Below are 62600 nucleotides of genomic sequence, written 5' to 3' on the forward strand. Positions count from 1 at the left end.
CGGGGTCGGGTCGCGGGGGCAGCAGCTTCAGCAGGGAAGCCCAGACTTCCCGCTCCCCAGCCACATCTTCCAGCTCTGCCGGAGGGATGCCCAGGCGTTCCCAGGCCAGCCGGGAGACGTAGTCTCTCCAGCGTGTCCTGGGTCGTCCTCTGGGCCTCCTGCCGGTGGGACATGCCCGGAACACCTCACCAGGGAGGCGTTCAGGAGGCATCCTAAACAGATGCCCGAGCCACCTCATCTGGCTCCTCTCTACGTGGAGGAGCAGCGGCTCGACACCGAGTCCCTCCCGGATGGCCGAGCTTCTCACCCTATCTCTAAGGTAGAGCCCAGACACCCTGCGGAGGAAACTCATTTCGGCCGCTTGTATCCGAGATCTTGTTCTTTCGGTCGCGACCCACAGCTCGTGACCATAAGTGAGGGTAGGAACGTAGATCGACCGGTAAATCGAGAGCTTCGCCTTTTGGCTCAGCTCCCTCTTCACCACGACAGACCGATACAGCGTCCGCATCACAGCGGAGGCTGCACCGATCCGCCTGTCGATCTCCCGCTCCATCCTCCCCTCACTCGTGAACAAGACCCCAAGATACTTAAACTCCTCCACTTGGTGCAGGATCTCCTCCCCGACCTGGAGAGGGCACTCCACCCTTTTCCGGCTGAGAACCATGGTCTCAGATTTGGAGGTGCTGCTCCTCATCCCAACCGCTTCACACTCGGCTGCGAACCGCTCCAGTGAGAGTTGGAGATCACGGCCTGAGGAAGCCAACAGTACCACATCATCTGCGAAAAGCAGAGATGAAATACTGAGGTCACCAAACCGGATCCCCTCATCGCCTCGACTGCGCCTAGAAATTCTGTCCATAAAAGTTAGGAACAGAATCGGTGACAAAGGGCAGCCTTGGCGGAGTCCAACCCTCACTGGAAACGACTCCGACTGACTGCCGGCAATGCGGACCAAACTCTGACATCGGTGGTACAGGGATCCAACTGCCCGTATCAAGGGGCTTGGTACCCCGTACTCCCGAAGCACGCTCCACAGAACTCCCTGTGGGACACGGTCGAACGCCTTCTCCAAGTCCACAAAACACATGTAGACTGGTTGGGCGAACTCCCATGAACCCTCCAAGACCCTGTAGAGAGTGTAGAGATGGTCCACTGTTCCACGGCCAGGACGAAAACCGCACTGCTCCTCTTGGATCTGAGATTCAACCTCCCGACGGACCCTCCTCTCCAGTACCCCTGAGTAGACCTTACCAGGGAGGCTGAGGAGTGTGATTCCTCTATAGTTGGAACACACCCTCCGGTCCCCCTTCTTACAAAGGGGGAACACTACCCCGGTCTGCCAATCCAGAGGCACTGTCCCCGATGTCCACGCAATGTCGTAAAGGCGTGTCAACCATGACAGCCCCACAACATTCAGAGCCCGAAGGAACTCCGGGCGGATCTCGTCCACCCCCGGGGCCTTGCCACCGAGGAGCTTGTTAACCACCTCGGTTACTTCAACCCCCGAGATAGGTGAGTCCACCACGGAATCCCTAGGCTCTGCTTCCTCAAAGGAAGGCGTGCCGGTAGAATTGAGGAGGTCTTCGAAGTATTCTCCCCACCGACTCACAACGTCCCGAGTCGAGGTCAGCAGCACCCCATCCCCACTATAAATAGTGTTGGTGGTGCACTGCTTCCCCCTCCTGAGACGACGGATGGTGGACCAGAATTTCTTCGAAGCCGTCTGGAAGTCGTTTTCCATGTCCTCACCGAACTCCTCCCACGCCCGAGTTTTTGCTTCGGCAACCACCGAAGCCGTATTCCGCTTGGCCAGTCGGTACCTGTCAGCTGCCTCCGGAGTCCCACAGGCCAGAAAGGCCCGATAGGACTCCTTCTTCAGCCTGACAGCATCCCTTACCGCCGGTGTCCACCAGCGGGTTCGGGGGTTGCCGCCACGACAGGCACCGACCACCTTACGTCCACAGCTCCGATCGGCTGCCTCAACAATGGAGGCACGAAACATGGTCCACTCAGACTCAATGTTCCCCGCCGCCCCCGGTACGTGGGCGAAGTTCTGCCGGAGGTGGGAGTTGAAACTCTTTCTAACAGGGGATTCTGCCAAGCGTTCCCAGCGGACCCTCACAATGCGTTTGGGTCTGCCGGGTCGGACCGGCATCTTCCCCCACCATCGGAGCCAACTCACCACCAGGTGGTGATCAGTTGACAGCTCCGCCCCTCTCTTCACCCGAGTGTCCAAAACATGCGGCCGCAAATCCGATGACACGACTACAAAGTCGATTATCGAACTGCGGCCCAGGGTGTCCTGGTGCCAAGTGCACATATGAACACCCTTATGTTTGAACATGGTGTTCGTTATCGACAATCCATGACGAGCACAGAAGTCTAGTAACAGAACACCGCTCGGGTTCAGATTGGGGGGGGGGGCATTCCTCCCAATCACGCCCTTCCAGGTCTCACTGTCATTACCCACGTGAGCATTGAAGTCCCCCAGCAGAACGAGGGAGTCTCCAGGGGGAACGCTCTCTAGCACACCCTCCAAAGACTCCAAAAGGGTGGGTACTCTGAACTGCCGTTTGGTGCATAAGCACAAACAAAAGTCAGCACCCGTCCCCCCACCTTAAGGCGGAGGGAGGCTACCCTCTCGTCCACCGGGGTGAACCCCAGTGTACAGGCGCCAAGCCGGGGGGCAATGAGTATGCCCACACCTGCTCGGCGTCTCTCACCTTGGGCAACTCCAGAGTGGAAGAGTTTCCAACCCCTCTCAAGACGACTGGTACCAGAGCCTAAGCTGTGTGTGGAGGTGAGCCCGACTATATCTAGTCGGAATTTCTCTGCCTCGCACACCAGCTCAGGCTCCTTCCCCGCCAGAGAGGTGACATTCCATGTCCCAAGAGCTAGTTTCTGTAGCCGGGGATCAGAGCGCCAAGGTCCCTGCCTCTTGCCGCCGCCCGACTCACACTGCACCCGACCCCTTTGGCCCCTCCCATATCTATATTAGGCCATTTAAAAATACATGACTTTTTTTTTTATTTCAATGTATATTTAAGCTTGCTTATGTAATACTACAATATTTATTAAATTATTTTAATATGCAAAATTATATCAATATTAATTTAAACCTTTTTATTTCACACTTGAATATTTCTTAACATATTTGTTCTTTTGAATTTGGATGCAATTTAAATCATTCCGGTTCCGGCGCCGCGCGAGTGGCTGCCTGTTTACAGCAGCGTGGCTCACTATTGAGCCTTTTTCGTGTGTTTTTTCAAAGAGAGATTTCGCCGCTCCTTCCTGCCAACTGCTGTCAGACTTTTTAACAAGAACATTGGGTCAGGCCTACAAACGGGAGGGCATTAGTGCAATTGTGCAGTCCTAGGATGCAATATTAACTACTACTGTACTTTCAGCCAAGGGTGTACTTAAATATTGACCAATGATGTATTTTGTTTACCATTACAGTATTCTTATTACAATACTTCTATCACTGTAGTATTTCTACCACTGCAGGATGTTTACTATTACAGTACTTTTATCATTGCAGTACTTTTATCATTGCAGTATTTTTCTATCATTGCGGTACTTTTACTATTACAGTACTTTTACCATTGCAGTACTTTTACCATTGCAGTACTTTCATCATTGCAGTATTTTTCTATCGTTGCAGTACTTTTACTATTACAGTACTTTTACCATTGCAGTATTTTCTATCATGCAGTACTTTTCTATCATTTCAGTACTCTTACCATTACAGTACTTTTATCATTGCAATATTTTTATGATTGCAGTATTTTCAATCATTCAGTAGTTTTTATCATTACAGCGTTTCCCCCTCCGTATAATGGACAAACATTAGGAGTGTTTCCTTACACTTAGATACGTTTATACTGTGTATATTTGCATGCTTTTTCTGAATGTCTGCTGCTAATGTTATACATTAACGGCTACATTACGCCGCCGACTCTGTGTGATCTATATCTTTGCTGCTGTAACACCTCAAATTTCCCCATTGTGGGACTAATAAAGGACATCTTATCTTATCTTATCTTATTCCATCCATCCAGCCATTTTCTGCCGCTCATCCGGGGTCGGGTTATTGAATTAATTTAATACATAAGTATTTTTTATATTTCAATATTTATTTCAAGATTAACTCTTCTCAATGTGTTCAATATTTATAAAATGTTTCTATATTTCTTATTAATTGCATTACGTCTGTATGTGGTTTCCAATTTTAAATTTTAATATTTCCCGATTTCATTATATAAGCAATCCAAAGTATAAAAAATATAATATAGCATGAAAAAAGTATTTTGTATATTTGACAAAATTATGGTTTTTCCGAAGTGAGATTCTGCTTCGCAACAAACCCCAAACGCTTGATAGAGCTGTTGTTCTTTTTATAGTTCAACTTCTAGTTCAGTTTTTCACCTTTTCACACAGCGTAATGAAGGCCAGTTGAGCAAGTGGAACACGTGATTTTATTGATGATTGTAGAAGGCACCGATTTCATAAGCACCGTTTCTTCTCACACCTTTTCCATTAAGTACGATTAAAAAGACAACTGAAAAGCATAATGTTAAAAAATGTTATTCCAGGCAAAGGCAATAAATTTTATTTACATGTTTGATGTAAACACCAAAACAAATCATCATCACTCAGACACAATGCTTCTTCTGGCACTGATCACATTGGCCTTGTGTCAATAAAAGAGCTTTGCAAAATTCAATTTCATATTTTATTGAAAATCACATTTACATCTTACCACAAAGAGTCGGTTCTTTCATTTTTTTTTCTTTTTTTAATCTTCAAGGATCGCTGCAATTCTCGCCAGCACAATCGTGTCTCTCAGCACTACGTTTAGTGAAGAATGTTTTAGCACAAACACTGCAACTGAATGGCTTGTCTCCACTGTGTGTTCTTGTGTGGCTTCGTAAATGCGACTTTTGAGAGAAACTCTTGGCACAAACTGAGCAGGAAAAAGGTTTTTCTCCAGTGTGTGTTCTTGTGTGAACTGTTAAAATTGACTTGACATGAAAGCTTTTGCCACAAACTGAGCAGGAAAAACGTTTTTCACCACTGTGTGTTCTTGTGTGTTCTGTTAAATATGTCTTTTTCGAGAAGCATTTTCCACAAACTGAGCAGGAAAAAGGTTTTTCACCACTGTGTGTTCTTGTGTGTTCTGTTAAATATGTCTTTTTCGAGAAGCTTTTGCCACAAAATGAGCAGGAAAAAGGTTTTTCTCCAGTGTGTGTTCTTGTGTGTATTGTTAAATGCGACATACGCAGGAAGCTTTTGCCACAAAACGAGCAAGAAAAAGGTTTTTCACCACTGTGTGTTCTTGTGTGGCGTGTTAAATTAGACTTGTCAGAGAAACTCTTGCCACAAACTGAGCATGAAAAAGGTTTTTCTCCACTGTGCTTTCTTGTGTGATATGTTAAACTTGCCTTTTGAAAGAAGCATTTTCCACAAACAGAGCAAGAAAAAGGTTTTTCACCACTGTGTGTTCTTGTGTGGCTTGTTAAATTAGACTTGTCAGAGTAACTCTTGCCACAAACTGAGCATGAAAAAGGTTTTTCTCCACTGTGTGTTCTTGTGTGGATTGTTAAATGAAACTTTCGAGAGAAGCTTTTGCCACAAACCGAGCAAGAAAATGTTTTTTCTCCACTGTGTGTTTTTCTGTGCCCTTTTAAAGACAGCTTTGAAGTTAATGAGTCAGTGTGACATGCCCTTTCACCTTTAGCTTGCCCATTATCATCATCATCGTCATGAGCGTCTGATAATGTGTCCTCATTATGTGCTGGCCCCCAGTGGTCTTCATCACCTTCTGTTTTCACGTGATGACTTGAGCTGCTGCTTGGAGGCTCCGCCCCTCTCTTGTCCTCACTCTGATCCTTGTTTTCATCGTCAGTCTTTATATGGACAACGTTCACTGGTGACTTGTTGATCTCCTCCTCCTCCTCCTCCTTTTTGATGTGAGTCCAGTCTGGCTCCTCTTTCACAGAAAGGAGATCGTTTTCACTGACGTCTGCAGGACACAAAAAGACAAATTTGGTTTGGCCAAGTCAAACCTCAGGCGGCGACTTTGTCTTATTTTGTTTCTACCGTGCTACCTTGACTTGTGCCTGCCGAACACGAATCAATGCGTGCGACCCCGATTTGGACCGGACCATGGGGGCATTTCACAAAATTACGTCCTACGATGTAAACCTCCCTTTCCGAGCAGCACAACTGTGATAAAAGAGCATTTAAAAAGGAAGCACGTTGCGGCTGATGCCCGATTTCATTCCTGACAGTCACAGACGTTTCTTGAAGTGAGCTGAAGTTAGCACACACAGGCTATTGTGTGCGTCTGATGGAACACCTGTTGTGGGACCCTAACATATTGATGGGGCCACTGGGGGCCATCGCAACATAATGTCATTGATAAAATAGGAATCCTTCAAGCGAAATATGTTTTCAAGTATTTCATTTTGCATTTATAGATAGTTTCATCGTGGGTACTTTTTGCTTTCATGATAATCTGGATCCCAAAACAAATTAAAGGGGCCCTGGAATCAGAGTCGCTATTTATTGTATGATTTACGTTTGTTTAGTTTTTTTTACCCAAAATGACATTTATCCTGCGAGTAAGTTCCGACATTACCCTATTTATTTTTTATAAAATTTCTGTTTTGAAATAAATTTTAAAACAAAATTACGTTTGAAGAGTAAAAGTTCTTACACATAAGCATTAAGCAACAACACTTTCACTCTGACTTTCAGACATATTTGAATAATGACTGTATATTTTAAAGTTATCCAATATGTATTCAAATTCGACGAAGATACACCAAAATATTATGAGTTCACTGAATTATTTTGTAACCGCAATGATGTATAACAGCCATAGGGTGTCAGTAATGAGTAACAAAGTAACACAACACCTCCCATTGTTCCGTCATCATTGTCTTTTGCATACATTATCAAGAACTATGAGTTGCAGTCGAGATGCAAACCACCTGGGCCACAAGAACTTTATTACCAGGAACTAAATGTTCCTGGACTTGTTGGTGGAAAAGGGGTTTGTGACGTACTCCCTTTTTAAACCCATTGTAAGCCAAAGATGCAGATGCATTCCTTGCAGCATGCGCTTGTTCACCGTTGAGATCCGTGCAACCTTGGATGGATGAATTAAATGTAATTTAAATGTTTGGATGCGGTGAATCTACGCACATGTGCACAAAACTGTGCAGATCCACCGGAGGTTCATTGACTCTCACCCGACGAAGCCAGTACAAACTTAATAAATGAATAAGACCATTACGTTCTTGATTTTTAAAAAAAAAACTTAATATTTTGTGTTTTATCCACTAAAATTGATCAACCGCCATTGATGTATTCGCCGCAGTGTGCACATTTTTTAGAGTCAGGCAGAATTCCTTCCGGGAGAAATTGCTTGAACAAGATATAAATACCAGAAAATGTAAAATGTTAAATAATCAGTTCAAATTTTATACTGGGAAAAACGTGGAGTTCACCCCCCACTATTGGTTATTCTTTGGCATATATTTTCTGCACTGATTTCATTTGGCAAAAACAAATGTTCAGCAGACCTGCAAGTAAAAGGCAATATTTAAAAATAAAGCGGAAATAACCTTGGACGCATTTCCCCAAACAACTTAATGTTGTGATGCATATTTTTAACGATAGAAAGTCGTTCTTTGCAAGCAAATGAGAGTACGACGTGTACAAACCTGCTTTGAGTGGCACAACACGAGGCTGCTTGCAACCTTCGCCCAGCAGTAGAAGATGTTGCTCGTGCTCTTCTTTTATTCCACAAAGTTCCTCTTTGTACTTGGGTGTCGTTCTTTCACACATTTTCAAATGATAATTCCAAAAAATCCGCACTTGATCTCTGCTTGGCGATGACTCATGTGCCTCTTTTCGCTAGCGGCTAGCTAGCTAACAAGCTAAGCTAACTACGCCAAAAAGCATCAACGCGCGAAGATGAGGTTTTCGGGACATAAAGACTTAATGAATTATGTCGTGGTCCTTTAGAGTAGCACTGGACATCCTTTGATAAAATTACAGTCAGTTCCACACGAAATCAGAAGAATTTAGCGGTGGCTGTTTTTGTTCCGGTGTGGAGGAGTCGGTGGATCTGGTCGAGGTCCTTCGGAAGCTGCGCGCTTGCTAATGACGTCATGCTTTAAGCACGTATTTTTCAAATATCTTTCTTTGCGGTTTCGGAGCCAAGATGGCTGCGACGTAAGAGAACGTATGTTGTTCAGATAGTCAGGGGATTTTGTGATTAACACCAAGTTATGTAAGTACAAGTTGATTTTTTTAAGCTTTCACGCATCCAATCTTGTATTTTGAAGTGAGACACGTTTTCTTTGGATGGGAAAGGGAGTTAAAGGGAAAAAAAGGAAGAAAAGCAATAACTTGTCGACAGCGGAGTCCTCAGTCATGCCCAGCGACGACACAACTGCCGCGGTAACAATGGAAGAAGTTGATGGAAATATGGAACTTTCAAGCTTTAAAATGCCCCAGAACGGTACTCCAAAAAAAACCGGCACCGAAAAGAGCAAAGCGAAGATGAAGGTGGTATACTAGCGGCAATTAAAGCTCTATCTGCTAAACACGATGAGACCTTTCAGAAAATTTCAACCATTGAGAAAACAACGGAGGCCACTTCACAAGAGGTTGCAAAACTAACTGCGACAGTCCAAAAAGAAAAAGGAGTACAAATGGAGAAGGAAATTAAGAAACTCCAGGCTGAAAATAAACTCCTGAAAGCAAGTATTGCAGAGAGCCATCGCTACAGCCGTCGCTGGTCATTGAAGATTCACGGAATGAAGGAAGAAGACAACGAGAATATCAGGTCCAAAGTTATCACCATCCTGGAGGGAACTGCACCATCCACCTGAGGTTGCTTGAAGGAGGGGATTGACATCGTTCACCGCATTGGACAGAGACGTCCAGACGGCTCAACTCGCTCAACTATAGTCCTGTTTGCTTTGCGACGACACCGGGATGCTGTTTGGAAGGAGGCCAGAGATTCCAAGTTTCTTCTTGACAACAAGCTGAGGATCACCGAAGCTTTGTCCCCAGAGGATAAAGCTGCAAGAGAAAAGCTTTGGCCTTTGGTTCAGAAAGCAAGAGAAAGAGGGGGAAAAGCTGTTTTCCGTGGTCCTTTCGTCTTCATAAATGGGAAGAAGATGGACTTTCCACAGGTAACTTAAAATAAATTGGTCTTTTTGACTAAAGTGGGCTAATCCGGAACAAAACTGTAGAATGTTTGAGACTGTGCAGACTTTCATGGGACCCCTTTTGGAGACAATTATTATTTAATGTGAACTTGATTTTAAATAATTTGTTATTTTAATTATTTGGTTGTTTTATAGTTTATAATTTATTTAATTTCTACACTAGTATATTTCGAATACAAGGTTGTTTTGAATTTTATAGAAAAGATTCGTTTTGATTACAAAAGGTTCCTTATATTTATGTGCGTGTGTGTGCGTGTATGTGTGTTTGTGTTTGTTTGTTGTTTTTTTTTTATATATCTTCTGTCTTACTTATTTATATATATTAATATACACATTTTATTTAATTATTATTCATTTATTTATTTTCTTTTTATATATTTATTTATTATTACGAAACTATTTTTTTTCTTCAAACCATTCCTATACTTTGTTGCACTAATCACTCGTCCTACAACTGTCTGACATCTTCAATCACTAAATAGTCTACACATACTTTACATCCTTTATTCTTCAAATTTAACTTACGATTGTGCTGTGAGAGCAACATGTTCTTTTACTAAATGCTTAGATAATTTAAATGGTTGTTAATCGCCACCTCTTAAGATCTTTATTTTCTAAAAGCGCATTTCTTGTCTGGTATTTCAAAATTTCAAGTGTTCTACTCTGTTTTCATGGATCATTTGTTTAAGTCTCTTAATGTTGTGTCCTTAAATGTTAAAGGTCTGAGGGATATTACTAAGCGTAAGGCAATTTTTTTGTTTTGTAAAAAATCAGAAGCTGACTTAATTTTGCTTCAGGAAACACATTCTGGCGAGTCAGACGTTAATTTTTGGAAAACACAATGGGGGAATCTATCTTATTTTAGCCACGGCACTAATCATTCTGCAGGGGTCTTGATTTTCTTGCATAAATTCAAGGGAGAAGTTCTTGAGACAATATCTGCAAGTGATGGTAGATGGATTCTGTTGATAGTTAAACAAGACAATGCAAAATTTATCATTTGCAACATATACGGATTTAACTCTCACAGTCTTAATAAAATATTATTTGAATTAATAAATTTAAAATTAAAGGACCTCAACAAAAAATACCAAGGAGCTGTCACCATTATTTGTGGAGATTTTAACGAGTGCCCAGACGACACAAAGGATCGATATCCTCCTAGATTATCCCAGAGATCAACAAATAACCTTCTGTCATTACTTTGCTCTAATCTCTCCCTGACTGATGCTTGGCGATTTTTTTTAACCCCAATGTGGTGGAATTCACTTGGTGTAATAGAAATGCAACACTGAAATCTAGAATAGATTTATTTTTAATATCATCTATTCTTCAATTTGTAAAAGAAGTTCATCATCAATATGCCCCATTAACAGATCACATGCAAATAATTTTAAAATTGGGTAAAACCCAAGAAAACTGTTAGGTTGAAGATATATTTTATCCCATATTTTACTCTATTAGTATTGCAAAAGAATTGTTCCACAGCGTGACCTATGTTTGACCATATGGATGAGAAGACTTCACAGAGAAGCGGATGCCTGAGGACTGGATCAACGTCTGCAACATCAAAAGAGGTGTGCCGAGACACACCTCTGAAACAAAAGGACTGAGACTTTAGTACCAGAGCACTAAAAGGCATATCTGCCTTTTCAATCAGTGGATGACTGCCATTGATGTCTGTCTTTCCTCTTGTGTCTGAGATGTTTACATATTCCTGCTGGTGCTCCCCCCTTCACCCCTTCGTGCAAATACGTTATATTGTTAGGGACTTCCCTAATAAAATAGAGGGCTCGGCGGAGTGTGCTCCAGAACGAAGTTGGAGATGTAACTGAGCACACCTCCGTTCGTTCTCCTCGCGAGTAAAAGATCAACTCTTGTCTTCCTTCCATTCATTTAGCCTTTGTTCAGTGAATGCTGAGGTGATTGAACCTGACAGTAATTATTAAATGCATCTGAGGGGATATTTGAAGAGTTTGAGTTTTGTTCAATGGACCATACATATACGAGCCAGCCAAACACAGCGAGAAAACCAGCGCTGACTCCAGTCGCCATCAAGTTGCCAACTCCTGACATTCCAGAACCTTTGAGAGAAACTGAGACTGCTTGCGTTTCTCTTTCTTGTTCTTTTTCGAGTTCAACTTCTAGATCTGTTTTTAACCTTTTCACACAGCGTAATGAAGGCCAGTTGAGCAAGTGGAACAAGTGATTTTATTGATGATTGTGGAAGGATTTCATAAGCACGGTTTCTTCTCACACCTTTTCCATTAGGTACGATTAAAAAGACGACTGAAAAGCATAATGTTAACAAATGTTGCTCTAGGCAAATGCAATTAATTTCATGTTTGATGTTAACACAAAAAAAAAAACATCACTCAGACACAATGGTTCTTCTGGCACTGATCACATTGGCTTAATGTCAATAAAAAAGCTTTGCAAAATTCAATACATCATATTTTATTCAAAATCACATTTACATCTTACCACAAAGAGTCAGTTCCTTCAGTCTTTTTTGTCTTTTTTTTAAGCTTGAACGATCGCTGCAATTCTCACCAGCACAATTGTGTCTCTCAGCACTATGTTTAGTGGAGAATGTTTTAGCACAAACGCTGCAACTGAATGGCTTGTCTCCACTGTGTGTTCTTGTGTGGCTTCGTAAATGCGACTTTTGAGAGAAACTCTTGGCACAAACTGAGCAGGAAAAAGGTTTTTCTCCAGTGTGTGTTCTTGTGTGGCTTTTTAAATTTCCCTTTTGAGAGAAGCATTTTCCACAAGCAGAGCAGGAAAAGGGTTTTTCTCCATTGTGCTTTCTTGTGTGGTTTGTTAAATGCGGCTTTTGAGAGAAACTCTTGCCACAAACTAAGCAGGAAAAACGTTTTTCACCACTGTGTGTTTTTCTATGTTTTGTTAAAGCAGAGTTGTCAGAGAAGCATTTTCCACAAACGGAGCATGAAAAAGGTTTTTCCCCACTGTGCGTTCTTGTGTGGCTTCGTAAATGCGACTTTCGAGAGAACCTTTTGGCACAAACTGAGCAGGAAAAAGGTTTTTCTCCACTGTGTGTTTTTGTGTGCCTTTTTAAATTTGACTTTTCAACGAAACTCATGCCACAAACTGAGCAGGAAAAAGGTTTTTCTCCAGTGTGTGTTCTTGTGTGGATTCCTAAATATGACTTTTCAGAGAAGCTTTTACCGCAAACCGAGCAGGAAAAAGGTTTTTCTCCACCGTGTGTACTTGTGTGCCTTTTTAATTTTGACTTTTCAACGAAACTCATGCCACAAACTGAGCAGGAAAAAGGTTTTTCTCCAGTGTGTGTTCTTGTGTGGATTCGTAAATATGACTTTTCAGAGAAGCTTTTACCGCAAACCGAGCAGGAAAAAGGTTTTTCTCCACCGTGTGTACTTGTGTGGATTCGTAAATGCGACTTTTGAGAGAAACTCTTGCCACAAACTAAGCAGGAAAAACGTTTTTCACCACTGTGTGTTTTTCTATGTTTTGTTAAAGCCGAGTTGTCAGAGAAGCATTTTCCACAAACGGAGCATGAAAAAGGTTTTTCTCCAGTGTGCGTTCTTGTGTGATTTATTAAATCAGACTTTCGAGAGAAACATTTACCGCAAACCAAGCAGGAAAAAGGTTTTTCTCCACTGTGTGTCCTTGTGTGCCTTGTTAATCGTGACTTTAGAGAAAAGCTTTTACTGCAAACTGAGCAAGAAAAAGGTTTTTCACCACTGTGTGTTCTTGTGTGACTTGTTAAATGCGACTTTTGGGAGAAGCTTTTACCACAAACTGAGCAAGAAAAGGGGGTTTCTCCACTATGTGTTCTTGTGTGCGGTTTTAAAGACAGCTTTGAAGTTAATGAGTCAGTGTGACATGCCCTTTCACCTTTGGCTTGCCCATCATCATCATCATCATCAGGAGAGCGTGATAATGTGTCCTCATTATGTGCTTGTGATGGCGCCCAGTGGTCTTCGTCACCTTCTGTTGTCACGTGATAACTTGAGCTGCTGCTTGGAGGCTCCGCCCCTCTGTTGTCCTCACTCTCATCCTTGTTTGCATCTTCACTCTTTATAGGGACAACGTTCAGTGGTGACTTGTTGACCTCCTCCTCCTCCTCCTTTTTGATGTGAGTCAAGTCTGGCTCCTCTTTTACAGAACGGAGATCGTTTTCACTGACGTCTGCAGGACACAAAAAGACAAATTTGGTTTGGTCAAGTCAAACCTCATGTGGCGACTTTGTCTTATATTGTTTCTACATGACTTGTGCCTGCCGCACACGGAGCAATGCGTGCGACCCGGTGTTAAAGAAATTAAATTTGTCATGTCATCATGTTTCAAAACTATGCTTACGGGTTAATAGAAGGTCACAAAAACATGGACCTCTTAAACAGGAAAACGTGAGTTCAGTGGTAACAGAGTTGTGTCTATGCTGGCAGTTTAGCAGGAAGCCACAAAATCAAATGCACGTCTTGAACCGTGTTCGACGGGAAACCGTTTAGCAGAAGTGTGACCCAAAGATGTTTTGGAAGCTGAAACCGTTAGAACAAAAGGAAGCGTGTGGACGGGTGTGATAAAGTCAAAATATGTCCATTCTGTTTGAGTTTGCATATTCAAATCTGCTTCAATAAAAAGCCACACGAGAGAAGAAATCTTTGGCTTTCACTCTGGGAACTAAATGTTCCTGGGCTTGTTGGTAGAAAAGGGGGTTGTGATGTTCTCACTTTTTAAGCCCATAGTAAGCCAAAGATGCAGATGCATTCCTTGCAGCATGCGCTTGATCACTGATGAGATCCGTGCAACCATGGGTGGATGCATTAAATGTATTTTAAATGTTTGGATGAGGTGAAACTATGCACACGAGCACAAAACAGTGCAGGGCCACCCGAGGTTCATTGACTCTCACCCGACCAAGCCAGTACAAAGTTCATAAATAAGACCAATACGTACTTGATTTTTTTTTAAAAACTTAATATTTTGTGTTTTATCCACTAAAATTGATCAACCGCCATTGATGTTTTCGCCGCAGTGTGCACATTTTTTAGAGTCAGGCAGAATTCCTCCAGGAAGGAATTGCTTGAACAAGATATAAATACCAGAAAATGTAAAATGTTAAATAATCAGTTTAAATTTTATTTAAAAAAAACATGGAATTCACCCCCCCCCGCCCTTATTGGTTATTCTTTGGCATTTATTTTCTGAACTGATTTCATTTGGCAAAAACAAATGTTCAGCAGACCTGCAAGTAAAAGGCAATATTTAAAAATAAAAGCGGCAATAACCTTGGACGCATTTCCCCAAACAACTTAATGTTGTGATGCATATGTTTAACGACAGAAAGTCGTTCTTTAGAAAGCAAATGAGAGTAAGACGGGTACAAACCTGCTTTGATTGGCACAACACGAGGCTGGTTGCAACCTTCGCCCAGCAGTGGAAGATGTTGCTCGGACTCTTCTTTTATTCCACAAAGTTCCTCTTTGTACTTGGGTGTCGTTCTTGCACACATTTTTCAAACGCCAATCTCAACAAATCCGCACTCGATCTCTGCTTGGCGATGAGTCATGTGCCTCTTTTCGTTAGCGGCTAGCTAGCTAACAAGCTAAGCTAACTACGCCGAAAAGCATCAACGCGCGAAGATGAGGTTATCGGGACACAAAGACTTAATGAATTATGTCGTAGTCCTTTAGAGTAGCACTGGACATTCTGTCAGAAAATTACAGTCAGTTCCACACTAAATCAGAAGAATTTAGCGGTGGGATTTTTTGTTCCGGTGTGGACGGGTCGGTGGATGTGGTCGAGGTCCTTCGGAAGCTGCGCGCTTGCTAATGACGTCATGCTTTAAGCATGTATTTTTCAAATATCTTTCTTTGCCTCTGTGTTTGTTTTTACCCCTGTTCTATTTTAATATATATTTTATATAATATTTGAAATCGGTTGATAAAAAAATTAACAAAAAAACTAAATTAACGCCACATTGGCGAGTCAGCTTCTACGTCACTTCCGCCGATGCCTCGAGAAGCCGCTGCTGCAACAGCACTGGGACGTTTACGTTTCTCCTACCGAACTTGCAACAATGCTGTGGTTCAGTCGGGCTGCAAGATTGTATGAATATAATGTCTGCATATTCTAGCAGTGCTTCTCAATTATTTCACGCCCGCCCCTACCAAGAAGAAAAAGATTCGCGCCCCTTCACCACCAATTTTTTTTCTGTCTTTGTAGATTGATATTAGATTGTCAATAAAATATCCATTAACTAACCTAAATTGATAAGAAATATAATTTTGAGAACTATTATAGTGAGGATCTCGAAACTCAGTACTCTGTTGTGCAAATATTGATGAGATGACAAATATTTGTCACGTCATGTCATTATCCACACCGCTTATCCTGAACAGGGTCGCGGGAGAGTGCTGGAGCCAATTCCAGCTGACAACGGGCGAAAGGCGCACAACACCCTGAACTGGTCGCCAGCCAGTCACAGGGCAGACATAGACACCGTCACTGAGTGGGAACTGAACCCACGCTGCCTGCACACAACTCAGGCGAGTGTACAGCTCCACCATCAGTGGTGATATTAGGGCTGGGCGATATGACCTAAAATCAATATTGCGATAAATTGGGCAATTTGACCTCAATAACGATAAATGTGCGATAAATTCCCCCTGAGGACCAAAATCAAAATAAATGCAGGAAATGCATATTAACTGCTTTTTTTATTGACCAACTGGTACACATTAGTTTCAATGAAAAATAAAAGTACAAAAATCATTTGAATAAACATTCAAAATAGCTTGCTTTGCATGACTTGAACAATGTCACAAAGAACAGGAGAAAAAGGGTACCTCTCACAAAATCTTTTTCTGCAAATATATTGTGCTGAGATGCTGTAATGCCATTTGCATAGGCCTAAATTTGTGTAAAGGTATCTTGTAAACAATATAAATAATGCCATGTGCAAAGGAGCTAGTCGCCTGTAAACAAAATGCGAACTAAAATGAAAAAAATGTCAATGGAATGCCAGTGCCAAATAAACAAGTGTGCTTCATCAGGAAAATGTGCCGTCTCGAGTGGTGCGCGGTCGCTACTTGTCGTCTACGTCATGCACAGTCAGGCTCAAACAGGGATCCATGTTGCGACTCGACCACAAGTCGGATGTGGATGCAAAATGCTCGACATGTCTACGCTCCCGTCCCGATGTTGTCCATATAAGGAAGTGCTGTTTGCGACAAATATTTCCGTGCCTCTTGTTGGCTACGTTCATGAGGCGTTTAAATCCTGTGCGCTCCACTGTAGCTCGAGGAGCTCTATCTTTAGCTCTGTGCTAGGCTATCGCGTCCACCTCTGAGACATTCTCTCGTATGGTGTCGCCTCCGTTATGGGCTGTTGTCACTTGTCGAACCTTGCTTCTCACTTTGAGCTTTTAGCACAAGCTCCAAGTCAACAGCATGGTTATGTTGTGGGTGGTGAAAAAGAAAAGGTTGGACGCGCTGTTTCAGGTGCTTACGACGCACTTTGTAGTTCATGTTCTTTTGCTCAAACATTGTCTTAATGGAACCCAAAACATTTCCAAACGACAGATGTCGAATTTCTTTTCGGGACAAGCGAGTCAGGAACAATTTCAACGAACATTACGTCGTCTTCAGCCGTGTCAGCTGCTTCTAGATTTGAATCGACAGCTACGACCGCGTCGTCAGTTTTCTTTCTTGTTCAGCTGGGTGGAGTCACATGACTACAGCCGCTCAAGCCGTCTTACAGGGGCATGAACATAGCTGCAGACTAAAAGAACTTCTTTTTTTTAAACACCGAATTAACCGACATGGGCAAAATGATTTTATTAAATTTCGATCACGGTAAATTTTCGGTTTATTGCCCAGCCCTACGAGAATAGCAGCGATCCTTGAAGCTTAAAAAGACAAAAAAAAAAAACCTGAAGGAACTGACTCTTCGTGGTAAGATGTAAATGTGATTTAGAAAATATGATATATTGAATTTTCAAAGCTCTTTTATTGACACAAAGCCAATGTGATCATTGCCAGAAGAAGCAATGTGTCTGAGTGATGATGATTTTTTTTGTGTTTACATCAAACATTTAAATGAAATTAATTGCCTTTGCCTGGAACAACATTTGTTAACGTTATGCTTTTCAGTTGTCTTTTAAATCGTACCTAATGGAAAAGGTGTGAGATGAAACGGTGCTTATGAAATCGTTGCCTTCCACAATCATCAATAAAATCACTTGTTCCACTTGCTCAACTGGCCTTCATTACACCGTGAAAAGGTGAAAAACTGAACTAGAAGTTGAACTCTAAAAAGAAGAGGAAAGAGAAACGCAAATCGTCTAAGTTTCTCTCAAAGGTTTTGGAATGTCAGGAGTTGGCAGCTTGATGGTGACTGGAGTCAGCGTTTTTTTGTCACCCCGAAGGAGATGATCCGCATCACGCAGTTCGTTGCTGCTGCTGTCTTAATTGAACCCTGGAGGTCACCCGCCAGCGTCCCTGAATTTCACCGGCGGATATTCAGCTATCCCACGTCTGACCCCAGATTGTTGTGGAATTTTCAGCAGTAAGGGAAGATCAATGAGATAGTCTGGAAAATAAATTGCCATTTGGGTCAGTCTGCAGAGTGATCTCAGTGGGAGAAGTGTGTGGGAAGATACTGATGCACACAGGAAGATTAAGATTTATTTGACAGGAACTGTGTAATCTTAAAACAAAAAGATACTTTTTCTGCGTTGAGCCTACTTATCAGTCAAGGTCGTGTTGTTTTGGCTTCACAAAGAATCCTCGAGTACAAGAAGCAAAAGACACTTTCTTCAAAAGCAGGTGGCCACAATAAATAACAAAAACATTACTTGCAAAATAATTGTCCAAAAGTAAAATTCAATACATCTCTCAAGTTCATATTTGGGAACTAAAATGTTTGTTCATGTGCATACGGTTCAAATCTTACGTTTTTTCTCTGTTTCGAAGAAGATAACAATGATTTGCATCGCAAATGGCGACATCTGTCGGTGAGTTGGTGACAGTGCGCCACACAGCCAGCAGCCAATCATATCACAGTGGGGGGTGTCCTGTTCTTCCGCTTTTGTGACGAACAGGAAATCCTTTCAGTGGGACGATGCCATCTTTCTTTCATCTCGTCGAACAAAGAGAAGCACACGAGTTATCGCCAAGCAGAGATCAAGTGCGGATTTGTTGAGATTGACGTTTGAAAATGTGTGAAAGAACGACACCCAAGTACAAAGTGGAACTTTGTGGAATAAAAGAAGAGAACGAGCAACATCTTCAACTGCTGGACGAAGTTTGCAACCAGCCTCGTGTTGTGCTACACAAAGCAGGTTTGTACACGTTTTACTCTCATTTGCTTTGTAAAGAACGACTTTCTATCGTTAAAAATATACATCACAACATTAGGTTGTTTGGGGAAATCGTTCAAGGTTATTGCCGTTTTATTTTTAAATCTTGCCTTTTACTTGCCGGTTTGCTGAACATTTGTTTATGCCAAATGAAATCAGTGCCGAAAATATATGCCAAAGAATAACCATTAGTGGGGGGTAAACTCCGTGTTTTTTTTCCCGGTTTAAAATTTGAACTGATTATTTAAAATTTTACATATTCCGGTTTTTATATGTTGCTAAAGAAATTAAGTTTGTCATGTCAGGTTTCAAAACTATGCTGACAGATGTAGTGTATGTTTATATCCACTGTTGGAGTTGAGCCACCGAGAAAATGAGAAACATTTAGTAAATGAATCTTCAAAGCCAAACTTACTCCAATGCGTGTTCGTTTTTTGTACTCAAGAAGAAAATGGCCAAATAAAGACTCAACAACAGCTGATTAGGGTTGCGATATTTTAGTTTCTTCGATTTCTGGAGTTCAGGAAATAGTACAAATACAGATATCTGGGCGGCTTTTTCTTAATCTGACGAGAAACTGTACTCAGACGAGCACAATCGAAAAATGTCGCGATGATCTCAGCCCAGCCTCACATTTGATAGGAGGTTTTCTATGTCAAGGGTCATGTAGGTTGAATCGGTCGTCCTTGCTCCTTCCCCCGTTCCACGTCCAAGGCTGACCTTCTCAGGCGAAGGCAGTCTCTCCGTCTCTCCTCCTCACATTCCCCTGTAATCTCGTCAGTGTGCAGATTGTGTGGTGTATGTTTTCACAGATCAAATTGTTATGTTTTTGGTGTGACGTCCTTCAACTTGATATGTTTGTATCTTCTATGGCCTATGTGGAGAATGTGTTTTGTCGTATTTGTCCATGAAGTGCGATCTGGTTTGTCATCAGTTTGACCTGAGCAGACTGAATCTGTTTGTTCTGAATGAGAGTGTGGGTCATAAAATTCTATGTGTGCAAGTTTGAGGTCTTACATTTAAACTAAGTCATATAAATTTAGCATATGAATGCATCAGTAAACACCATGACTACAATCCCAGTCAATCTTATCGATGCACTGTACTTCTACATACATTTGATAAATGCTTTTTGTTTAATCAATGTTGAACATATTCAGTAAATATGAACCTGCTAAATTAAATAATTGACCTTCTGTCCCGTAAGTGTTTAAAATAATGCCAGCAATCGTAATACAAACCTTCAATATTCATGTCCGGTGTGGCCATTCCCTATAAGACGGGAAGGCCGGAGAGAGGGGACACCTTTCCCTTTTTGCATTTTGGGGAGACTTCTTTTGACATCAGCATGTGACGAGAATAAAATCTCTTTCTAACCAAAATGGCTGTGTCAGAGAATTTTTTTCCATCACCAATTCTGCCATGCTCCGCGACCTGTCCGGAGGGAAGCTGAGCCAGACCCACACATCAACAACAAAATATACCACATTTTTGGCGTCACAAAGAGGATTCTTGCTCCATTGAGGGTCTCAGGGTGCTGGGGCGCAGGCGTTCAACAGCCGGCCGGCTGAACTTTAGGTGAGATGCTTTTACTCACAATGGGTGTTGTGCGCCTGTGTCCAAGCGGTCGGGGCTTTTGGGGTCGTTAAAGAAAGCTTGTGCGTGTGGGTCTGCTGGCTGATTGGTCATGGAAAATGTCCCTGTGTTAGTTTCAATTATTGTTTAAACAAGAGGCCTCTATAATGATTAAGACATTCAAAGATGCCAAAGTAACTGCACTATAAAAGAACATTAGAAAAAGTATAAAAAAAATAAATAAATTTAAAAAATGATGATAGGAACTAAGTAAATGGGGACTAGTGCGGGAGAAATGTGCAGAAGATAAAGAAAAAGGTCTAGTGGTTAAAGAGATGAGAAATAAGAAGTGTAAAACTATCGCTATAGACAACATAGTCGTGAATAAGCTCAGTTTGAGCACAGACCCTGGCCAGGGTGTAAATTTTATCAGGAAAATTATGAGCTGGAAATAGAAATAATGAAGAGCAGCGCGCGTCCACGTATCGTATTGGGCACTTTGTGGCATGGAACACAGTAAGGATCGAGGCGTACCGTTGTGTGGAGGGCCCGATGGTTTTGCTGGTACGTCGCAAGAGTAAGGAATTAAGTCTGGGCCGGTTCAACTCCGCTGTTCAGATACGTACCCTGTGATTACTCGTGTTCTGGTCAAGGCCTCACAAAATCAAAAACCTGGCTACCATCTACTGTGGGACCAGGAAGTCAGGCAGCCCCCACGCAGGAGAAAAGGGGTGATAGTTATCAACCAGTGCCAGTCCCTCCTTTGTAGAAAGAAATGCCCCTTCTAAAACCCAAATGTTATTGCATTAATATTCCGTTTTATCAGTTCAACTAACGCGTGTGCGTCCTCGTGTGCATTTAAAGATGCAGCATAAAAAATAAGTTTAAAAATTTGGATCATAACTAAAGCAAAATTAGAATGAGAAAGATAATTGGCTACATAATCCTTGGGGTGAAATTAATCTTCATTGCAAGAAGCGGTCATATGAATAGAGAAATCTAAGATCATAAAAGGATGAATGCATGTTATGTGGAATGTGATTTGTCAACACGGAAAAGCCCTGAGTGATGAAAACGTTAACATATGGTTAAGGAACAGGTCTCTTTGACGGCCAAAGTCTGACTATGGTAAACAATTGATAATTAGACCTCAATGAAGTGATTGTGCAGTTGAAAAAGTTCATATCTTGACTGTGAAAAGCTAAAGTGAGAAACTAGAATTAACTATTTGGCAAACACGAGAACGTATTCAGTCTCGAAGAAGACTGAACGCAGTAAAATTGCAATAAGAAGAACAATAAACCAGCCTAGAGTGTTACAATGTCCTGGAAACAAAAGTTTGGGATTGTCCCAGAGGGTGAAATTCCTCTCTGAACTCCTCCTTTTTGCCCCCGGCAGGAACTCATGAAACAGGGAAACTGATAAGAGATACAATTTTGTTGAAACAGAACATGCAAGGTTAAAGGTCATGCAAAAAAAAAAAAAACATCTGATGTTCCATACTTCAGTTTGGCGACGGATGTACTACGGTAATTCAATTAATGGAACGACATTTTGAGATGGAAATGACAGGAATATGATGAATTATCATGTTATGAGGGGACTTTTCATATACAGTTAATTAATATAAATTAAATTAGAAATTTTTAGTCTGCGGATATTCCACTTCAAATTATACTGACTCATTGGTTGAGGAAAACGGGGTTATATTAGTTCAGTGGTTCTCAATTATTTCCTGTCACGCCCCCCCTACCAAGAAGAAAATAAATTCGCGCCCCCCCCCCACTACAGTTTTTTTACATTTCGTACTCATGTACATGTTCTTTGTATATTAATGTTGGATTGTCAATAAAATATCCCTTAACAAAGATAAATTGATTAAAAAAAATATCATTTTGAGAACGACTATTGTGAGGCTCTCGAAACTCAGCCCTCTGTGGTGCGAATATTGATGCGATGATAAATATTTACTATACGTTTTTGTTTAGTTTTTTTTTTTACTTTATTAACATGAACAAACCAAACAGTTTTTAATACGTACATAATATAGAAAAGACAAAAAGAGCCAGGGGGATTTCAAACAAAAATTCTATATAAATAACATAAAGCACCAGTTTGAATATGTTGACTATACATTTTTTTTTTATTTTTATAATCCGTTTGACGTCAAACCACTTCGTTGTGATGACGTCAGCCATTTCCGTGTTCCAGCCTGAGAGCATCTGCTAAATTGCTAACGTAGCCATCGTCTTATTTTTTTGGATACGTCATGGTTGCAATACAACATTTCTGTTCATAGCTGCTGGCTCTCCGCCCGAACGCGGTTTGAGTCAGACTTCTTTTCAAAGTCGAGCGTCCATCGAAACAATTAATTTTAGCGATTAGCGCGCTTAGCGCCTCCTTGCTCGCTCAGCTGCAGCGCAAGATAGCTTGGCGCGGGGCATTTAAGGAGCGGCGAAAGAAATCACTTCCGGGTCAACGAGCGATGGGGCGACGCTTTTTTTTTTTTTTAAACCAGTACTGCGTGAACTCGGGGCACAAACAAAATTGACGAGCTCAAACTTGTTGCCTGAGATCGAATTTTTTGGTCCCAAAACCATGCAAATCATGTTCCCCAGGGTCCCACGCGCCCCCCTCAGCATCGCACCGCGCCTCCCCAGGGGGGCGCACCCCACTATTTGAGAATCACTGTATTAGTTGGTTAAAAAAGAGGAGCTAAATTATAGTTGACGTGTTCATGGGGATTGAATATGAATCATAAACAGAAGACAAAACCAATTGGCATTTGTAAAATATATGTAAAATATTAAGTTTGTGAGCTCTTATGGGAGACGGGGCGAGACGCGAATGGATTGAAGCTTCCGCCAGTGACCCGTCCAATAGTGTCACCACCACACAGCTGTGCTGGTGGCCGTCCTCGAGGACGTGCGCCTCCCAGTTACTGACATCAAGCGAAACAGTCCGTCAATGAGAAACTGCTAATCAGTATGAGTAGAATCCCCGTTTTTGCATCGATGAAAGAAAATATTGGATTGGATGGAGAAAAAGAATTGTTACACTTGCAGGTTCAGGGGGCCAAGAGTGCTAATTCTCCGGGAAAGGAAAAAATAATATGGGGGAAAAAAAATAAAATAAAACAGGGGAAGCAGCTAATGCAGCAGCCGACGCATGCAGCTCCCATTGCGTCTGCTCTTTCCGTTTCCGCTGCTCCTGGGCCAGGTTCTGGTGACGCAGCGCCACAGCAGGCTTGTTGTCCGCACCGGCTGGTCAACAAGGTCACGTAACCAGGGTTCGCGGTTAACTTTAAAAACTGCTTGCCCATCGGGCAAGTGCCACTAAAATTTGCCTTGCCCGAGTGGCCAAATTACTTGCCTGACTTGGGCAAGTGACAATTTCTTTTCTCTAAGAATAAAATGTTTATGGTTGTAAAATGTGCGCCACAAATGTAAATAAACATATAATCTGATAAACATAAATTAATCTTGTTTTCATCATCAACCATGAAACCCTACTCACAACAGCATGTATCATCCTGTGCAGTTAATGAAAATGTTAATTGTAGTTTTAATAATTAACAAATCTGCATGTTAAATTGGGAAAATGATATTACAGCAATCCAGATGATCAATTTTAAATCCAGCCTATTAATTGAGTAATCACATGAGTAAATTATGAGTGTGGGAAATTTGTGTATTCCTTTAAGACCAGTGCCTGTGGCGCTGCCTCCATAAGTTTCATAGCATAAACAGAACACAGTCACTGACACTATGTCAGGTCACATAATGGAGCTAATGAATTAAAAGCCAATAATCAAATATTAATCCCTTCCTTACTCACAACTGAATTGTCTACTTACAAATATTCGAGCTATTTTAGTCATGTCAGAGGAATCCGAAATGTTCGGATTTGAACGAACTCGTCGCCACTTGTAAACATGCGCAGAAGGTAAGAAAACTTCCGGATGTCAATTTTCGGCCGAAATATCGTCGTTTTTTGTTGTGTTTTTCAAACTTCAAATGAGGATGCGACTACAGCGAGTTCCAATACTGCGGGATTTATTGACGTCCACTTTAACTCGACATTCACTGAACTAACTGATCCCCGTAGCGCCCGCCCATTGCCCCCGATAAGGCCAATGGACCAGACCACAACATAAGGGGGTGTCTGGGTTAAACCATCACCATACAGTGCACACAAACAGATCACACCACAGTTTTCGTCGAAATTAAAGATATTTTGCTGCTTTAAAAAATGCTTGCCCGGTCGGGCAAGTTGCCCATAATTTTACCTTGCCCGTGGCCAAATTTCACTTGCCCCGGGCAATCGGGAAGCGGTTAACCGCGAACCCTGGTAACAGAAGTAGGGGTGGTTATAGAGATGGGTTGTGAGTGGGACGTGCTTTTGCTGTGGGGTGTGGGGTCACTGGGTGATGAGCGGTCCAAACCGAGCCACTTCCTGAGATGTACCATCCTGTGGTCCAGCGCCATGCCTGTCACAAAGAGCTCCACTAGCACAGGGGCGCCACCGCTACCCCCTCCTCCGACAACGCTTCTATGGCTTCCAAACGCACAGTTGACGCCTCAACCCGATTGGGACCACATTCCACGATAGGGGTGCCCGCGGAGCCTCAGCATTCAAGGACCGGCAGGTCTTGGCATTCCGGTGACGATTGATGGACAACAGTTTTTGATGGTGGAACAAGATATTCCACGCTTTGCAAGTTTGATGAGCAACAATGAGCAACAATACTCTCATGCTTGTGGGACTCTTGAGATTGGCCAAGTCACTGCCATGGACTGAACCCGCACCTGTGAAACAAACGCTGGAATTCGAGTGGGACTGAATTTGACTGTGCACATCCGGCGGGGGAAGCATATGTTGTCCTCCGTTCCAGTCGACTGGGCAGCTCTGAGACCAGGGTCTCCATCCTCCCGCTGCTGGTACGTCTTGTTCCTGCTCTGGTCTGCGTGGTGAAGCCGCCTCCACCCCTTCAAACCACCAATTGGTCCTTTGCATTGAACACTGAGTTATGATTATTTGGTTTGTCAGGATGCATTCACCCAATTTCGAGGGTCAGAAGTGCATCTTGCATTAGGATTATGTATTTGTGATGTCTACCGGTGCTGCCTCGCATGTGTGCCTTGCCCCAGAGCAGAGGAAACGGTCAGAATTGTCCATGTTCGCTGAGCCACAAATCACATTAACAATCGGTTCGCATCATCATACTAAAGATTTCGGCCCATTGGTGAAGACGGTTGGCGGAGTTAATTTCAGATGTAGAATACTCCATGTCACTAGCAGGGTGTGGTGTTTCAGCACCCATTCCGAATTCCTCTGTTATGGAACATTTTCCGAATTTCGACACTTTGGTAGACAGTGAATGGGTCACTCTGAAGCGAAAGCTCTGTTTGCGTCTCTGCCAGAGGGGTCGTGGACCCGGGGTCTGACTGATGTTGTGCTCTGCTCCACAGCTTCTCCAATTTGTTTTTGCTATATCTGCGAATGTTTTTATATTATTGTGAAAGAAATTAAGTTTGTCATGTCATCATGTTTCAAAACTATGCTTACAGGTTAATAGAAGGTCACAAAAACGAGGACCTCTTAAACAGGAAAACGTGAGTTCAGTGGTAACAGAGTTGTGTCTATGCTGGCAGTTTAGCAGGAAGCCACAAAAACAGATGCACGAACCGTGTTTAACCGGAAACCGTTTAGCTCGCATTGAACAGAAGTGTGACCCAAACATGTCTTGTAAACTGAAACCGTTCGAACAACAGGAAGCGTGTGGACGGGTGTGATGAAGTCAAAGTGTTCATGTTTTTCCATTCTTTATGAGTTTGCATATACAAATTACTTTGCTGTGCTTCAATAAAACGCCGCACAGGAGTGGGAAAGCTTTTCTCTTTGGCGGACCGTTCCTCCCAAGTGACAAAGACAATCTTGGCTGGGTGATTCATTTGTGCAGGCTTGTTGCGTTTTTTTGCAATAACTTCTCTCACATATCTTGTTCAAGCAATTCCTTATGGAATGATTCAACCTGACTCTAAAAACTGTGCACACTGCGGCAAAAAGATCAATGGCGGTTGATGAATTTTAGTGGATAAAACTCAAAGGGTTAAGTTTTTAAAAAAATCAAGTACGTATTGGTCTTATTTATGAACTTTGTACTGGCTTGCAATGGTCTTAAAAAGGGAAAACGTCACAACCCCCTTTTCTACCAACAAGCCCAGGAACATTTAGTTCTATCTCGAAATGCAAAAAGAAATACTTGTTAACATATTTCACTTGAAGGATTCCTATTTTATCGATGACATTATGTTGCGATGACCCCCAGTGGTCTGCATCAATATGTTGGGGTCCCACAACAGGTCTTCCATCACACCCACACAATAGCGTGTGTGTGCCGACTTCAGTTCGCTTCCAGAAACGTCTGTGACTATGTCAGGAATTAAATCTGGCATCAGCCGCAACGTGCTTCCTTTTTAAATGCTCGTTTATCACTGTTGTGCTGCTAGGAAAGGGAGGTTTACATCGTAGGACGTAATTTTGTGAAATGCCCCCATGGTCCGGTCCAAATCGGGGTCGCACGCATTGCTCCGTGTGCGGCAGGCACAAGTCAAGGTAGCACGGTAGAAACAATATCAGACAAAGTTGCCGCCTGAGCTTTGACTTGACCAAACCAAATTTGTCTTTTTGTGTCCTGCAGACGTCAGACAAAATGATCTCCGTTCTGTGAAAGAGGAGCCAGACTTGACTCACATCAAAAAGGAGGAGGAGGAGGAGGAGATCAACAAGTCACCACTGAACGTTGTCCCTATAAAGACTGAAGATGAAAACATGGGTGAGCGTGAGGACAACAGAGGGGCGGAGCCTACAAGCAGCAACTCAAGTCATCACGTGACAACAGAAGGTGACGAAGACCACTGGGGGCCATCACAAGCACAAAATGAGGACACATTATCATGCTCTCCTGATGATGATGATGATGACGATGATGGGCAAGCCAAAGAGGAAAGGGCATGTCACACTGACTCATTAACTTCAAAGTTGTCTTTAAAACCGCACACAAGAACACACAGTGGAGAAAAAACATTTTCGTGCTCATTTTGTCGCAAAAGCTTCTCTCGAAAGTCAAGTTTAAAAAGGCACGCAAAAACACACAGTGGAGAAAAACCTTTTTCTTGCTCAGTTTGTGGCAAAAGCTTTTCTTTTAAGTCATATTTAATAAAACACACAAGAACGCACAGTGGAAAAAAAACCTTTTCCTGCTCAGTTTGTGGCAAGAGTTTCTCTCAAAACGCAACGTTAACAAGTCACTCAAGAACACACAGTGGAGAAAAACCTTTTTCCTGCTCAGTTTGTGGCAAAGGATTCTCCCAAAATGCATATTTAACAATCCACACAAGAACACATAGTGGAGAAAAACCCTTTTCCTGCTCAGTTTGTGGCAAGAGTTTCTCTCGAAAGTCGCTTTTAACAATCCACACAACAACACACAGTGGAGAAAAACCCTTTTCCTGCTCAGTTTGTGGCAAAGGATTCTCTCAAAATGCATATTTAACAATCCACACAAGAACACACAGTGGAGAAAAACCCTTTTCCTGCTCAGTTTGTGGCAAGAGTTTCTCTCGAAAGTCGCTTTTAACAATCCACACAAGAACACACAGTGGAGAAAAAACAGTGATGGTTTGGAACCCAAGCAACAAGACGAGCTGTGGCAACTGTTGTGGGACTTTAAGGACATTTTTGTGCTGACAGAAGAGGAGGTTGGCCGAACAGACTTGGTGCAGCACGAAATTGACACGGGGTATGCACGACCTATCAAAGCACTCCCCCGCCGCCTTCCCCTTGCACATCAGGCAGATGCGGACAGCGCAATTGATGAGATGCTGAAAGCTGGCATCATTGAGCCATCTGACAGCCCTGGGGCCTCAGGGGTTGTCAAGGTAAAAAAAAAAAAGACAGTGAAGAAAAGGTTCTGTGTGGACTATAGACCCTTAAACAGCGTGACCAAGAAAGACTCCTATCCACTGCCCCGCATTGATGAGACTCTGGATCTGGTGTCTGGATCGTCCTGGTTCTCCTCATTAGACCTGCGCAGTGGATATTGGCAGGTGCCCCTCAGCCCGGAAGCCAGGCCAAAGACTGCTTTCTGTACTGGCAGGTGGTTGTGGCAGTTTCGAGTTCTCTGTTTCGGCCTGTGTAATGCACCTGCTACCTTTGAGCGGCTTATGGACAAGGTGCTGGCTGGCATCCCCCGACAGGAATGTCTGGTCTATTTGGATGACATCCTGGTCCATGGGAACGCTTTCCATGCAGCCTTGGAGGCCCTGCGCCAGGTCTTACAAAGAATTTCCACTGCGGGTCTGAAACTTCACCCTGACAAGTGCTGCTTCATGAGAAGAGAGCTTGAGTTCCTGGGACACAAAGTTGGAGGGGAAGGCATTATCACATTGGAGGAGAAAGTGCGAGCCGTGAGGGACTGGCCTACTCCCAGCAACCCGCGTGAACTGAAGAGCGTCCTTGGGCTGGCATCCTATTACAGGCGATTCGTGCGGGGTTTCTCATGTCTAGCTGCACCGCTTTTCCACCTGCAGCGGAAGGACACTGATTTTGACTGGACTCCCGAGTGCAGACGGGCCTTCAGCTCACTAAAGAAGGTGCTGACGGAGGCACCCATTCTCGTCCCCCCAGACGCCAACCTGCCGTTTGTCCTGGACACTGATGCCAGCAATGTCAGAATTGGGGCGGTTTTGAGTGAAGTGGGGGCAGACGGGGAGAGAGTAGTGGCATACTTCAGCAAAACCTTGAACAAGGCTGAACGGCGTTATTGTGTCACACAAAGGGAACTGCTGGCAATTGTGAGAGCCATTAGCCATTTTCGATATTATCTGTCCGGTTTACCCTTCATTGTACACACTGACCATGCGGCACTCCAGTGGCTATTGTCTTTTAAGGAGCCTGAAGGACAGATTGCACGCTGGCTTGAAGAACTGGCACCATATGTCTTCCAAGTGGAGCACAGGACTGGAAATTGCCATGCCAACGCTGACGCTATGTCTCGACGCCCTTGTGCACTTGCTGGCTGCCGCTTCTGCGAGAAGAGAGAGACCCGAGAGAAGAAACTTTGTGGTGATGAGAAAAGTCCCGCGCATGATCATGTCGACCCCGTATGTAGGGAGGTGCAGGTTGTGGAGGCACCCGAATGGAGGAAGCAGCAGCAACAGGATGTTGACCTCCGACCTGTATTAAAGTGGGTCGAGTCGGGTCAAAACCCTAAGTGGGAGAAGGTCACTGGACACTCGCCTGCCACTAAAGGACTGTATTCAAAGATTGGGACTCTTCAGGTCAAGGATGGGGTGCACCAGAGAGCTTGGAAGGAGCCTGCTACTGGGGAGGATAGATGGTAGGTGGTCGTCGCCAGGGCTCTGAGAGAGGCTGTGTTGAAAGCCTCTCATGGGCCTGCAGAGGCAGGACACTTTGGTGTGTCAAAAACACTTTGCAGACTCCGGCAAAGTTTCTATTGGGGTCAATTAAGGCGAGATGTTGAGGACTTTTGTCGCCGTTGTGACCTCTGCACAGCGCACAAGGGTCCACCAGGCCGGTCTCGTGCCCACCTCCAACAGCTAGCAGTGGGCGCGCCGATGGAGAGGATTGCGGGGGCCAGAATGGGCCCATTTTCACGCACTAACACAGGCAACCGTTATGTCCTAGCTGCTTTGGACTATTTTCCGAAATGGCCAGAAGCATATGACAAACCTGCTTTGTGTAGCACAACACGAGGCTGCTTGCAACCTTCTCCCAGAAGTTGAAGATGTTGCTCGTTCTCTTCTTTTTTTCCACAAAGTTCCTCTTTGTACTTGGGTGTCGTTCTTGCGCACATTTTCAAACGCCAATCTCAACAAATCCGCACTTGATCTCTGCTTGGCGATAACTCGTGTGCTTCTTTTTGTTCGACGAGACGAATGAAAGATGGCGTCGTTTTTTTCCTTCGAGACAACCGCAGTCCGTTCGGCACGAAAGCGGAAGAACAAGACGCACCCCGCTGTGATATGATTGGCTGCTGACTTTGTGGAGCACTGTCATCAACTCACCAACAGATGTCGCCACTTGCGATGCAAATCATTGTTATCTTCTTCGAAACATAGAAAAAAACCTAAGATTTAAACTGTATGCGTATGACCGAACATTTTAGTTCCCAAATATGAACTTGAGAGATGCATTGAATTTGACTTTTGTTGCTGGTTTTGTTTATACATCTGACACCATGTTGTTGGTTGGATAGTATTCCAAATGTATTTCCCTATTATTAACAGTTGACATGATAAAGTCATACTTTATGTCAACATATTTGCACCTTTGCCTTTTTACAGGCTTTTTTGACAAGTTGCGATGTGGTTGTAAATTTTAAATTAAAACATGTCACTCTTTTATTACTTAACTGTTATTGTGTTCGAAAATGATTTGGGTATTTATTTAAGTACTTTAATATTTCATTATTCGTTTTAGTATTCATTGAACTACAATAATTCACTATTAATTTCAAGATTCATTTAACTGTTTTAGGAATAATTTAGTATTCGATGTTTAATTGTTACAGAATTTACTTTTTAAATTTTTGTTTCACCATCTTAATCTTATGGAAAATTATTTAACAAGCACCAACACAAGGTTTTTAAAGATAAAGATAAAGATGTCCTTTCATAGTCCCACAATGGGGAAATTTGCAGTGTTACAGCAGGAAAGGTATAGATCACACAGAGGCGGCGGCGTAATGTAGCCGTTAATGTATAACATTAGCAGCAGACATTCAGAAAAAGCAAACCAATGCGAATATACACAGTACAGTATATACGTAAATACACAAATCCCCATGTGTATATACACACTTACATCCCACAACATATACAAGCGTAAGGAAACACTCCGAATATCTGTCTATGGTACAGAGGGAAAATTACTAAAAATGCTGCAATGATAAAAGTGCTGTAATGGTAAAAGTACTGCAATGATAAGACTACTGCAATGGTAAACAAAATACACCATTGGTCAATATTTAAGTACAGCATTGGATAAAGCACAGTAGTTGTGTTTGTTGCATCCTCGGACTGCACAATTGCACAAATGCCCGCCCATTTGTAGACCTGACCTAGTGTTCTTGTTAAAAAGTCTGACAGCAACCGGCAGGAAGGAGCGGAAAAATCTCTTCAGTCTATCACTGAAGGAGCTGTGGCGTGCTCCAAGAGTGTCATTGAGTGGGTGGGCTGGGTTGTTCAGCATTGATGACAGTTTTGCCGTCATCCTCCTACCCCCCATTGAGTCCACAGAGTCCAGGGAGCAGCCCAGGACAGAGCTGGCCCTCCTCACTAGTTTGTCCAGTCTCTTTTTGTCCCGGCCCGAGATGCCTCCTGCCCAGGAGACCACTCCATAGAAGATGACTGAGGAAACCACCGAGTCATAGAAGTTCCTGAGGAGTGTTCCCCGAACGCCAAAGGACCTCAGCCTCCTGAGTAGGAAGAGTCTGCTCTGACCCTTCCTATAGAGAGCGTCTGTGTTGTCGCTCCAGTCCAGTTTATTGTTCAGATGAACACCCAGGTACTTGTAAGTTGAGAACCTCTCAACGTCTGTTCCCTGGATATTCACTGGTCCAGGTGGAGAGTGCCAACGCTTGCAGAAATCCACCACCAGCTCTTTGGATTTCCTAGCGTTGATTTGGAGGCGGTTCTGCTGACACCAGTCCACAAAACCCTGCGTAACCCCTCTGTACTCCCGATCGTCTCCGTCAGTGATGAGGCCGACAATCGCGGAGTCATCAGAGAACTTCTGCAGGTGACAGGTAGAGGAATTGTATTTGTAGTCCGAGGTTTAGCGGTTGAACAGGAAGGGAGCCAGAACAGTTCCCTGCGGCGCTCCCGTGCTGCAGAGTAGCACGTTAGACACACAGTCTTGTGTCCTCACGTACTGTGGCCGGTTTGTGAGGTAGTCGTGGATCCATGTGATGAGGTGGTGGGCCACTCCCCGCTTGCTCCAGATTGTGTCCCAATAGGGTGGGCTGGATGGTGTTGAAAGCACTTGAGAAATCAAAGAACATGATCCTCACCGTGCCCCCCGCCTTCTCCAGGTGGGAGAATGAAGTGTGGAGCAGGTAGATGATGGCATCATCCACACTGATGCCAGGCTGGTATGCAAACTGGAGTGGGTCCATCGAAGAGCTCACCAGGGGGCGCAGATGGACGAGGACCAGTTTCTCCAGGGTCTTCATCAGATGAGACGTCAGCGCCACTGGTCTGAAGTTGTTGAGCTCCTTCGGATGGGGGGTCCAGGCAGGATGTTTTCCACAGCTGGGGGACTCTCCCAGCTTCAGGCTCAGGCTGAACATGTGCTGGACGATTCCACACAGCTGGTCTGCGCAGGATTTGAAGAGCTGGGAGCTAATCCCACCTGGACCCGCTGCCTTCCTTGACTTTTTCTTCCTCACCTGGTTCTTCACCTGAGATGTTGTGAGGAACAAGGCTGAGCAGGAGCAAGTGGTGGTTGTCTGATGTGGCTGGGAACTGAAGCCTGTGGGGGGCGGGGGGGGGGGGGGGGAGAAGAGAGAGAGGGGGAGAGAGGGTTTCATTCGCCGCGGCAGGAGGGGTTGGTGGGTGCTGCAGCAGTTGAGACTAAGCGGGGGCACGCATCTGATCAAATATATTTAAAAATAGGTTCAACTCATTTGCCCAATGAAAGTCCCCCCCCTTCTGGGGCTTTGGTTGTCTGTGGCCTGAGATGGTCTTCAGGCCCCTCCAGACATCCCTGGCATTGTTCCGCTGCAGTTGTTCTTCCATCCGCATCCTGTAGGACTTTTTCCCCTCTCGGATCCTCCTTCTCAGCTGACGCTGCACTCTCTTCAGCTCCTTGTCGCCTGAAACAAAAGCCCTCTTTTTCTCCTTCAGGAGAGCTTTAATGTCCGGTGTGATCCAGGGTTTGTTGTTGGAGAAACATCTTACAGTCCTGGTGAGAATGGTGTTCTCCATGCAGAAGTTAATATAGTCTGTAACTGTGTCTGTTAGACCATTAATGTCCTCACCGTGAGCTTCGCTGAATACCTCCCACACAGTTGTGTTGAAACAGTCCTTCAAGGCCTCCTCGGCTTCTCCGGACCATCGCTGAACTGTGCGTGTCACAGCTGGCAGCCTGCGGACGAGAGGTTTGTACACAGGCAGGAGAGCAACCATGTTGTGGTCAGCTTTGCCCAGCGAGGGGAGGGGCAGTGACGTGTACGCCTCCTTGGTGTTGGCATAGAAGAGGTCCAATATTTTATTGTCTCTGGTTTGGCATGTTACATATTGTGTGAATGAAGGCAGAGAGGAGGAAGGAGAAGCATGATTGAAGTCACCAGTGATAAGGAGCAGGGCATTTGGGTGCTTTGTTTGTAGCCTACTCACAGCAGCAGTCAGTACGTCACAGACTGTCTCACTCTTCGCAGACGGAGGTTCGTACACCGCCACCGAGATCACATGACTGAACTCTCGTAGGACGTAATACGGACGCACGCTAACAGCTAGAAGTTCAATGTCCCGACTGCAAAGATGCTCCTTAATAGTGAGGTGCCCAGGATTACACCATCTATCATTAACAAACACAGCCAGCCCTCCTCCTTTCTTCTTTCCGCTTTCCAGTGTCCTGTCCGCACGTAGAATTTGGAAGCTGTCCAATTCGACGACGGCGTCCGGCGTTAGCTCTGTTAGCCAAGACTTCGTCAACATCAGCAAGCTAGCCTCCCGGACAATCCTCTCGTGCCGGGTTAGCGCTGTTAGCTCGTCCATTTTGTTGGGGAGGGATCGAACATTCCCCATAATAACGGACGGGAGGACGGGGTGATATCGTCTCCTCCTTGCCTGGCGTTTAGCCCCTGCACAACATCCCCGTCTCTTCCTCCTCAGCTCGCGGGGATATCGGGTCTCGCTCCGGGAGCCCACGCGGCGTTAGCACGGAGTGCTAACAGCTGATCTCTTGTGTACACGATCGATCCGTTGCTCCGAGTTTCGTCTCCGGACACGATCGCGAAAAAAACAGCCCCCAACAGAAGTAAAACCACCGCAAGTTGGATGTCGATTGCTGAGATGAGGTAAAAATAAAATAAAAAAAGGTAAAGGGAAAAAACACACGAAAAAGGCTCAATAGTGAGCCACGCTGCTGTAAACAGGCAGCCACTCGCGCGGCGCCGGAATAGTTATCAAAATTATATTTCTTATCAATTTAGCTTAGTTAAGGGATATTTTATTGACAATCTGACATCAATATTCAAAGAGAAAAAAATGGTGGGTGGGGGGCGCGAAACTTTTTTCTAATAATTGAGAGGCATTGCTAGTATATGCAGACATTATATTCATACAATTTTCAGCCCGAGTGAAACACAGCATTGTTGCAAATTCGGGAGGAGAAACGTAAACGTTCCAGTGCTGTTGCAGCAGCGATTTCTCAGAGCATAGCCGGAAGTGACGTAGACGCCAACGCGCCATCAAGGTGGTATGCAGTAATTTTGTTGAAAAAAAATTATCAACCGAATTAAAATATTATATAGAATATATATTAAAAATAACAGCCAGGTGTAAAAACAAACACAGAGGCAAAGAAATATATTTGAAAAATACGTGTTTAAATCATGACGTCATAAGCAAGCGCGCAGCTTCCGAAGGACCTCTACCACATCCACCGACCCGTCCACACCGGAACAAAAACACCCACCGCTAAATTCTTCTGATTTAGTGTGGAACTGACTGTAATTTTCTCACAGAATGTCCAGTGCTACTCTAAAGTACCACGACATAATTCATTAAGTCTTTGTGTGCCGATAACCTCATCTTCACGCGTTGATGCTTTTCGGCGTAGTTAGCTTAGCTTGTTAGCTAGCTAGCCGCTAACGAAAAGAGGCACATGACTCATCGCCAAGCAGAGATCCATTGCGGATTTTTTGGAATTATCATTTGAAAATGTGTGCAAGAACGACACCCAAGTACAAAGAGGAACTTTGTGGAATAAAAGAAGAGAACGAGCAACATCTTCAACTGCTGGGTGAAATTTGCAACAGCCTCGTGTTGTGCTACACAAAGCAGGTGTGTACACGTCTTACTCTCATTTGCTTTGTCAAGAACGACTTTCTATCGTTCGAAAAATGCATCACAACATTAAGTTGTTTGGGGAAATGCGTTCAAGGTTATTGCCGTTTTATTTTTAAATATTGCCTGTCGGTTTGCTAAACATTTGTTTATGCCAAATGAAATCAGTAGTGATGGGTAGATGAGGCATCCTGTATCGTTTCGACACAGTGACACAATGTATTGACACTGTGTTGACACTGTGTTGCTGAATACTGACACCTGGTGGACTTGCAGGAAACATTTGACAGGGTCATCTGACACTGATCTGTCAAACTAATTTTATCCAATTCCATTGATTAGCGACGTGATGTGTTTTTATATATCCTATTTCTTATTACTTTCCATCGCACTAATTATTCTCTTACCTAATTTATATATTTAACTGAATTATTGTTGTATTGCACTGGAGAGGGGAGCTCTCTAATCTCGTTGCACACTTGAGTACAATGACAAAGGGATTTCTGATTCTGATTAGGCATTTGCTTTCACATTATTTTTACATACACGCAATTTCATAAAAGAAATCTTTGATATTCGAGACGCAGTTGATAAATTAAGAGAACATCTGTCTGAATGCCCAAGTAAAAGTGTTGTGAATGACAATGGACTCATTGTAATTAAAGATTTTTATTCCAAAAAATTAGTTTCTCCAGCGTTTTGTTATTCAGTCTATTTCTTTTTTTGAGGCAATTTCCCCCGCCTTTGAGAAGATCCTCTCACAAGGCACTGAAGAGGCCGGTGTGCACAACGCCTGTGTGGCTACTATAAATAGATGAGGGAACGTTGCCTCCATGGACTTCCAGTATAAGAGCGGGTCTTCCGTACGCGCAACGTGTCCTGCTGACATATAGCGCTGCACCTCTGAGTGCGCATCAACAGTGACGTCTTCCATCTTGCGGATATTTAATGCAAAGTAACGTGCCAATAACTCGATGCTTGTTTTGAGCGTCCATCCTGTTGACAGATGCGCTTCCTTATGAACACAGTTTGGCGCGCGACCGCTGTGTCGACACGATTCTGGTAGTGGTCACGTGACTTTCTCAAAGCAGTACGCGCACCGACACGGGGTTTGCCGTGGAAGCTCGGCGCGCGCATCGACGCCTCGGTGTCGTTGGACCCATCACGACTGACTACCTGGCGTCGGATTGTTATCCTACTTGCTCATGCTCCCGTACTTCGATCGTTATCTTGTTCAAGTGTTTCTTGTTGTCGCGTTTTTCTTTCATTTCGTTATCAGCTACAGCTCGGCTCGTTTTCTGTTCTCTTTTTCTGTCGATGATTGGTCTCCTCTTATCCTTCCGTGGTAAACAATCTTCGTCAGTCATTCCTTGCCTTTTGCAAGCGTTTTTCGTTCTACAGTTATTCCCTTTTCCGGGTGCGAGTGTTCCACCAGCGCTTTACGTTCTTTCCGCCGATAGATTGGTATTATATGTATCATAGCCTCATAGTCCTAGATTGTAAATGGTGTAAGAGCCATTTTTTACGTTAAGGTATGTTTGCTTTAAAGCTCCCACCACTTGGGTGCAGTGTGGTATCCATTGACCACAGGGCTATTTAATCAATGGGCTAACAAGACCCAGGTGGTTACTATTGGGGAGGCAAAAAGTTTTAGACCGTGATCGTGACAAGGTGGAATGAATGGTGTGAGCTGACTTGACGGACAATTGGATGACTTTACTTTGGAAAAAGCGGAACGGACACGTGTCAAACCAACCCAGGCCAGTAGTAACCATAGTGACCCGTTTGATAGGGAAAAGGGTCATTACAAGTTACTATTGGGGAGGCAAAAAGTTTTAGACCGTGATCGTGACAAGGTGGAATGAATGGTGTGAGCTGACTTGACGGACAATTGGATGACTTTACTTTGGAAAAAGCGGAACGGACACGTGTCAAACCAACCCAGGCCAGTAGTAACCATAGTGACCCGTTTGATAGGGAAAAGGGTCATTACAATTTAAGTCTAAAACTTGGCTTCGAGCGAGTGAAGATACGTTTGCTTCAAAGTAAGGACAGCGCAGCTGAAAGGGAGCGGCGGATCGAATGGCTTTCTTGTCGCCTTGAGGACAACGTTGGATGATTGCTGATGTTTGGACGTCATCTGCCCAAATTGTTTGCTCGTTTGGAATTATTTGGAACCGGAGCCACGCAGCCGCGGCTCTCTAACCAACAAATTGGAACATCAATACACTTCTATGCCGGCCAACGCCAAGGTATTTGTAGCGCTACACTAATGGCCATTTAGTAGATTGCTGTAAATGTGTGCACACAACTTTGCGCATGAAATCCAATGCATTGGTGGTAATTGAGGGAACGTTACGGGGCGCGTTTGCAATTTGAATTAGACTGTGCGCGTGTACAACTTACGGAAGGTTGCACGGGTAAGCGAGTGATCAAAGGATTTTGTATCAACATAAATATGAGTAGAGAAGAGGACCTCGAAAAAGCTGAACTTTGGACTGAGACACCTAAGCAAGATGATTTAGGGATTGAGGAAGGGGGTCCTTCTGTAAAAAAGCGCTCCGTTAAAATGACTGAAAGGGCCTTTTTGGCAAAGATAGAAACACTGCAAAAAGAGAGAAAAAACAAGTTGCAAAGGGCAGCAAGCCTCAAGCAGACAATTATTAATTTGATGGGTGTCAAAGGTTTTGTTTCAGAGGTAAAATGTACGTTTGACAAATACACTAAACTATGTGATGAAGCTGTTGCACATCACGAAGCTTTATTGAAATTTATGCCACCTGAAGAGTGTGAAAGGCATGAAATGTGGTTTAAAGTAAAAGCGCTCGCTATCGATGAATTTGTTTCAGAAGTAAATAAGTGGTTGGGTAGCAATGAATGTTGCTGGCAAAATGAAGATATGGAGGACAATAATGATGAAATGAAACATCAAAGAATTGGACCTCACAGCGAGGAAGTCCTAGTGGAACCCCATGACAGCATTAGCAATGTAATTTCCAATACTTCCTCAAAGCGCAGTAGGTCTACTACAACATCTTTACGCCGACAAATGGAGGCAGAACAAGCTGTGATCATGGCGCGTGCTGCTGCACTTAAGAAAAAGCACGCTTTGGAAGAACAAGCAGAGGACATTAGAAGGAAACAGGAACAACTGGAAATAGAAACAGAACTAGCTGCATCTGCTGCAAAATTGATGACGTTAAAATCCTCTTCATTTAACAGTGTTGCTAGTAAACAAAGCAAACATTCAGATGGAATGTCATCCTACTTGAAATCCCAAACTAATGCAGCACTAAGGAACCCAGCGCCGAAGATGGAAGCAACAGCCAGAACACAGGCACATCAACCAAATATGAATCTCAGTAGTCAAGCAGCACCGCATTCTCAAAGCATCAGAGATCGAACCAGGATACAAGCATGGCAAACATCTGCAACACAGGAAACCCAGTCAAATATAAATCCCAGTGCTCAAGTTGTACACCCGTTGCAAAACAACAATGTACTCTACAGGCTGTTACACAAGCAAAACGAAATAACAGCACTTTTAGCACAAACACAAAGTTCCCAGTTGTTACCACGCAGAGAAGTGCCTTGTTTTAATGGAGACCCTCTACAATTTCGGACCTTTATGAGAACCTTTGAACGTTGTGTGGAAGCAAAGGTGCAAAGGGAGGACTGCTTATTCTATTTGGAACAATACACTGGGGGCCAACCTAAAGAACGAGTTCGCAGCTGCCAACACCTACCACCGGACAGAGCCTATGATGCAGCCAAAACCCTACTTATTAAACATTTCGGAAATGAATTGAAAATCACAGCCGCCTATGTGAATAAAATAACACAATGGCCAACTGTAAAGTCAGAGGATAAAAGGGGGCTACAAGACTATGCATTGTGCTTGGCCGAGTGCTGTAATGCAATGAAAGAACTCCGATATTTGGATGAACTCAATATGCCAGCAAACATGAAACTAATAACTCAGAAGCTTCCTTATAAACTCAGAGAGCGTTGGAGAGAGAGGGCTTGCAGCATCTATGAAACGCAAGGTCATAGGGCAGGTTTCAAGGACATTGTAAGATTTGTTGAATATCAAGTCAAGATCATTTCGGATCCAATCTTTGGTGATATCCAAAACACCACAATTGACACAAACAGGAGCAACAAAACTCAAGCAAGCAAGGCATATTTGCAACAAAAATCACAATCCAGGGGAAACACCTTTGCAACTGCTGTTATGTTCAATGAAGAAGCTGCGGGTACAAACAATAGAAATGTACAAACTCAAACACAAACTGCACTGCCTACAACTGATAACAGTCGCTGTTTGTATTGTACACGACAACATGCATTGGATCAATGTTCAGAATTGAAAAGGAAACCTCAGAGAGAGAAGCTGGACTTTCTCAAGGCGAAAGGAGTGTGCTTCGGCTGCCTGCACACAGGGCACATGAGCAAGGACTGCAGTAACCGCATATTGTGCAAAATATGCACCCAAAGTCACCCCAGTGTTCTCCATATCGAAAAAAGGGAAAGAAGTGAAGAGGAAAAGCGGCCAAAAGGACAGCCACAGGGAGCACCAGTGAGTGGCACAAGTGTTTCCACGTGTGGACATACAGGGGCCGGCGGCAGTAATGGCATTCTGTCAATCTTACCTGTTAATGTCAAATCTACAAAAGGAAACAAAGTGGTTCAAACATACGCTTTTTTGGATCCAGGAAGTACTGACACTTTCTGCTCCGAAAGTTTAAAGGAAAAACTAAACCTCAAAGGCAAAGGAACCAGTATTCATATACGAACTATGACCCACAACACCACTATGCCAAGCTACATGATTGAAGGCTTGGAAATATGTGGTTTGAGCAACAACCATTATTATCAGCTTCCCATCACATTCACACAGAAACAAATGCCAGTATCTGTAGACAATTTAATCAGCGAAAGGGAGTTAAAGAAATGGTCTTATCTTAAGGATGCGCACATTCCTCGTATCAGCGCTAATGTTGAGTTGTTGATTGGCACAAATGCCTCAAAGGTAATGGAACCCTGGGAGGTGATCAACAGTCGCGGCGAGGGACCGTATGCTGTTAGAACTCTTCTTGGCTGGGTGATTAATGGACCTCTACAGGGAAATAGTGCAACACAGTGTGAGAATGGCCACACTCTGGCACTGGTTAATAGGATCAGTGTTGACCGACTCCAACAGTTGTTGATAAATCAATACAATCAGGAATTCAATGAAACATCTTACAATGACAAAGAGGAGATGTCAGTAAATGAAAGGAGATTCATTGAAATAATGGAAAATTCTGTCCAATTTAAAGATGGTCATTACATGACAAAATTGCCTTTTAAAGATCAAAATGTGAAAATGCCAAATAATATTTCTGTGGCCAAGCAACGTGTTGGATCACTCAAAAGAAGACTTCAGAAGGATAAAGAGTTTCACAAGGAATATTCCACTTTCCTATCTGATGTCATTGGAATGGGATACGCAGAAATGGTTCCAGAGGAACAATTAGAGCGGGCTGAAAAGAAGGCCCAGCCAAATGGTAGAGCTGTCACTGAAGAAGAAAACGCCATAGTTAACGAAGACAGAGTGCCACATCAACAGTTACCTCCTCCACAAAACAAGAGCGAACAAGCTGTTGAGTCAAAAAAGGCCAAGAAGAAAGCCAAACAGGCAGTGAAGGAAACTGTGACAGCTGTTGTAAAGGAGCCGGAGGAAGGCACATGGGAGACAAAGGTGAGCAACAAGGAAAAGCGTGAACAACGCAAGAAGGACAAGAGTTCCAATGATGGCTCTGCCAGTACTGGTGGTGGTGGCGGCACTCCTATGAATGCTTCTCCAGAGCAGCGCAAGGCCTCAGCATCTACTCCACCTGCCAACCAGAAGAAGAAGAAAAAAGGAGGGTCATCAAAAGTAACTGCAGAGAAGATTAATGCTGCTGTAGCCCATGTTAACACCAGTGAGGCACCAATAGTAGCAGCAGGTGTGGCTGACATTCAAGCGGTCAAGGTTCCGCACACTGTCGCTCCAAAGACTCAAGGCCCGTGGACTGCCACAAGAGAACCAGCACCATTGTGGAAGGCTGATATTGATGATTCATGGACTGTGATTGATAGGGTTCCTTCTGATCTAGTTTCTTTGACTAAACTGGGCGTTGGCGAAGCTGATCCTCAGCTGGTAGATAGCACATTATGGCTCAGTCAGCCTAAAGTAGATGACGAGTGGTCTGGATTCCATGGTGGTTCAACAGATCCCACCTCTGACTGGAACGCTCCCTCTGAAGTTTGGGGCAACTATGAGGAGCCCAAACCTCAGTCCACTCCTGTTCATGAGCTGGCTCGAAGTATACCCGCCAAACCTAATCAACTGAGTGGAGCTGCTGAGGAGGATGATAAAGTTGAAAAGGACAATGGAGAGACTGCTGCTGACGGAGGTGCTAAAAATAAAAAGAAGAGGAAGAAAAAAGACATTTCTTACCGGGGGACGTTGTTGTTGTTGTTGATTCAACAGCTCCTCGTGGATCTTGGATACTTGGAAGGATTTTAGAGACATTTCATGATAAAAGGGGTCTGGTCCGTACTGTACGTCTTCAAACCAAGACCAGCGTGCTCGATAGACCAGTGACAAAAATATGTCTACTCTGTGAGGCAACTGAGTAACCATGAACACTTATTAGACACATGTTTCAAAAATACCCAGTACATAGTTTACATTATAAGAATGATTATTTGTTCTCAGTTATTTATTTTGTTTCTAACGCTTTAATTTGAGTTAACTTTAATGGCTCATTGTGTTTGAAGATTGTAATTGGTTTGCCTTCTGTCAAGCCCAATTAGGGGCCGGTGTGTAAGAGCCATTTTTTACGTTAAGGTATGTTTGCTTTAAACCTCCCACCACTTGGGTGCAGTGTGGTATCCATTGGCCACAGGGCTATTTAATCAATGGGCTAACAAGACCCAGGTGGTTACTATTGGGGAGGCAAAAAGTTTTAGACCGTGACCGTGACAAGGTGGATGAATGGTTTGAGCTGACTTGACGGACAATTGGATGACTTTACTTTGGAAAAAGCGGAACGGACACGCGTCAAACCAACCCAGGCCAGTAGTAACTATAGTGACCCGTTTGATAGGGAAAAGGGTCACTACACCGGGTTTTATTTTATTTTCCCCCCCCCATATTCTTATTTCCGTTCCTGGTGAATCAGCACTCTTGGCCCCCTGAACCCGCAAGTGTAACAATTCTTTTTCTCCATCCAATACAATATTTTCTTTCATCGATGCAGAAACGGGGGTTCTACTCATACAGATCAGCAGTTTCTCATTGACGGACTGTTTCGCTTGATGTCAGTAACTGGGAGGTGCACGCCCTCGAGGACGGCCACCCGGCACAGCTGAGTGGTGGTGACACTATTGGACGGGTCACTGGCGGAAGCTTCAATCCATTCGCGTCTCGCCCCGTCTCCCAGAGAGCTCACGAACTTAATCCCTCATCATATTTTACAAATGCCAATGCCAATTGGTTTTGTCTTCTGTTTATGATTCATATTCAATTCCCATCAACATCTCAACTATAATTTAGCTATTCTTTTTTAACTAACTAATATAACCCCGTTTTCCTCAACCCATGAGTCAGTATTCTTTGAAGTGGATTATCCGCAGACTAAAAATTTCTAATTTAATTTAAATCAATTTACTGTATCTCAAAAGTCCCCTCATAACATGATAATTCATCATATTCCTGTCATTTCCATCTCAAAATGTCGTTCCATTAATTGAATTATCGTAGTACATCGGTCGCCAAACTGAAGTATGGAACATTAGATGTTTTGTTTTTTTCGTTTTGCATGACCTTTAACCTTGCATGTTCTGTTTCAACAAAATTGTATCTCTTATCAGTTTCCCTGTTTCATGAGTTCCTGCCGGGGGCAAAAAGGAGGAGTTCAGAGAGGAATTTCACCCTCAGGGGCAATCCCAAACTTTTGTTTCCAGGACATTGTAACACTCTGGGCTGGTTTATTGTTCTTCTTATTGCAATTTTACTGCATTCAGTCTTCCTCGAGACTGAATACGTTCTAGTGTTTGCCAAATAGTTAATCCTAGTTTCTCACTTTAGCTTTTCACAGTCAAGATATGAACTTTTTCAACTGCACAATCACTTCATTGAGGTCTAATTATCAATTATTTACCGTAGTCAGACTTTTGCCGTCAAAGAGACCTGTTCCTTCACCGTACGTCAACGTTTTTATCACTCAGGGCGTTTCCGTGTTGACAAATCACATTCCACGTAAGATCCATTCATCTTAGATTTCTCTATTTATATGACCGCTTCTTGCAATGAAGATGAATTTCACCCCAATGATTATGTAGCCAATTATCTTTCTCATTCTAATTTTGCTTTAGTTATTATCCAAATTTTTTAACATTTTTTATGCTGCATCTTTCAATGCACACTAGGACGCACACGCGTTAGTTGAACTGATAAAACGGAATATTAATGCAATCACATATGGGTTTTAGAAAGGGCAATTTTTTCTACAAAGGAGGGACTGGCACTGGTTTATAACTATCACCCCTTATCTCCTGCGTGGGGGCTGCCTGAGTTCCTGGTCCCACAGTAGATGGTAGCCAGGTTTTTGATTTTGCGTGGCCTTGACCAGAACACGAGTAATCACAGGGTACATATCTGAACAGCGGAGTCGAACCGGCCCAGACTTAATGCATTATTCTTGCTACGTACCAGCGAAACCGTCGGGCCCTCCACACAACGGTACGCCTCGATCCTTGCTGTGTTCCATGCCACAAAGTGCCCAATACGATACGTGGACGCGCGCTTCTCTTCATTATTTCTATTTTCAGATCATAATTTTCCTGCTAAAATTTACACCCTGGCCAGGGTCTGTGCTCAAACTGAGCTTATTCACGACTATGTTGTCTAGAGCTATAGTTTTACACTTCTTAGTTCTCATCTCTTTAACCACTAGACCTTTCTTTTCTTTATCTTCTGCACATTTCTCCCACACTAGTCCCCATTTACTTAGTTCCTATCATCATTTTTTAAATTTATTTATTTTTTTTATACTTTTTCTAATGTTCTTTTATAGTGCAGTTACTTTGGCATCTTTGAATGTCTTAATCATTATAGAGGCCTCTTGTTTAAACAATAATTGAAACTAACACAGGGACATTTTCCATGACCAATCGGCCAGCAGACCCACACGCACAAGCTTTCTTTAACGACCCCAAAAGCCCCGACCGCTTGGACACAGGCGCACAACACCCATTGTGAGTAAAAGCATCTCACCGAAAGTTCAGCCGGCCGGCTGTTGAACGCCTGCGCCCCAGCACCCTGAGACCCTCAATGGAGCAAAATGCCAAAAATGGGGTATATTTTGTTGTTGATGTGTGGGTCTGGCTCAATTTCCCTCCGGACAGGTCGCCGAGCATGACAGAATTGGTGATGGAAAAAAATTCTCTGACACAGTCATTTTGGTTAGAAAGAGATTTTATTCTCGTCCCATGCTGATGTCAAAAGAAGTCTCCCCAAAAAGAAAAAAGGTTAAGATGTCCCCTCTCTCCGGCCTTCCCGTCTTATAGGGAATGGCCACACCGGACATGAATATTGAAGGTTTGTATTACGATTGCTGGCATTATTTTAAACACTTACGGGACAGAAGGTCAATTATTTAATTTAGCAGGTTCATATTTACTGAATATGTTAAACATTGATATAACAAAAAGCATTTATCAAATGAAAGTAGAAGTACAGTGCATCGATAAGATTGACTGGGATTGTAGTCATGGTGTTTACTGATGCATTCATATGCTAAATTTATATGACTTTGTTTAATTGTAAGACCTCAAACTTGCACACATTGTATTTTCATGACCCACACTCTCATTCAGAACAAACAGATTCAGTCTGCTCAGGTCAAACTGATGACAAACCAGATAGCACTTCATGGACAAATACGACTAAACACATTCTCCACATAGGCCATAGAAGATACAAACATATCAAGTTGGGCAGGGGAGGACGTCACAGGGACGCGATCAAGAACACCAAAAACACATAATTTGATCTGGGAAAACATACACCACACAAATAATTTGATCTGGGAAAACATACACCACACAATCTGTACACTGACGAGATTACAGGGGAATGAGAGACGGAGAGACGGAGAGACTGCCGCCTGCCTGAGAAGGTCAGCCTTGGACGTGGAACGTGGGAAGGAGCAAGGACAACCGATTCAACCTACATGACCCTTGACAAAGAAAACCTCCTAGAAAATGTGAGGCTGGGCTGAGATCAGCGCGCCATTTTTCTATTGTACGCGTCTGAGTACAGTTTCTCGTCAGAATAAGAAAAAGCCGCCCAGATACTATTTCCTGAACTCCAGAAATCGAAGAAACTAAAATATCGGAACTCTAATCAGTTGTTGTTGAGCCTTTTTGACCCTTTTCTTCTTGAGTCCAAAAAACGAACACGCATTGGAGTAAGTTTGGCTTTGAAGATTCATTTACTAAATGTTTCTCATTTTCTCGGTGGCTCAACTCCAACAGTGGATATAAACATACACTACATCTGTCAGCATAGTTTTGAAACATGATGACATGACAAACTTAATTTCTTTAACAACATATAAAAACTGGAATATGTAAAATGTTAATCAGTTCAAATTTTAAACTGGAAAAAAAACACGGAGTTTACCCCCCACAAATGGTTATTCTTTGGCATTTATTTTCTGCACTGATTTCATTTGGCATAAACAAATGTTCAGCAAACTGGCAAGTAAAAGGCAACATTTAAAAATAAAACGGCAATAACCTTGAACGATTTCCCCAAACAACTTAATGTTGTGATGCAAATTTTTAACGATAGAAAGTCGTTCATTACAAAGCAAATGAGAGTAAAACGTGTACAAACCTGCTTTGTGTAGCACAACACGAGGCTGCTTCCAACCTTCGCCCAGCAGTAGATGTTGCTCGTTCTCTTCTTTTATTCCACAAAGTTCCTCTTTGTACTTGGGTGTCATTCTAGCACACATTTTCAAACGCCAATCTCAACAAATCCACACTTGGTCTCTGCTTGGCGATAACTCGTGTGCTTCTCTTTGTTCGACGAGACGAATGAAAGATGGCATCGTTTTTCAAAGTCGCACTGAAAGGATTTCCTGTTCGTCACGAAAGCGGAAGAACAGGACACACCCCGCTGTGATATGATTGGCTGCCGGCTTTGTGGAGCACTGTCACCAACTCACCGACAGATGTCACCATTTGCGATGCAAATCATTGTTATCTTCTAAACAGAGAAAAACCCAAGATGCACATGAAGAAACATTTTAGTTCCCAAATATGAACTTGAGAGATGTACTTACCTGGCAGGGGAGATACCATGATCACGAAGGTGGTTCACCCAGGGTGAGGCTCAGCCATTGCACTCCGGCTGTACTGACCCCTGCGAATTCCCCAAATGTGGGAATCTCGACTGCACAATTTCTGACAGTGGGGGACTGCGTTCGCGCTCTCCCCTGATTTCTGATGGTAATGGCTGCCAGGATGGCCGAGTGGTCTAAGGCGCCGCGTTCAGGACCCAGTCTCCCCAGGAGGCCTGGGTTTGAATCTCGAATTTCCCCATTGTGGGACTAATAAAGGCATTATTATTATTATTGAATTTTACTTTTGTTGCTGGTTTTGTTTTCACATCTGACACCATGTTGTTGGTTGGACAGTATTCCAAATGTATTTCTCTATTATTAACAGTTGACATGATAAAGTGAAACTTTCTGTCAACATATTTGCCTTTTTCCGGGGTTTTTCGCCAGCGACGTGGTTGCGAATTTTAAATTAAAATACATCACTGTTTTATTCTCGAAATGTTAGAGTCTTAAAAAATGATTTCAATGTTTATAACTTAACTAACTTAAATATTTCATTATTCGTTTCAGTATTCATTAAACTACGGTGATTCATTATTTATTTCAAGATTCATTGAACTGTTTTAGTAATAATTTAGTATTCAATGTTTAATCGTTACTGTCGTTACTTTTTAAATATTTGTGTCACTATTTTGTTCAATCTTAATATTATGGAAAATTATTTTGCAAGTAAGGTTTTTGTTATTTATTGTGGCCACCTGCTTTTGAAGAAAGTGCCTTTCGCTTCTTGTACGAGAGGATTCTTTGTGAAGCCAAAACAACACGACCTTGACTGATAAGTAGGCTCAATGCAGAAAAAATATATTTTTGTTTTAAGATTCCACAGTTCCTGTCAAATAAATCTTCATCTTCCTGTGTGCGTCAGTATCTTCCCACGCACTTCTCCCACTGAGATTACTCTGCAGACTGACTCAAAAGAACAGACTATCTCATTGATCTTCCCTAACTGCTGAAAATTCCACAACAATCTGGGGTCAGACGTGGGATAGCTGAATATCCGCCGGTGAAATTCAGGGATGCTGGCAGGTAACCTCCGGGGTTCAATTAAGACAGCAGCAGCAACGAACAGCGTGATGCGGATCATCTCCTCCGTGGTGACAAATAAACGCTGACTTCAGTCGCCATCAAGTTGCCAACTCCTGACACACTAAAGCCATTGAGAGAAACTGAGACTATTTGCGTTTCTCTTTCTGGTTCTTTTTAGAGTTCAACTTCTAGTTCAGTTTTTCACCTTTTCACAGTGTAATGAAGGCCAGTTGAGCAAGTGGAACAAGTGATTTTATTGATTGTGGAAGGCACCGATTTCATAAGCACAGTTTCTTCTCACACCTTTTCCATTAGGTACGATTTAAAAGACAACCGAAAAGCATAACGTTAAAAAATGTTGTTCCAGGCAAAGGCAATTAATTTCATTTAAATGTTTGATGTAAACACAAAATAAAATCATCATCACTCAGACACAATGCACTGATCACATTGGCCTTGTGTCAATAAAAGAGCTTTGAAAATTCAATATATCATATTTTCTAAATCACATTTACATCTTACCACAAAGAGTCAGTTCCTTCAGGTTTTTTTTTTTGTCTTTTTAAGCTTCAAGGATCGCTGCTATTCTCGTAGGGCTGGGCAATAAACCGAAAATTTACAGTGATCGAAATTTAATAAAATCATTTTGCCCATGTCGGTTAATTCGGTGTTTAAAAAAAAAATGAAGTCCTTTTAGTCTGCAGCTTTGTTCATGCCCCTGTAAGACGGCTTGAGCGGCTGTAGTCACGTGACTCCACCCAGCTGAACAAGAAAGAAAACTGACGACGCGGTCGTAGCTGTCGATTCCAATCTAGAAGCAGCTGACACGGCTGAAGACGAAGTAACGTTAGTTGAAATTGTTCCTGTCGCGCTTGTCCCGAAAAGAAATTCGACATCTGTCGTTAGGAAATGTTTTGGGTTCCATGAAGACGATGTTTAAGCAAAAAAACATGAACTACAAAGTGCATCGTAAGCACCTGAAACAGCGCGTCCAACCTTTTCTTTTTCACCACCCACAACACAACCATGCTGTTGACTTGGAGCTTGTGCTAAAAGTTCAAAGTGAGAAGCAAGGTTGGACAAGTGACAACAGCCCATAACGGAGGCGACACCATACGAGAGAACGTCTCGGTGGTGGACGCGATAGCCGAGCACATAGCTAAAGATAGAGCTCCTCTAGTTACAATAGAGCGGACAGGATTTAAACGCCTCATGAAAGCAGCCGACAAGAGGTACGCAAATATTTGTCACAAACTGTACTTCCCAATATGGACAACATCGGGACGGGAGCGTAGACATGTCGAGCATTTTGCATCCACATCCGACTTGTGGTCGAGTCGCAACATGGATCCCGGTTTGAGCCTGAATGTGCATTACATAGACGACAAGTGGCGACTGCACACCACTCGAGACGGCACATTTTCCTGATGAACCACACACGTTTATTTGGCATTGGCATTACATTGACATTTTTTTCATTTTATTTAGCATTTTGTTTACAGGCGACTAGCTCCTTTGCACATGGCAATATTTATATTGTTTACAAGATACCTTTACACAAATCTAGGCCTATGCAAATGGCATTACAGCATCTCAGCACAATATATTTGCAGAAAAAGATTTTGTGAGAGGTACCCTTTTTCTCCTGTTCTTTGTGACATTGATCAAATCATGCAAAGCAAGCTATTTGAAATGTTTATACAAATGATTTTTGTACTTTTATTTTTCATTGAAAGTAATGTGAACTAGTTGGCCAATAAAAAAATCAGTTAATATGCATTTCCTGCATTTATTTTGATTTTGGTCCTCAGGGGGAATTTATCGTGCATTTATCGTTATCAAGGTAAAATTGCCCAATTTATCGCGATATTGATTTTAGGTCATATCGCCCAGCCCTATATTCTCGCCATCACAATCGTGTCTCGCAGCATGCCGTTTAGTGGCGAATTTTTTAGCACAAACGCTGCAACTGAATGGCTTGCCACCACTATGTGTTGTTATGTGTTTAATTAAAGTAGACTTTTCAGAGAAGCATTTTCCACAAACTGAGCAGGAAAAAGGTTTTTCTCCACTGTGTGTTCTTGTGTGGCTAGTTAAATGCGGCTTTTGGGAGAAGCTTTTACCACAAACTAAGCAAGAAAGACGTGCAGTGTGTGTTTTTGTATGTTCTGTTAATCGTGACTTTAGAGAAAAGCTTTTACCACAAATTGAGCAAGAAAAAGGTTTTTCTCCACTATGTATTGTTGTGTGTTTTCTTAAATTAGACTTTCCAGAGAAGCTTTTGCCACAAACTGAGCAGGAAAAGGGTTTTTCTCCAGTGTGTGTTCTTGTGTGTTCTGTTAAATTTCCCCTTTCAGAGAAGCATTTTCCACAAACTGAGCAGGAAAAAGGTTTTTCTCCAGTGTGTGTTCTTGTGTGGATTGTAAACGTTGACTTATGCACGAAGCTTTTGCCACAAACCGAGCAAGAAAACTGTTTTTCACCACTGTGTGTTTTTCTGTGCCCTTTTAAAGACAGCTTTGAAGTGAATGAGTCAGTGTGACATGCCCTTTCACCTTTGGCTTGCCCATTATCATCATCATTAGTATCATCATCATTGTCATGAGCGTCTGATGTGTCCTCACTATGTACTTGTGATGGCCCCCAGTGGTCTTCATCACCTTCTGTTGTCACGTGATGACTTGAACTGCTGCTTGTAGGCTCCGCCCCTCTGTTGTCCTCACTCTCATCCTTGTTTACATCTTCAGTCTTTATTGGGACAACGTTCACTGGTGACTTGTTGATCTCCTCCTCCTCCTCCTCCTTTTTGATGTGAGTCAAGTCTGGCTCCTCTTTCACAGAACGGAGATCATTTTGTCTGACGTCTGCAGGACACAAAAAGACAAATTTGGTTTGGTCATGTCAAAGCTCATGCGGCGACTGTCTTATTTTCTACCGTACTACCTTGACTTGTTCCTGCCGCACACGGAGCAATGCGTGCGACCCCAACTTGGACCGGACCATGGGGGCATTTCACAAAATTACGTCCTACGATGTAAACCTCCTTTTTGCAGCACAACAGTGAAAAACGAGCATTTAAAAAGGAAGCATGTTGTGGCTGATGCCCGATTTCATTCCGGACATAGTCACAGGCGTTTCTGGAAGCGATCTGAAGTTAGCACACACAGGCTATTGTGTGCGTCTGATGGAACACCTGTTGTGGGACCCCAACATATTGATGCAGACCACTGGGGGCCATCGCAACATAATGTCATTAATAGAATAGAAATCCTTCAAGTGAAATATGTTTACAAATTTTTCATTTTGCATTTAGAGATAGTTTCATCGTGGGTACTTTTTGCTTCCATTCTAATCTGTATGCCTAAAAGAATTAAAGGGGCCCTGGAATCAGAGTCGCGATTTATTGCATGATTTATGTTTGTTTTTTGTTTTGGTTTTTTTTCCCCAAAATGACATTTAGCCTGCTAGTACGTTCCAACATTCCCCTTTTTAATTTTTTTTTTTGTAAAATTTCTGTTTCTAAATAAATTTTTAAACAAAATTACGAGTGAAGAATCAAAATCCCTACACATAAATTAAGCAACAACACTTTCACTCTGACTTTCATGTTGACATATTTGAATAATGTATATTTAAAAGTTATCCAATATGAATTAAAATTAGACTAAGATACACCATAATATTATTAGAGTTCACTGAATTATTTTGTAACTGCAATGATGCTGAACAGCCATAGGGTGTCAATAATGAGTAACAAAGTAACACAAGACCTCGCACTGATACATCATCATTGTCATTTGCATAAATTATCAAGAACTATGAGTTGAGGGGGAGATGCAAACCACCTGGGCCACAGGAACTTTATTACCAGGAACTAAATGTTCCTGGCCTTGTTGGTAGAAAAGGGGGTTGTGACGTTCTCCCTTTTAAGCCCATCGTATGCCAAAGATGCAGATGCATTCCTTGCAGCATGCGCTTGTTCACTGATGAGATCCGTGCAACCCTGGATGGATGCATTCAATGTATTTTAAATGTTTGGATGAGGTGAAACTACGCACCCGAGGTCCATTGACTGTCACCCGACCAATCCAGTAAAAAGTTAATAAATAAATAAGACCAATACGTACTTGTTTTTTTTTAAACGTAATATTTTGCGTTTTATCCACTAAAATTGATCAACCGCCATTGATGTTTTCGCCGCAGTGTGCACATTTTTTAGAGTCAGGCAGAATTCCTTCCCTAAATCATTGCTTGAACAAGATATAAAAACCAGAAAATGTAAAATCTTAAATAATCAGTTCGAATTTTAAACTGAGAAAAAAAACATGGAGTTCACCCCCCACTATTGGTTATTCTTTGGCATTTATTTTCTGCACTGATTTAATTTGGCATAAACAAATATTTAGCAAGCCGACAAGCAATATTTAAAAATAAAACGACAATAACCTTGAACGCATTTCCCCAAACAACTTATTGTTGTGATGCATGCAATGTTGTTCTTGACAAAGCAAATGAGAGTAAAACGTGTACAAACCTGCTTTGAGTGGCACAACACGAAGATGGTTGCAACCTTCGCCCAGCAGTTGAAGATGTTGCTCGTTCTCTTCTTCTTTTATTCCACAAAGTTCCTCTTTGTACTTGGGCGTCGTTCTTGCACACATTTTCAAATGATAATTCCAAAAAATCCGCACTCGATCTCTGCTTGGCGATGAGTCATGTGCCTCTTTTCGTTAGCGGCTAGCTAGCTAACAAGCTAAGCTAACTACGCCGAAAAGCATCAACGCGCAAAGATGAGGTTATCGGGACACAAAGACTTAATGAATTATGTCGACGTCCTTTAGAGTAGCACTGGACATCCTTTGAGAAAATTACAGTCAGTTCCACACTAAATCAGAAGAATTTAGCAGTGGGTGTTTTTGTTCCGGTGTGGACGGGCCTTCGGAAGCTGCGCGCTTGCTAATGACGTCATGCTTTAAGCACGAATTTTTCAAATATATTTCTTTGCCTCTGCGTTTGTTTTTGACCCTGACTGTTCTATTTTAATATATATTTTATATAATATTTTAATTCGGTTGATAAAAAAAAAACTAAATTAACGCCACATTTGCGCGTCAGCTCCTACGTCACTTCCGCCTATGCCCCGAGTAGCCGCTGCTGGAACAACAGTGGGACGTTTACGTTTCTCCTACCGAACTTGCAACAATGCTGTGGTTCACTCGGGCTGCAAGATTGTATGAATATAATGTCTGCATATACTAGTATTGCTTCTCAATTATTTCACGCCCGCCCCTACCAAGAAGTAAACGATTCGCGCCTCCCCACCACCAATTTGTTTTCTGTCTTTGTAGATTGATGTTAGATTGTCAATAAAATAATAATAATAATAATAATATTCCCTTTATTAGTCCCACAATGGGGAAATTCGAGATTCGAACCCCGGCCTCCTGGGGAGACTGGGTCCGGAACGCGGCGCCTTAGACCACTCGGCCATCCTGGCAACTTAGCTTTCGCTTAACTAAGCTAAATTGACAAGAAATATAATTTTGAGAACTATTATCGTAAGGATCGTAAACTCAGTACTCTATGGTGCAAATATTGATGAGATGATAAATATTTACTCATACGTTTTTTGTAAAAAAAAAAACCTTTATTAACATTAACAACCAAACACAGTTATTAATTCATACATAATATAGAAAAGACAAAAAGAAGAGCCAGGGGGATTTTAAACAAAAATTCTTTGTAAATAACATAAAGCAACAGCTTTAGTATGTTTACGATAGTTTTTTTTTTTCAAAAAAAATTATGGTGACTATCCGTTTTTTTAATGGTTACTGTAAAGTTTTGTCTTCTATCTTAAGAAGTCACGCAGGTCCAGTGATGCTGCAAGCTTGTGTCTCTTTAGTTATTGACTTGCATTCTCGTCTCTGTGTGTACACACGAGTTCGTCTGGTAACCAAACACACGTCAGGCAATACTGCCAACTAGTGACTAATGATATAACTGCTATCATTACATCTCCCTTTCAAATGTTAAACAATGCCTATGACTTTTTTAAATTATTTTTTTTAAATTTTATTATTATTATAATAATTTTGTTTTGTTATCAATTATTTTCACTTCTGATCAATATCTACCCATTTTATTATGACAACAAGCAGCTCTACAACCATTTTAGCAACAATAACACAACATTAAACATTTTCAATCAGCCTGTCCGGTTGTCGTCTAACTCTTGTTGATCTTCGAAGAGGTTCAGTAATCCCAGAAATTGCTGGTGGTTGAGGTCTGTGCTCCTTCGATGTATCCACCTGCTTTGCAGCCTCAGCCGCATCATAAGATTTCTTGCAGTCCTCGGTAGTGATGGGTAGATGAGGCATCCTGTATCGTTTTGACACAGTGACACACTGTATTGACACTGTGTTGCTGAATACTGACACCTGGTGGACTTGCAGGAAAACTTTGACAGGGTCATCAGACGCTGATCTGTCAAACTAATTTTATCCAATTCCATTGATTAGGCATTTCCATTCACATTATTTTTACATATACATACTTTCATAAAAAAAATTGTTGATATTCGAGACGCAGTTGATAAATTAAGTGAAAATCTGTCTAAATGCCGAAGTAAAAGTGTTGTGAATGACAATGGACTCATTGGAATTAAAGATTTGTATTAAAAAAAATTAGTTTCTCCAGCGTTTTGTTATTCAGTCTATTTATATCTTTTTTTTTTAAGGCAATTTCCCCCGCCTTTGAGCAGATCCTCCCACAAGGCACTGAAGAGGCCGGTGTGCACAACGCCTGTGTGGCTACTATAAATAGGTGAGGGAACGTTGCCTCCCTGGACTTCCAGTATAAGAGCGGGTCGTCCGTACGTGCAACGTGTCCTGCTGACATATAGCGCTGCACCTCTGAGTGCGCACAAGGCAGAAAACTTGCGTTTACCAGTGACGTCTTCCATCTTGCGGATATTTAACGCAAAGTAACGCGCCAATAACTCGATGCTTGTTTTGAGCGTCCATCCTGTTGACAGATACGCTTCCTTATAAACACAGTTTGGTGCGCGACCACCGTGTCGACACGATTCCGGTAGTGGTCACGTGACTTTCTTAAAGCGGTACGCGCACCGACACGGGGTTTGCCCTGGAAGCTCGGCGCGCGCATCGACGCCTCAGTGTCGCTGGAACCATCACTAGTCCCCGGGAACCTTCAAAAGACTCCTCCTGTTCCTCCTCACTCTTTGTCCATGCTTTGTTTCCACAATGTAAGATCTCGGTCCGGCTTCGATAAAGACAGTCACTTTTCTGTCCCAACAATTAGGTCCCTCGATCCTTACAGTGTCTTTCTCAGAAAGAGGTTCCAGATGTTTTGTAGCTCTGTCATATGCAATTTTCTGTTTGAGTTTGAGCATTCTCTTCTTTTCAATCCAAATGTTGTTGTCATGTCCTTGTGGTATTTGTGGTGCGAAGCTTACGGCACATGAGTAGGTCAGCAGGCGAAGCTCCCCACTCCAGAGGTGCAGCTCTGTCACTCAATAGGGCAAGGTAAGGATCAGATGCATCATCCTTGGCCTTCCTTAGCAGTCTCTTGATGATTTGCACTCCCTTCTCAGCCTGGCCATTTGCCTGTCGGTATAAAGGGCTTGAAGTGATGATGTGAGCCTCAGCCTCCTCCGCCGTAACGTAGTCCTTGATGTCACTGATAGGGTGCGGCACTCGGGATAACGCATCAGCAAGCACAATGTATTTTTCAGGCGTGTATATTAGCTCAAAATCATAGCGCTGCAATGTCATCATCGTGCGTTGAATTCTGGGCGTCATGTCATTGAGATTTTTCTTCCTAATTGAAATCAGTGGCTTATGATCAGTCTCTGCTATGAACGTGGGCAGTCCATAAACATACGTGTGAAATTTGCCACATCTAAACACTAAACCCAGTGACTCCTTTTCCATCTGAGCATAGCGTTTTTCAGTCTCTGACATTGACCTGGATGCATAGGCTACAGGTTGCCATGTGTCTCTCGCCTTTTGCAGCAGTACGGCACCTAGCCCATCTTTCGACGCATCCGTGGAAACTTTGGTTGGTTTTGATGGATCAAAGTAGGCAAGGACTGGCTCAGCTGTCACAGTTCTCTTTAGATCTTGCCATTCTTCGTCATGTTTTGTTGTCCACTCAAAGACTACGTTGTGATGCAGCAGCTCTCTAAGGGACTTTGTCCTCGACGAGAGGTTTGGAATGAACTTGCCCAGGAAGTTTATCATCCCCATTGCTCGCAGAAGTCCTTTTTTTTCGGTTGGAGCTGGCATGTCCAGTATTGCTTGCACTTTGGTTATGTCTGGCACCACTCCATCTGCCGTGAGCTTGTCTCCCAAGAATGTCAATTCTGTAACTCCAAACAGACATTTCTCTCGTTTTAGTTTAAGTCCATTCATTTGAACTCTTTGTAGCAGTTCCTCAAATCTCTCATTGTGTTCTTGTTCCGTGTTTCCCCAAACAACCAAATCATCAATGAACACACGGGTTCCTTCCAGACCTTCTATGATTGACTCCATAGCTCTGTGAAAGATCTCAGGCGCAGACTTTATGCCAAATGGCAGTCTCAGAAAGCAGAAACGCCCAAATGGTGTGTTGAAGGTGGTGTACCTGCTGCTTTCGGTGTCCAGCTTCAGCTGCCAAAATCCATGCGATGCATCTAATTTGCTAAAGTACTTCGCACCTGCCATGTCACTCAGGATTTCTTCACGCTTGGGAATCTGATAATGTTCTCTTTTAATGTTTTCATTCAGATCTTTGGGGTCGAGGCAAACACGTAACTCTTGGGAGTTCCCCTTTTTTACACACGTGATGGAATTTTCTTCCACTTTCTCTATGACTCCGATCCGTGTCATTCTGCTCAGTTCCTTTTTTAATCTCTCTTTGAGAGGGGCTGGGACTCTTCTCGGGGCATGTACTACAAGTTCAGCATCTTCCTTGAGCTGTATTTTATAAGTGGAAGGTAGCATACCTTGTCATTTGAAGACAGAAAAGTATTTGTTCACTATACTCTTACTACCTTCACTCTGCAACACTTTGTTGTTCTTATTGACATCCTTGCTGTTGATTTGGCAAATTCTTTTTACCAGTCCAAGCTCTTCAGACGCCTTGTCTCCAAGGATTGACTCCAGTCCACTTGGCACAATTTTGAACGTTAATTTGTGTTGTCTTCCCTTTGCTGTCACTTTTAGCCTACAACATCCCTTTGTTTTTATTGGCTGATTGTTGTAAGTTTTCAATTTCACGGCCTTGTCTGTGACTCTTTCCAGTTTCTCTTCAAGTGATTTCAAGTCTTTTTCGTTAATTATGTTTGCTTTTGCTCCTGTGTCAATTTTAAAAGTAACTTGAGTCACATTGACAAGCAGTGGTGCAATCCATTTATCTTCTTATACTGCATTAACAGCTTGCTCTGGGTCTCCTCTAGTTTGTTGTTGCCTATCGCTTTCGTCATATGACACGATTTTGATGAAAAAAGTGTCACTTAGGTCATCACTATCATCTGTGTCTTCCTGCACGGTGTGCACTTTCTTCTTGGTGTTGCACATCTTAGCATAGTGATTTTGCTTTTTACACTTAGCACATGTTCTCCCAAATGCAGGACACCGTTTTGGCTCGTGCATTTCTCCACACTTTTTTCCAGCTGAATGGAGCTTGATCATTTTCATTGTTTTTGGTCTTTTTCTTGAATCGCAGTTTACCTTTCCTCATCACTGCCTTCACGGACTCTGTTTTTTCATAAGATGCCGCTGCTTGGAAAGTTAGCACGTGCTGCTTTGCTAGCTCGTTAGCTTGGCAAGGCTTTCCTTATTATTGAGTTTTTCAGATCACCAAAGTTACAAGACTTAGCTTTAATTTTGAGATCGGTGAGGAAATTGTCAAAGGACTCACCGCGCTGTTAGAGTCTTGAACAAAACACGTATCTCTCATAAGTTTTGTTTTTCTTAGCTAGACAGTGTTCATCAGATTTTTGTAGGACCGTTTCAAACTTGTCTTTATCTTCGGTTCATCATAAACAAAGGTGTTGAATACGTCGATGGCCTCGGCTCCGGCATTGGTTCGCAAAAGGGCTATTTTTCTTTCGTCCGCTCTGTTACCGACTCCCACGACGGCAAGGTAGAGCAGGAATTGTTGCTTGAAAGCTCGCCAACTCGCGTCCACATTTCCCGTCATTTTCAGCGCTTCTGGTGGCCTTACGGAGCCCATCTCGCGTCAGTCCTTTTCTTGACCCGCGACCTGGTACCATGTAATGTTCTGTCTTCTATCTTAAGAAGTCACGCAGGTAACGTGATGCTGCAAGCTTGTGTCTCTTTATTTACTGACTTGCATTCTCGTCTTTGTGCATACACACTTGTTCGTCTGGTAACTAAACACACATCAGGCAATACTGCCAACTATTGACTAATGATATAACTGCTATCATTACAGTTACTATACGTTTGACATCAAACCACTTCGTCGTGATGACGTCAGACATTTCCGTGTTCCTTTCATTTTATGTTTAGATACGTAATGGTTGCAATACAACATTTCTGTTCATTGCTGCTGGCTCTCCACCCAAACGCAGTTCAAGTGAGACTTCTGTTAAACGTCGAGCGTGCATCGAAACAATTAATTTTAGCGATTAGCGCGCTTAGCACCTCCTCGCCTCCTCGTTTAGCACGCTACTTGTTAGTAGAGTCGTTTATTTGCCATCACATAGCTTGTTGCTGCTGCTGTGCATCTACTTACATATAGTTCAAATAAATGCGGCGCAAGAAATCACTTCCGGGACAACGAGCGACAGGGCAACGCTATTTTTTTAATTTTTTTAATCAGTACCGCGTGAACTAGGGGCACAAACAGCTTTGACGAGCTCAAACTCGTGTTGTCTGAGATCGCCTTTTTTGGTCCCAAAACTATGCATCGTTCAGCTGGACGACGGCGGAAAAAAGCATGTTCCCCACGCGCCCGCCTCAGCATCGCACCGTATCCCACTATTTGAGAATCACAGCTTTAAAGAGTGAAGATGAAGACAAGGGTGAGAGTGAGGACAACAGACGTGCGGCGCCTCCAAGCGTCACGTGACAACAGAAGGTGACGAAGACCACTGGGGGCCATCACAAGCACATAGTGAGGACACATCGTCCCACGCTCCTGAAGACGACAATGATGACAATGATGATGATGATTTTCGGCACCACGCAAGTGGCTGCCTGTTTCAGCAGCACTGGCTCACCGTTGAGCCTTCTTCGTGTGTTTTTCCCTTTACCCTGTTTATTTATTTATTTATTTCACCTCATCACAGCAATGGACATCCAACTTGTGGTGGTTTTATTGCTGCTGGGGGCTGTTTTTTGCGCGACCGTGTCCGGAGACATAACTCTGAGCTACGGATCGATCGTGTACACAAGAGATCACCTGTTAGCACTCCGTGCTAACCCCGCACCGGCTGCCGGAGCGAGACCCGATGTCCCCCGGGAGCTGAGGAGGAAGAGACGGGAATGCGGGGGCTAAACACCAGGCAAGGAGGAGACGAAAGCACCCCGTCCTCCCGTCCATTATTATGGGGAATGTTCGATCTGTTCCCAATAAAATGGACAAGCTAACAGCGTTAACCCGTCACGAGTGGAATTTCTGGGAGGCTAGCTTGCTGATGTTCACGAAGTCTTGGCTAACAGAGCTAACGCCGGACGCCGTCGTCGAATTGGACGGCTTCCAAATTCTACGTGCGGACAGGACACTGGAAAGCGGTAAGAAGAAAGGAGGAGGGCTGGCTGTGTTTGTTCATGATAGATGGTGTAATCCTAGGCACATCACTTTTAAGGAGCACCTTTGCAGTTGGGACATTGAACTTCTAGCTGTTAGCGTGCGTCCGTATTACATCCTACGAGAGTTCAGTCATGTGATCTCGGTGGCGGTGTACGAACCTCCGTCTGCTAAGAGTGAGACAGTCTGTGACGTGCTGACTGCAGCTGTGAGTAGGCTACAAACAAAGCACCCAAATGCCCTGCTCCTTATCACTGGTGACTTCAATCATGCTTCTCCTTCCTCCTCTCTGCCTTCATTCACACAATATGTGACCTGCCACACCAGAGACAATAAAATCTTGGACCTTTTCTATGCCAACACCAAGGAGGCGTACACATCACTGTCCCTCCCCTCGCTGGGCACAGATGATCACAACTTGGTGGCTCTCCTTCCTGTGTACAAACCTCTGGTCCGCAGGCCGCCAGCTGTGACAGGCAAAGTTCAGAGATGGTCTGGAGAAGCAGAGGAGGCCCTAAAGGACTGTTTCAACACAACTGTGTAGGAAGTATTCAGCGAAGCCCGCTGGGAGGACACTAATGGTCTAACGGACACAATTACAGACTATATTAATTTCTGCATGGAGAACACCATTCCCACCAGGACAGTAAGACGTTTCTCCAACAACAAACCATGCATCACACCAGACATTAAAGCTCTCCTGAAGGAGAAAAACAGGGCTTTTGTGTCAGGCGACAAGGAAGAGCTGAAGAGAAACGTCAGCTGAGAAGGAGGATCAGAGAGGGGAAAAAGTCCTATGGGATGCGGATGGAGGAAAAGCTGCAGAGTAATAATGCCATGGATGTCTGGAGGAGCCTGAAGACAATTTCAGGCCACAGAAACCAAAGCCCCAGAAGGTGGGGGACCTTCATTGGGCAAATGAGTTGAACCTATTTTTCAATATGTTTGATCAGATGCGTGCCCCCGCTTAGTCTCCCCTGCTGCAGCCCCCACCAAGCCCTCCTGCCGCTGCGAATGAGACCCTCTCTCCCCCTCTCTCTCCTCTCTTCCCCCCCCCCACAGGCTTCAGTTCCCTGCTACATCAGACAAGCACCACTTCCTCCTGCTCAGCCTTGTTCCTCACAACATCTCAGGTGAAGAAACAGCTGAGGAAGATAAAGGCAAGGAAGGCAGCGGGTCCAGGTGGGATTAGTTCCCAGCTCCTCAAATCCTGCGCAGACCAGCTGTGTGGAATCATCCAGCACATGTTCAGCCTGAGCCTGAAGCTGGGAGAGTTCCCCATCTGTGGAAAACATCCTTCCTGGACCCCCCATCCGAAGGAGCTCAACAACTTCAGACCAGTGGCGCTGACGTCTCATCTGATGAAGACCCTGGAGAAACTGGTCCTCGTCCATCTGCGCCCCCTGGTGAGCTCTTCGATGGACCCACTCCAGTTCGTATACCAGCCTGGCATCAGTGTGGATGATGCCATCATCTACCTGCTCCACACTTCACTCTCCCACCTAGAGAAGGCGGGGAGCACTGTGAGGATCATGTTCTTTGATTCCTCCAGTGCTTTCAACACTATCCAGTCCACCCTATTGGGAGACAAGCTGGAGCAGGCGGGAGTGGCCCACCACCTCATCACATGGATCCATGACTTCCTCACAAACCGGCCACAGTACGTGAAAACACACGACTGTGTGTCTAACGTGCTCCTCTGCAGCACAGGAGCGCCGCAGGGAACTGTTCTGGCTCCCTTCCTATTCACCTTCTACACCTCGGACTACAAATACAATTCCTCTACGTGTCACCTGCAGAAGTTCTCTGATGACTCTGCGATTGTCGGCCTCATCACTGACGGAGACGATCGGGAGTACAGAGGGGTTACGCAGGGTTTTGTGGACTGGTGTCAGCAGAACCGCCTCCAAATCAACGCTGGGAAATCCAAAGAGCTGGAGGTGGATTTCTGCAAGCGTTGGCACTCTCCACCTGCACCAGTGAATATCCTGGGAACAGACGTTGAGAGGGTCTCAACTTAAGAGTACCTGGATGTTCATCTGAACAATAAACTGGACTGGAGCAACAACACAGACGCTCTCCATAGGAAGGGGCAGAGCAGACTCTTCCAACTCAGGAGACTGAGGTCCTTTGGCGTTCAGGGGACACACCTCAGGAATTTCTATGACTCTGTGGTTTCATCTGTCTTTTTCTATGGAGTGGTCTCCTGGGCAGGAGGCATCTCGGGCCGGGACAAAAAGAGACTGGACAAACTAGTGAGGCGGGCCAGCTCTGTCCTGGGCTGCTCCCTGGACTCTGTGGACTCAGTGGGGGGCAGGAGGATAACGGCGAAACTGTCATCAATGCTGGACAACCCAGCCCACCCACTCAATGACACTCTCGGAGCACGCCACAACTCCTTCAGTGATAGAGTGAAGAGATTTTTCCGCTCCTTCCTGCCGGCTGCTGTCAGACTTTTTAACAAGGACAGGTGTCAGGTTCGTCAATCAGACATAATATATTTTTAAAGTTTATCTTACCCCAGGTGTTCCCTGCTGTCCCTTCTGGTTCAGTCGGATGGTGATCGAGCCGAGAGTCGGGATGTTGTAGCGAGGCTGGCCTCAAGATGAGGGTTTTAAATACTAGTTGCTGTGCACAGTCTTTCTCCAGCCATCACTGTTCTCTCCGCTCGATCCAGTCACCATCCAGCCCGAACTTTGAAATGTCACGGAAGAATCAGAGACAAAAATAGACACGAACACCAAGTGGCAAGAGTCTGGCAGCCAGGAGAGATGATACCCCAGTGATCCTGTCGAATCTCTGAAGCTTACTGCACCTCCCTGGGCCTTTTATTGAAAATCACGAGTTATATCACAATACAGGTTTACACAACAGACCAAGGGTATGTTTATTCTGGTCGCAGCTGTTGTTGATCCTGCTCACGTCCGCACTTCTTTCATGTTGATTTGGAGTCGACTTAACCTGGGTGCAGGTGGCTGTTCCCAGAGTTGTGAGTTAATGTGTGAACCAAAATTAGCAACAAAACCTATACCGTGTAGTGTTGGAATTTATCTTTAAATCAATGTTAGAATTTAATTTT

The 62600-nt window shown here is 43.4% G+C and overlaps 3 protein-coding genes and 1 non-coding gene across 4 annotated transcripts; 2 read left to right on the forward strand and 2 right to left on the reverse strand.

Annotated features, from left to right (window-relative positions):
• Window positions 1–8978: 8978 nt before the first annotated feature.
• On the reverse strand, window positions 8979–37045 carry LOC148342348 (uncharacterized). The gene is made up of 3 exons (XM_088288151.1): window positions 36991–37045; window positions 11860–13223; window positions 8979–9065 (listed from the first exon to the last, which is right to left on the reverse strand). The coding sequence occupies exons 1-3, from the start codon at window positions 37043–37045 to the stop codon at window positions 8979–8981; spliced, it is 1506 nt and encodes a 501-aa protein (XP_088144277.1).
• A 3593-nt stretch (window positions 37046–40638) lies between these two features.
• Window positions 40639–41823, forward strand: LOC148342349 (uncharacterized). Its single transcript, XM_088288152.1, has one exon. The coding sequence runs from the start codon at window positions 40639–40641 to the stop codon at window positions 41821–41823; it is 1185 nt and encodes a 394-aa protein (XP_088144278.1).
• A 4823-nt stretch (window positions 41824–46646) lies between these two features.
• Window positions 46647–46810, forward strand: LOC148342350 (U1 spliceosomal RNA). Its single transcript, XR_015842411.1, has one exon. It is a non-coding gene; the product is annotated as a U1 spliceosomal RNA (small nuclear RNA).
• A 1592-nt stretch (window positions 46811–48402) lies between these two features.
• On the reverse strand, window positions 48403–52676 carry LOC148342351 (uncharacterized). Its single transcript, XM_088288627.1, has 2 exons — window positions 52275–52676; window positions 48403–50604 (listed from the first exon to the last, which is right to left on the reverse strand). Exons 1-2 carry the CDS (start codon window positions 52399–52401, stop codon window positions 49616–49618), a joined length of 1116 nt encoding a protein of 371 aa, XP_088144753.1. The 5' UTR covers window positions 52402–52676; the 3' UTR covers window positions 48403–49615.
• Window positions 52677–62600: the final 9924 nt, after the last annotated feature.

This window comes from Idiotropiscis lumnitzeri, chromosome 2 (assembly GCF_059441095.1).
Source record: "Idiotropiscis lumnitzeri isolate Australia: NSW breed Sydney's pygmy pipehorse chromosome 2, RoL_Ilum_1.0, whole genome shotgun sequence".
NCBI lineage: Eukaryota > Metazoa > Chordata > Actinopteri > Syngnathiformes > Syngnathidae > Idiotropiscis > Idiotropiscis lumnitzeri.

Excerpts from the sequence above, each read along its gene's own strand:
- LOC148342351 (XM_088288627.1), bottom strand. The coding sequence starts at position 52,401 with ATGTGTGCAAGAACGACGCCCAAGTACAAAGAGGAACTTTGTGGAATA. Across the intron at positions 50,605-52,274 it reads TGTTGTGCCACTCAAAGCAG|ACGTCAGACAAAATGATCTC; the intron begins GTTTGTACACGT and ends TGTGTCCTGCAG.
- LOC148342349 (XM_088288152.1), top strand. The coding sequence starts at position 40,639 with ATGCCAAATAATATTTCTGTGGCCAAGCAACGTGTTGGATCACTCAAA.
- LOC148342348 (XM_088288151.1), bottom strand. The coding sequence starts at position 37,045 with ATGGTTACTACTGGCCTGGGTTGGTTTGACACGTGTCCGTTCCGCTTT. Across the intron at positions 13,224-36,990 it reads TCCGTTCCGCTTTTTCCAAA|GTGACGAAGACCACTGGGCG; the intron begins GTAAAGTCATCC and ends TGACAACAGAAG. Across the intron at positions 9,066-11,859 it reads ACAAGCCATTCAGTTGCAGC|CTTGTTGTCAAGAAGAAACT; the intron begins GTTTGTGCTAAA and ends GGTGATCCTCAG.